Source organism: Gopherus evgoodei, chromosome 14 (assembly GCF_007399415.2).
Source record: "Gopherus evgoodei ecotype Sinaloan lineage chromosome 14, rGopEvg1_v1.p, whole genome shotgun sequence".
Taxonomy (NCBI): Eukaryota; Metazoa; Chordata; order Testudines; family Testudinidae; genus Gopherus; species Gopherus evgoodei.
In genome coordinates, this window is record NC_044335.1 from 15,490,853 (window position 1) to 15,557,212 (window position 66,360).

Below are 66,360 nucleotides of genomic sequence, written 5' to 3' on the forward strand. Positions count from 1 at the left end.
CTCTTTTTTCCCCTCCCTTGTCAGTCTCAAAATAGAGAAAAGAGGAAAAACAAAACCATTTTTAAACCCTCATATTTTGGTAAAAACAAATTCACAAACATAATCTGTTCTTTTCAAAAATTTCAAAATGTAAGGGTTTTTTTTATGTTTTATGATTTGTTTGTTTGTTTTACAACTAGGCCATTCTGGAGTCTTTCTGGAAACTAAAGAAAAATGTCAGCTCAGCATACTCCTTTAGCAATTCCTGTATTGTTCCCTGTTTGTCTATGTATCTAAGCAATCATCATTGCAAAATTCACACTGACTTCAATGGAAGCAGGGTCAAGCCCACAGGAGCCTGCCTGGATAGGGATTTAATTTCACAACAGCAAAACTTAAATATTCTTTTCATGCATTGGAATGTGTGTCATGCTTCCCAGCCCAAAGCTGTAAGCTGGTCATCTGCAACAAATCTCAGGTCAATTTCATGCAGAATAAAAAAAGGAGAAACCAGGGAGCTGCTGTTGTAGGGGTGTTGCTCAAAAGCTTGTCTCTTTCACCTATAGAAGTCGGTCCAGTAAAAGATATTCCCTCACCCACGTTGTCTCTCTAAACTGGGGAGCTGTCCAGCAAGAAGATAAAACAAAACAAAACAAAATAAAAGGGCCAGATTTTCAGAAAATCCAGATTCAGACAGCTGCAACTAAATCCTCAGCTGCTATAAATTGTCCTAGTTCCAATGAAGTCAGTGAAGTGGAGCTGTGCTGACTTACCCTAGCTGAGGATCTAGACCAGTTTGTACCCATGCCCTGTAAATATTACAAGTTGTCAGCAATAAGAAGCTATTCAAGGGAAACCTCTACTTCTTTTTCAAGATGATGAGACACTTTCCTGCTTTTATAGATATATATACGCGTGCACACACACACCCCCTCTCGGTATTTGCTGTGAACAAATATATTATATAAATGCCCTACATTCCATAAAAGTGAGACACTGGATGTTACCATTAACTTCAGATGAGGGTTATGGGTGCTTTGCAACCCCTGAAAATGAGCCTCCACACGGCTCAAGTAGACAACTCAGGAAGGGCAGCACTCAGCCTGCATATCTGCACAGCAGTTTGAAAGCCCAGCAGCCTCTGCGTGAGTCAGCCGACGCAGGCCAGTTGTGGGTGTTTAGTTGCAGAGTAGACCTACCCCAAATTAGGAATCATTTTCAAAAATATAGTCCCTGACCTTTCCGTGTCTCAGTTTCCCCATTTGTAAAATAAGGAGAGCGATACTTTACCAACAGCATGTGAGGCTTCATTGAGGATATTGGCTGGGTCATGCACTTAAAATTAGGGCATTGGAAATGATTAAATAATAGTTTCAATAGTGCCTTCACAAGCATCAAAGCTTCTTCCAAAACAGCAAATCATAGGAATCACTTTACTTCACCTCCTACTGATATGTAGCTGTGTTCAGGGCTTGATGGCAACAGGGCAGCCACTATAGTTGTGCTGTAAAAGAAATGAACTAAGGGATAGCTAGAACTGATTGATCGGTGGGGTGGAGGGGTGTTTGGTTGGTTGTTTTTTTGTCCACTGCTAGGTACTTGAGCACATGCCTACCTTTAAACAGTTGTCCAAGGACTACTCACATGCTTAAAGTTAGGCACATGCTCAAGGACTCTTCTGCATCAGGGCCTAAATCTCCATATTATTTATCTGCATATATTCTACTTTACATTCTAGTGCATAGTTGTAAAATAAATTGGAATCATATATGCTCACAACTAATTAAAAACTATTATCTGTATTTTACCTAGAGCAGATCACTTAAGGAGATATGTTGTACAATTACAGAGAATGGCTAACCATAGTCACCCCCCACAACCTGATAATTAATAGGGATAGAAGAAAAAGCCCTGTATTCTGACTGCTGATCAGGCGGCAATGGCACTCCAAACATCTGAAGGAAAAACAGTTTGTTAATTGCTGTCTAGACAGTTTATTGCTGCAATAAGATCAAAACACAGAATACTGAGGTTTGTGGTATGAATCATGCAGACTAAACAATTGTTTTATTGCATTTACAGAGTACTTGATTTATAACACAGTCAGATTGGTAATAAAATTCTTCCATCGTTTATACTGAATAATTTCACCCCTTTTTGCATTTTCCTGTTATAATTCCATCTCACTGTCTTTTAAAATGTGTTTTCTCTGTCACGTATAAACAGTTTCTTATCTTACACCTCCTTTATACCATCACTAAACATACAATGCTCAACCAAGCCTTAATCAGGTGATGATAGTATATATTATGCACCAAAGAATAGGCTTATTGGAATCAGCTCTGTAACCAAGTACATGTAGAGGAAATTTAAGACAGTGCCCCATGGTAAATATCTTCTTGTGCATTCCACATTACAATTTATCATACATGCCATTGAGTTATTTTCTTATTGCTGTGCAGATCTTTTACTGAGAAGTTTGACGACGCCTTCATCTTCTTTGGGTATCTTCTGAAGGCAGAGGTTGAAGGAGAGTTTCTTTGTGGACTCAAAAAGAACAGGAGTACTTGTGGCACCTTAGAGACTAACATATTTATTTGAACATAAGCTTTTGTGGACTCAGTGATTTCTAGGATATTGAAAGTTTCTGTTGCCGTTTCTGAATTGTGAACTCAGGTTAGCTGAACTCATTTGGAAATGGGAGCTAACCTGAACATCTGCCCCAAAATGCCAGCTTTTTTCTGAGGATCAAGAAAATCTGGTTGACTTTTTATTTTTTTAAATAAACTTTTGTGAATTTCTCTTCAATTCTTGGTTTAAGCCAGTGCTGGAAATGTCAAAACATGTGGGTTAAAAAAAAAAAAAGGGGGACGGGTAAGGGAGGGAATAATGGGCCAAAACAAAATGCTGGATCAGAACATCCTACAGCTTTGGAAGATTTCTGGTCAGAGATCCAAATTTTATGGCTCACCATTCATTCAGGTATGACCAAACCAAAACCCCAAAGCAGAAGAATTCCAAATCTGAAGGATTTTGGAACTAGATCCAATTTCGTAATGGGGAAGTTAACATTCTGGCCGCAGTGAAGTCATTCGGAGTTTTTCTATTGACTTCAATGAAGTCAGGATTTCACTCAGGAAATTTAGCATAAATATGTTCCCATTGTAAATCTAACCCAAATAGAGAAACAGAAGTACTGGATTTCTCATTGAAAAGCTTGTACCATATTATGTCCAGCCAGAACTCTGGCCAAACAAAAAAATAGTTTGGATAAGTTCAGCTAAGCATTGAAACGGAATTGATTAATCTTTTGCAGGTCAACCCTCATCCCCCTTGACATCAGGAAAATTACACATATTAAGAGCCTGATCCAGTGAAGCACTCATGAACATTATTCAAAATTCAAGTATAGTCCCATTGCAGTACCTGACTTCAATTAAACTATCCATGTATAAAGTTATACACATGCTTAAATGTGTGCATCGGGGCACAGTATTACAAAGTTGTGTGCCTCACTTCAGTATGGAGTTCAGATGAAGCCATCTTGCATTCCTCACAATGATACTACACACAGCTGTGCAATATTTGACTTCTTTGTGCGAAATAATAGATGAAACGCATCTCACTGGCGCCAGTGTCAGTAGTGACCCTAAAGCAAATCAAAACTTGATTGGAGATGCAACCTTTGAAGCCTTAAAGGCTTTTAAAATTAGAAAATAGTTATGGGTGGTTTTTTAAGGCAAGTTTCACTGGATAATAAATTGGTGGTGGCTGCAAACATGTCCATTTCATTGGGAGCCAGCTTTCAGCATTCATCTTTTAGGCAAAATAGTAATAATGAATCAAGTTTCCATAAAAACCTTCAGCTTTGCAAACCACATTGCAAACTACTTCTATACATCACCAATAAAATTCAGCCACCTCTGGGGCAGATGGCACAAGACAGCCACTATTCAGGGACCCCTTAATCTTACTCAGCTCTTAAAACTCTTACAAGTTCCATAACCTCGACAAGCACTACACTGGTCAGCAAATCCAATGGCTAATAATTCCAGAGAGAGAGAGAGACCATGAAGTTTCCCTCTGACTCAAATATGTAAGATCCTGTGTTATTAGTGTCTTTGATGTATTCATTGACCCATGATACTGTGAGTATTTTAGAGATATCAAGGCCGATGCTCAGCAGTTCGCCTCTATAGAGCTACACCAATTCACACCAGCTGAGCATCTGGTCCTTCATCTCTGTCCTGATGTCTAACTTTGGGCTCTGTGATCCTATCATGCAATTTAAAAACCGCAGAATGTTGGGGGTTGTTTAGATTTGCACATCTCTTAGACTGTTCCATTGTATGTTAAATTATATTGGACTCACTCCTGATACCTTTTACAAAAGGCCATTGTTTGGTTATGTATCTACATATAGCTAGCCTACTCGACACTGAAATGGCACTGCCTCTCAGGAGAATGCCATGTGGAATTATACTTGTACCATGTAAAGAGTGGAGTGTTTAAGAGTGAGGATTATTTTTCAGAGTTTCCATGTGGGTTGAAATTTTAGTGATACTGACCCAGATGCAAAGATGGAACAGGAGTCGTTTCAGTTTTCAGCTAGAACAGGAGTCTTAATGTTAGGAGTGATTTCAGAACTTGTTGCTGGATTTATTCACTGTTAATTATTATTGTTTATTAGGGGCCTAATCCAATGCTAATTGATGTAAATGAAAAGACTCTTGTTTACTTCAATGGGGACTGGACCAGGCCTTAAAGAATATATCCTGTAATGCGCTGAGCATTTGGGCCATTCCACTTACACATGTGATTAACTTTAAGCATGTGAGTGGTCCCATCATGACTTCAGTGTGTCCACTTGATGTGCTTAAAGATAAAACATGATTAAGTGCTAATTGCTAAGTACCCACAGTGTGCTCATCACAGAACAAGATATAGTACCTGCTCTTTGGAGCTGAAATATAAGTCACAGTCTAAAGTCCAAAGAATGAGGAGTACTTGTGGCACTTCATCGGATGCATGCAGTGGAATCTCGTTAGAATTGGTATGGCAACACTCATTTTTTCATGTTCCCTGTGTATATATATTTTCCTACTGTATCTTTCACTGCATGTATCCGATGAAGTGGATTTTAGCCCACGAAAGCTTATGCTCAAATACATCTAATCTCTAGGGTGCCACAAGTACTCCTCATTCTTTTTGCTGATACAGACTAACACGGCTACCGCACTGAAGCCTGAAGTCTGTGGATGAGGAGTTGCTCCATACCAGGACAGTGTCCAGAAGTATTATGCAAGGAGCTGGTACAGTGTTTAATAAGGGAGAAGTTTGTTTATGCCTAGAAGTGAGATATTCTTGGACTTAGCCATACAAATCTGTGTTTCGCTAGCAGAGCTCAAGGTTTATGTATATTTCATTCTTTCTTCATGTAAGGGTGGGGGAAAGCTGTAACTTTATCTAATTGTTACTGGTTCTTAGCAAGCTAGTACATTTAAATTGAAATGCTGAAGGATACATATTGGACTTAATTCTGATCTCACTTGAATCAATGCAAATCAGAAGCGGCTTGACACGATTACATAGAGTTAAACTAGCACAAGTGGGATCAGAATCAAGCTCCTTGTCCTAGTTTCTGTCACATAAACACCAAACTGTTATAAATAACTAATTTCCAAACTGTTTATTATCCAGGGAAGGTAGCAAAATAGTTGTATCATCCAACACAGCCTAAGATTGGCTTCTCATTTTAAGAGCAAATAAAACTAAATAGCACCGACTTGTTAGTGATGCAGCTTGTGGAACTGAGCAGAAACACACAAAAAAGAACTTAATCGGACTGGGGCCCCAAGACAAACAGGGGAAGGGGTGGAAGAAAGACTGGACAACAGTAAAGCTACCACATCTCACACAGATATTCCTGTTTACTATTAACATGGAAATTGTCTCTGCTCATTAGGTGGCAAAGCATCACTTTGCTTTCATTGGAGATGCCACAGCAGTGTTATTAGATTGAGAATGGTTTCCACAGCTGTTGTTGCACCCACCCTCCGTCAACATTCTCACAGGAATAATGTAACACCTATCCACAGACCGAAACCACAGCACAGCAACAATTTGAAAAACAACATCTGAGTTAACTACTGTGTTGAGGAAACAAACTCTTTTAAAAACAAATAAATAAATAAAAGACCTATATTCTAATGTGTTTATGCCATTTGTTGCCCTGAAGACTTTACTGATGTGGCAATGACATTAATTCAGATCCAAAGAAGATGCTGAGTAGTATCGGGAAGGAATAAGGATGATATTTATCTGTGGTGTAACTTAATTGAAATCAATGGCCTACATTTTCAAAAGTGACTATTGATTTTCGATGCACAATCTCATGATGCCTTAAAGAGGCCTGATTTTCAGAAGGTGGAGTATGCACCACTTTCAGAAAACCAGGTCCCTTTACCATGTCTCATGTTGGGCAAACAAAAAATTAGGCATCTGAAATCACCACTGGTCACTTTTTAAAATTTAGGACAGTGGAGTTACAAGTATGAATATGATCTGAGACTTTAAACATATGTCACATAATATATTTGATGGCATTCAAATGGAAGGTTTGGATAGTTTGAGTAATGAAGCAATCCACACTACAGACTTCTGCTGGTCTAGCTATGTTGGTCAGGGGTGTGAAGAGATGCCTGACATAGCTTTGCCGTCAGAAATCCCTCACGTAGATTCAGTTATACCAGCAAAGCAGTGCTTTTACAGATATACCGTAGTTTGTTTTGCTCTATTGGTGCAAAGCATAGCTGGTATAGCTGTGTCCAGACTAGGGCCTGGTCTACACTGGGGGTGGGTGGGAATTGATCTAAGAGACGCAACTGAGCTACGAGAATAGCATAGCTGAAGTTGATGTATCTTAGATCGAATTAAAATTAGTTACTTTGCATCCTCACGTCGCTGGATTGACAGCCGCGGCTCCCCTGTCAACTTTGCTTCTGCCTCTCACACTGTTGGAGTTCTGCAGTCGATGGGAGAGCAATTGGGGATTGATTTAGCACATCTACACTACACGCAATAAATCAATCCCCGATAGATAGATCACTACCCACCAATCCGGCAGGTGGTGTAGACGTACCCTAGGAGTGGTATAGTATACTAGTATCCCTAGACCAATAAAAGAGCTCCTAGTGTAGATGTGGCCCTTGGCTATACTAGCAAAAACTCCTAGCGTAGCTGCAATTTATACTGATAAAAAAAGCCCTTTTACTGGTATTGCTTATATCAGTTCCCCAAGCAAAATAAGCTATGCTGCCAAAAAGTCCTCTTTTTTTGGATCTATACTAGGCTTTTGTCAGTATAGCCATGTTGGCAAAATATCACACCTCTAACAGATCTAGCTATACTGGATATGGTGAATTTTTGTCCACATGTTATTTACTTTTAATCGCTTTAGGTTCCAATATACCAGATATTGGTGGTGGCACTTTTTAAATTATTCTTGCAATTTCTCTCCAAATATTAGAAACACTAGTTCAATCCTATAAAATGCACAAATAATTTCCTCTTTACCATATGTTTTTCACATCACACAGGAAACATATTAGTGTGATGGATACCATGAACATATAATTAGCACTTAATACAACAAACTAGATAACTCCCATTTTCCTACCAGGCTCCAAAATTCCATATGCATTTTTAATCTATTGCTGTGCTTAATCTGGACAAGCACCTTTGAATTCAGTTATTATTGTTCAGTATGCCTCATATATGTTGGATGTGGTAATAGAATTAGGCTGAGATTTTCAAAAATTGGAGCCTAAATTTAGCCATTTAAATCCATATTTAGGCATCTGACAGATCTGAAGTGCTGAGCACACAATAGCTCAAACTGAGGTCTGCAGGAAATGTGCCAGAGTAATAGCTGAGTAAAAAATGAGGGTTTAATCCTATAGGTACTAAGCACATTGGACCAGATTTTTAAAGTGCCTAATTTTAGGTGCCTAAAGATGCAGATAAGTGCATAGTGGAATTTTCAAAAGCATGCGATCAGGTGGGCACATATTTCTTGATTTCAGTAGGAGTTAGGTGTCGAACCTGCTTAGGCACTTTTTAAATCCCCTGTCTATCTGCATCTTTAGGCACCTTAATACATTTGAAAGTCTAGCCCTTTGTTCCTGAACCAGCAAAGTTCTTAAATACAGGCTTAACTTTCATCTGATGAGCAGTCCCATTGTACCGGCTTAGCTTCTTGCTATTTTTCAATTGCTTTTCCCAGTGCCTCTGAATATATTTAGATATTTTAGGTGCTGAAGAATCTGCTTAGGAAGGGGTTGTGATAGTAGAAAACTTGCCCACTTTATTTTTATACGCAGCTAGAGATTTTATTTACCGTCCCAGAGATTGATCTCTTGCAGTATGTTGTTGTGTTCTAATTAAAGACCAATGTGCCAGCATGGCTGCGTTTTCACAGAATGCACTATCTGAACAATGGCTTCTAGGGGAAGCCAAGGCAGGCTATTTATTCTCCTGTTACAGACCATTTCTGTGTTTATACCATCTTGTTTAACTTACTCTTAATGCACATCCTAAGACATACCCATCCTCAGAAATGTTTATGAAAATTCTTTATAAGCAAAATATTTTTCTTCCATTGAGTACATTCAGATACAGAACAGTCTCATTTCTGTCGGATAGTTTAAATGCACTCTGGCTATCCCCTACTGTGTATCTTTTTTTAAATTCAGCCCACCCACATTACTATAGCTGATCCAACAGTTATAACGTATGGATTCTCCACCAGTCTTGTTTTGTTATTGCTGACATAGTTGCAAGCAGTAATTATCCTGCAAAAGATTAAATACTTGTTATCCAGAAGATAAATTATTATCCCCAAATTTTTGTTTATTTTCTGTTTGTAATTTCCTGAACTTGTTAGGGAGTGATCCTGTCACCCTTGCTCACACAGATGGTCCCATAGGCCTGATTTGACATTGTTCTCCTAATTGTGTAGTCTCTTGTGTAAAGTGCTACAAGGCAGAAGAATACCATTTTACTCTCACTTTGTACTCAGTTTGCAGAGGTATAAATGGCTGCACAGGATGCTGGACATAATAAGTCCTTAATGCCCTGTTAATCAGAATTCTGGTGGGTGCAGCTTGGGTCTTTATGCAGCTGCTGCAATGTTGAACTTGCCCATCTCCTATGTTGTTTATGTTTACTATGTTCTGCAAAATCTGTGAAGTGGCTGGGTGTGTAGGGTGACCAGATGTCCCAGTTTTATAGGGACAGTCCCTATATTCATGTATTTATCTAATATAGGCACTTATTAACCCCTACCCCCGTCCCGATTTTTCACACTTGATATCTGCTTACCCTAAGGGTGTGCCAAATGGGTGCTCAGCCACTCTGAATATCCGATCAGCTGCCCACGCAACCGTGGGCTTCTACAATCAGGACCCACTGTTGAATATCTGGGCCCATATAGTGCTAAGGAATTAAGATGATTTTTTTTTCATTCTCTTATATTCATTTGCTCATCTTGTTTTGATTGTAAGCACCTTGAGGCAGGGAGGGACCTTCTTTTTTTCTGTTTTGATGCAGAACTGTGTATACTGATTGCGCCAAATAACTTGCAGAAAAATAATGAGGATGACTATGTGAAAGCTTTCAGAGTGGTAGCCGTGTTAGTCGGTATCAGCAAAAACAATGAGGAGGCCTTGTGGCACCATAGCCCACGTCCAGACTAACCCGCGGCATCGGCGGGTTAAAATCAATTGCTCGGGGATCGATATATCGCGTCTAGTCTGGACGCGATGTATCGATCCCCGAGCGCGCTTACATTGATTCTGGAACTCCATCAACCCGAACGGAGTTTCGGAATCAACACAGAGAGCAGCGGCCATCGATGCCGCGCCGTCCAGACGGGTGAGTACCTCGATTTTAGAAATTCGACTTCAGCTATGTTATTCATGTAGCTGAAGTTGCGTATCTAAAATCGATTTTAATACCCTAGTCTGGACGTGGCCTTAGAGACTAACACATTTATTTGGGCATAAGCTTTTGTGGGCTAAAACCCACTTCATCAGAGCATCTGATGAAGTGGGTTTTAGCCCACAAAAGCTTATGCCCAAATAAATGTGTTAGTCTCTAAGGCAGTGTTTCTCAAACTGGGGTCACTGCTTGTGTAGAGAGAGCCCCTGGAGGGCTGGGCTGGTTTGTTTACCTGCCCTGTCCTCGGGTCTGGCCGATCACGGCTCTCCCTGGCCGCAGTTCACTGTTGCAGGCCAATGGGGGCTGCTGGAAGCAATGGCCAGTAAGTCCCTCGGCCTGGAGCAGTGAACCGCGGCCAGTGGGAGCCGCGATCAGCCGGACCTGCGGATGGGGCAGGTAAACAAACCGGCCTGGCCTGCCAGGGGCTTTCCCTACACAAATGGCGACCCCAGTTTGAGAAACACTGTTCTGCAGTGCCACAAGGACTCCTCATTGTTCATGTGAAAGCTGATTATTGTACATGGCATTACCGGTACTGAAAGCTTCAGTAGCATTCAAAATCCAAGTGATTCAACCTGATTTCACCATTACTTGTATTCAGCCCAGACAAATGCTTATTTGTAAAGCATGTCTAGGAGAATCAGCGTTCAATATTTTGTATACAATGAGTAGGTGGATGTGCCATTTCTGCATTGGATTTTTCTATAATTATGTCATTTTGAGGTAACATACTGTAAAACGATGACACATGACTAAATCCTTCAGCCCTCAGGCAATAGCCTTACTTCTTTTGTGACATGGTTGTAGGGCTGAATTTTGTTTTTAAGTTAACTTCAGAAATCCTCCACAGACCAAGTTCTCTCTAATCTTTTACCCTGCTCAAAATCAAAGATGATTTCTCAGTCATTTAAAATCTGCACGAAGACCTGTGGCTTGGACTCAAATTACAACTTGAAAAGGTTTGCTAGGAACAAAGTCCTCAAATGTATTTAGTATATAAAAAATGATTTTCTAAGAAAACACAAGATGGTCTGTTTCACCTAATTCTCTGTATTGATCTCTAGATCATCTTCCTCTTCCTTTTTTTCTTCTTTTAATGCATTTCTATTTCTTACACACACACATACACAAAGCTGTTTCTTTTACAAAACAGACACAAAGAAGTTTTCCTTCCCAATCAGTAATTTCGTTTTCTTTTGTAATTGTAAAAAGAAACCTCTGAAAAATCAATATATCATTGCCAAGTCATACACAAACAGGGAATGGAGCAAGCTTAGTAAATAAAGGAAATTGCAATTTTTTCCCCCTCTTTGGTCAGTCTTTCATATATTCAAGGTGACTACCAATCTCTTCCACTCTTCTGGTTTTTCAAGCAAAATAAAAAAGTTTTGAACTCAGGCATGGGAAAAAAAAAGTTAGAGAAGCAAGTTTTAGAAGTCAAAATCCCTGCTGTCCTAAATTACAACCTAAACAACCCCCATCCCCAAAGTGATTGGCTCCTCAGGGTAATCTGACCTCTCTTAATTAACTACCCAAGAGATAAAGGTTGCTCATGCTAAAGTCATCACAGCAAACCAGGCTTGAGAATTGGAAAAACATTGAGAAAAGGTTAACTTTTCAGCTACAGATGGATTGTTGGATACGTTTTACTCTTATGATGTGCAAATTTGAGAGAATTTGCGCTTCTAAACCTAACAAGATGGGGCCTTTTTGTAGCATCTGGAGTCCATTGAATAATCACTTTAATTAAAACGAGTAAGAGGTCACGGAAGGGGTGAGCTTTCAGGGGCTGGGGCCCATCTTCTCTTTTTGCATGGAGGTTTTTTAACCTGAAAAAATGAACGGTGGGTACAAAATGAAATCTGAGGGTTTCTAACTACCTGATTTGCACTCACTGTAAGGAAGAGGCACAACTACTTGGATTTGCACCAGTGAGTGCATTGCAAGCACAAACTGGGTGCAAATGGCATATTTTTTTTAAAGCGCCACCCTTTTATAATTGGGCCCTAAATATTTGGTATTTTATTATATGCAGTATTCAAGAGTAAAGAAGTTTCTCATGTTCCTTGTGTGGAAGGAAGTCCCTGCCTTATGGCTGTAGGGACATGGACATGGAGGAGTGCCATTTCCAGTGCATGCCTTTCCTTACTATGAGTACCTCTCTGTGGGCTCCCAACTCTGTGGATTTAAATGGAGGAGGCAGAAAGGCGGAGAGTAGGCGGGGTCAGCTAAGTCCAGTCCTGCAAGCCCACAGCACAAATCAGAATAAGTAACTGCACACTGTAACGCTTCCTCTTGAGAAAGCTTCTGTGTATTGCTGGCATTTAAGAGAGTTCTTGGTAATGCATCTCCTGCTAGCACTATGCTGTCTGGGGCCCATTTGGGCAGAGCACCAGTGCAGAGGCAAAGGGTTGCATCAGGGCCACCCAGAGGACTCAGGGGGTCTGGGGTCTTCGGCGGCGGGTCCCAGAGTGGAAGGACCCCCCACCACGGGTCTTTGGGGCACTTTGGTGCCGGGTCCTGGAGCGGAAGGATCCCCCACCACCAAATTGTCACCGAAGACATGGAGTGGAAGAAGCTCCGAGGGCCCGGACCCCATGAGAGTTTTCCGGGACCCCAGGAGCGAGTGAAGGACCCTGCTCCAGGGGCCCTGAAAAACTCTCGTGGGGGCCCCTGCAGGACCCAGGGCCTGGGGCAAATTGCCTCACTTGTTCTCTCCCCCCCCTCCCCCCGAGGCAGCCCTGGGTTGCATTGGATGACTCTGCCCTCCAGAAAATCCCCTGAGAATGACAGATTTTGGTGGAGCCCCTGGTTTCTTCCAATGGCAAGGCAGCCTCCTCCCCCTGGCTCCTCCTCACCAGGGAAATTAATCATTTTTCTTGTAATGATTTGTTGCATCTGATGAGGGTGACTAGTTGTCCCGATTTTATAGACAACGTCCCAATTTTGGGGTCTTTTTTCTTATATAGGCTTCTATTACCCCCTGCCCCCGTCATGATTTTTCACACTTGCTGTCTGGTCACCCTACATCTGATGCCCTATCCGTCATGTGCTCACTGTTTGTTTAAACTATAAGTTCTTTGGGGCAGGGACCTTAGGTAGAATCTTGGCACTACTGAAGACAAAGGTGAAAGTCTCATTAACTGCAATGGGGGCAGAATTTTGTCCCTTGTCTCCTTATTTGTGTGAAAAGAATTTCACATATTTCAGGCAGAGTATGTATATCAAATATCAATGAGCCTAATCCTCAGCTCCTTACTCCAGTTGAATTCAGTGTGTATTTGTCTGGATAAGGACAGAGTAAACTCCAAGTAAGGAATTTAAGATTTGGTCCATTAATAAAAATAGTAATAGTTAAAAATGATTAGTATTTGTTAGTCGTATATTTTAGCTATTGGATGTACATTGAGTGCATGACTTTAATGAGAGAGTTAGTATCTTGGAACAAAATTACTATTTAACCTACTATTTTATTGTCACATACTGTTATGGCAAACATATATTTGATTGTCTAATTTCATTTAATTTGATCTCTAGTTGCTCCTGTATCACAAGAACAACTTGATGCATTGGGTGATTTATTCATGTTTTCATTCCGGGAAACTACATAAACATTATGATTTAGAAAAAATAAATAAATCAGGAGCCAATTATTTCTGGAGGGTCAAGTTACCTTTAAACGCAGGTAACATTAAGAGCTAAATGATCAGCAAAGGGGCATGGGGAATTATAGGCATGCAGCTCCCAGTGTTATCTTCTAATAATTGGAATTCCAGCAAGACTGGGACCTCCTGTTTTTGCTAAAGTTTGGTTTTTTTTGTTTGTTGTTGTTTTTTTCCAGATAATCAGGATTTTGCATGTCTTGACAGAATGGCTCAAGAAGCTACAGATTTGCTTAGATCACCCTATTTGGTCTCGTGTGTTTTTGTTGTTAAACACACTTCCTCCTGGATGCTCCTGAGCTGTAATGTTTAGCTATGAATCTGTGAAGTCGTGGTTTTTGGTTTGCCCATTACAGGGCAAGCTCCAAATACAGATGCAAACTTCCACTACCTATTGACCCTTCTCCCTTGTCCATTGCCAGCAAAAAAGTCACACTGAAGCAGGATCATTAAATGTAATTTGGAAAAAAATGGAAATCCAGATTTTTCTCAGTGCCAGAAGCCAAAGATGCACCTGAAAGAGGTACAGTGATGCTGGAAGTTACATCACTTTAGTACGGTCTCTGGCTGAATGTTCCCTTAATGTACAGGGACCCAGTAGTTTCTCAATAGATTGCAATGACTTTCAGTAACTAGTGATTTGGGTTGAATTACAATGACCTAAGCCTTGTCTATGCTGGGGATTTGCCCCAATTACAGCCATTGAGATAGCTGCATCCACATAATCACACAATTCATACTTGTGTAGCCGTGTCCACGCTGGTGCTGTAGTAACCTGGGCAGGGCTTTAGGATTTCTGGGGGCATATTCCAAGGTTCCTGGTGTTAGTTAAATTGCGCCTTTTTTTTGCATTTATTGTGTCAGTCCTTCCCAAGCCCCTGTGCAGAAGTATTCTTAGCCCACCAACACCGTTAACTAAAGCCCTCCCAGCTCAGCATGCTTATCACTTCTGTCTGTCCCAACCAGTCCCAAGAAATGGATCCAGTCAGGTCAATGAACTGTTCCTGCTTTTGGCTGCGCTGTTAATGCAGGATGAGGCAGGTATAAGACATGGTGGAAGGCATTTCAGCAGTGGCTTGTGGCCCTCAGAAGGTGGTGGCCGGTCTTGGGGAGGAGATCATGCAGGCTGGATGCTGACATGGCAGAGTGGAGACAGATGATGCTGTTGCAGTCTCAGTGGATTCCCCCATCAGATGCAGAACCATAAGCATGGAGTGATGGTACTAAATCAATACACAGAGCTGAGATGACCAGCAGTGGCTCCAGAACTTCTGCATGCAGAAGGCCACTTTCCTAGAGTTGTGTGAGTAGCTTAGTTGCCTCAACCCTCCAGCTCCAGGACATGCAGATGAGAGAGGCATATCAGTCCAGAAGTAGGTTGCTATTTCCATCTAGAAGTTGGCTACCCCATACTGCTACAGATCAGTGACTAATCAGTGTAGCATTGGCAAGTCAACCGTTGGTGCTGTGGTGGAGTTTTGTCAGGCAATTTTTGTGGTTTACCCACTGGTGGTGGATATTGCTAACATTCCTGGCTTTGAGAGAATGGGGTTCCTGAATTGCACTGGACCTGTCAATGGCACACATATGCCCACTGTCTGCCCACCACAAGGAACACATGACTATGTCAATCGGAAAAGATAGTATTTGCCCATTGGGCAGATTTTTAGTCAACCACAAAGGCAGGTTCATGAACACCGACGTAGAGTGCATGACTCGGAACATTCAGGAGATACTGGTATTGACCTATTTGGACAAGAAGGGACGTCCTTCCTCCAGATAATGTGGTTATTAATGAAGTATCTCTGTACTGTCTTTTAGAGGACCCAGCCTAACCTCTACCTCCCTGACTCAAGAAGCCTAGCAGAAAAATAAAGAGCACCTGGAAGAAGAATAAAGTTTTGGATAAAATTTAATTACACACTGAGCAGCTACATGATAGTAGTAGAATGCTCATTTGGCTGCTGAAAGGAAGATGGCACTGCCTACAAACCTGTTTGGATGGCAACGTGCCCAGTCCCGTTCATCTTCATGGGCCGGGCTGTACACTGCGCAACATTTATGAAGATAAGTGGGAGAGCTGTTGCCGGGAGTGGCCTCAAGATATTGCAGGTTTGCAGGCTTGGCATAGGCAACCAGGAAGTGCACCTGTCATCACTTGGGCTAGGTCTAGGAGAACAAGGAATGCCTTCTGTGTACACATCCTTGCCTTGCAGAGGGGTTGTATGGGTAAATGTGATACTGTGCAGTGTTGTGGTACTCAGGCCATTTTATCAATTTGTCATTTCTTTTATGTGACCCATTAAAAGCTTTGGATAAAACTTCCTGCCTCTTCCTTGTTTCCCAAGCATCCACAACCAATGTAGTATACAACCAAAGAAACTTTATTAAAAAAAATTGCAAGTAATAAAAGCATACTGTATTAAGAGCCAAAGTAAATTGTGAAACACTAATAGAATTGAAAAGCGCTATGTGTAGTGAGACGCCAATCAGTGCAGTGTCACTGGTAATGGTATGCACAGCATCAGTGTACCTGTTCTCCTTACCCCACGCAGTCACAGAATCGAGTGAACAAGGAACTTCCATTCCAGGAGTGTATGGACTGACTCATAGCCCACCCCATCCCAGAAATGTGAAATGGCTGCATGAGTTGCAGACTGATAGCATGGAATCCCCCTGCTGTCCATCGGGGAGAGCATCCACTCAAGCAGCTCCTTCTGTTGCTACCAGTCCTGCTCCATCATCTTCTAGTTGTGTTCTGGCTGGTACTCCACCACCGGTCAGTCCCTCCTCCTCCTGTCCCACCCTAGTTGCTCCTTCTGGAATCCAAGGTGCCGATCCAATTTGTATCCAAAGTCATTCAGCATTTCTTGCAGCAGGTTGTCCTGATCTTTTTTTCTTTTCCCTCACCAGACCTGAGTGGCTGCCTCAGCCCAGAAGAGGTGGAAGGCAAGGCAATGAAAAAGCATAGTATATATCTGTCCATAGAAAGAAAAGAAAATTATCTTCTCTTTTACATTCTGTATCACAGCAAGGTAACAATTGGAAACTTGTATCTATTTGGTGTATGCCTTTAGATCATCTTTACATGTTCCCCTGTTCAGAAGCAGCTGCATCCCAGGTTACCAGCCCACAGAGACTTTGATAAGTATTTCATATTTCAGTTATTTTTAACCAACAGAAATGTTTGGGTCTGGTTGGTAGGGGTCCAAGGCCATCACTACTTCAGGCCTTGGGAGATTTGGAGGATGTTCATGTGCTAGAGATCCCAGATTGGAAGATGGAACAATTTTTCCAAGTTTCTAGTAGAAAACCATCTATGCCAAGGAGATATTTTATCGCTTGGTAACGAATTAGCAAATCTACACCTGGAGAGGGCTAGTAAGTTACAAGGCATCCGAAGTTTGCCTTGTCTAGGAATCTCACTGACCCTGTTGAGTTTCTCCTGTATGAAAAATGTGCATAAATCAGAAAGTATGTTACTCAGCCCAATTCTCCCATTTTCTTCTTCCCTGAGAGCCTTTAACCTTTGCAGAACCATTCACCTTACATCAGCTTGTTTAGAAGAGAGAGATTTTTAGGTTACATTAATTTACACTGGGCAAGGTGGAGGACCAAGAACACAAAAGGCACAAAACTGACCTAAAGCCACTTTTGTGTCCCTTCCTTTCCTCCACCAGCCAGAATGAAGAATCTGAGCCATTATTTGGATAATATTGAGATCATTATGTAAAATAGCATTAAAATAGGAATAAACCTTTTTGAAGGCATGAAAGAAAGAGAGAGACAGACACAGCTGGTCACTTAAGGGAACCATAGATTTGTTTTTCAGCCCATTCTATATATTTTTCCTTCTCACATTACGCAACATGCTATTTTTCTGATAAGCCTGTTTATGGTGTGACCTACTTAGCAAGATCACTGGCGGCTCCAGCCTCACAGCATTCTAAAGACTAAAGGCCACAAACAGGAAAAGATATTATATGAAAAAATGTTTTTCAAGCTTTTGTCCTTTACATGCTGAAAGGTGTCAAGCACTGAACCGATTCTTTACGCCACCCAGTATTGAGAGTATTGTTCAACCAACTGCCCTTTTCAAATGTAAATGGATACAAAAGCTATGTCAGCAAAAGGAATTCTTGGCTTAAACTGTGGCTCTCAGCTTATGTCGCACAATAAAACATGAGACCTATTAGTCCATACTAAAGACTTGTAACCGCATTTTAAAACTCTTTTCCAAACACAGTTACTGCCTCATATGGCTGTATCACACCCAGCCCGGTTAAAACCATGTTACAATGGTATTAAGAAACCATGCTATTCATTTGCGAAGAGGGGAGTCTATAGTGTAGATTCTCCTGGTGGAATTGTCTAAAAAGATCCCTGTCTGCATGAGGCTTTAACCAAGGCTAGCTGCAGCCATGTTGGGAAACAGGGTCAGGATTTTCAAAAGAGACTAGTGTTTTTCAGCACCCATCCTCTGAAAATCTGTCTCTTTAAAGGAGTCTCAAGTTGGAACTCCAAAAAGAATTAGGGCCTTTCTATGGTATAAATGAGATGGTCAGGGAACTCGGTTGTCCCTTAATGTATTTACAAGCATCAGGGCCGGCTTTAGCAAGTGTGAGGCCCAATTCGTGGGGCTTGTACTCACCAGGCGGTGCTCCGAGTCTTCGGTGGCACTTAGGCTTGCGGCGCTCTAGCGAGGGTAGCGAGCCCGCAGGGCTTGCCGTGCTCCGGCAGGGGTAGCGAGGCCGCAGGGCATGCCGCACTCCGGCAGGGGTAGCGAGGCCTCAGGGCATGCCGTGATCCGGCAGGGGTAGCGAGGCCGCAGGGCTTGCCGCGATCCGGCAGGGTTAGCGGGGCTGCGGGGCTTGCCGCGCTACGGCAGGGGTAGTGGGGCTGCAGGGCTTGCAACGCTCTGGCTGGGCGCAGGGCCCAATTCGGGGGAATCAGGGGAATCGGCCTAAAGCCGGCCCTGACAAGCATAGCTGGACCTTAACTGTATATAACTAAACTAAAGTTCAAGGTGTTGAATATTATTTCTCCCCCGCTAAAATTTTCCGCCATTGCTAGCAATGGTGCAAGCACTAGGATAGACAAGGTGCCATCAGCCAACAATATTTTTACAAGTATGTCATCTAGATTAGCTTTGAACAGCTGGCTAAAATAGCTGCAGCTGCCAGTATCTTGCCTATTTATTTGTATTGTGGTATCACCTACAGGTTCCAATCAGGGATCTAGTTCCCACTGTCCTGGGCACTGTACATATAGAGAGAGAAAATAAAATTCTCTGCCCCAAACAATTTACAGTCTAAATAGTTAATGAGACAATAGTGGAATACAAGAGATAGATAAGGGAGCACATTGTGACAGTGAGACCGTTATGATTAGCACAATAAGCAGCAGTCACAGCACACTGATTGCCTAACCTTTGTCAAGTATTTTGTAGGCATAACGGCAGAGAGAGATTTTAAGAGAGATTCAAAAGAGAATAATGTGGCAGCTTTGCAGATAGAGAGGCACCAGTGAAAATGTAGAAAATAGACTGCTTCAGCCACAGTCATTGTAGGATGCTAAGAAACTTGATTCCTTTTGATACTAGCTGACCAACCATCTTTCAAACTTGGCTGCAGGGCCATCCTTAGCCATAGGCAGAACAGGCAGCCGCCTAGGGCACCAATAGGTCTGGGGGCACCACTCTGCCGGGAGCCCGGACAGACATACCTAGCAGGGGAGATACCATGATCATGGGAAGCAGTGGAGCATGTAAGAGCAGGGCTGCTGGGTCCTAGAGAGAGCCAAATGCAGCACAGTCTGAGGGAGGGGATTGGCTGCTGAGGTCTCTGGGAAGCAGTGGGGGAAGGAACTCACTGTGAGTGTGATTCTTTCCCCCTGTGTGAGGTGAGGGAGGCTCGGTGGCTCTGGCACCATTATCCTTTGTTGTCCACCATAACATCCATTCTTCTCCCCTCTGCCCCACGGAGCACCCCCCTTTCTCCCTCCCCCACACAGAGCACCCCTCTCTCCCCCCTCCCCTCTGTCAGGTATGGGTTGGATGAGGTGCTGGGAGGGGGTTGTCTGGCTGCCTGCTGAGGAATGAAAGTGAAAGTAACTCACTTCCTCGGCAGGCAGCCAGGATTGGAATGGTCGCACGGGGCTGGGCTGGGGATAGCCAGATAGCATGTGTGAAAAATCAGAACGGGGGTTGGGGTAGGGTGAGCAGATGTCCCACTTTTATAGAGCCAGCCCCAGTTTTGGGGCCTTTTTCTTATATAGGTTCCTATTCTCCCCCACCCCTAGTCCTGATTTTTCACACTTCCTGTCTGGTCACCCTAGGTGGGGGTAATTGGTGCCTATATAAGACAAAGCCTCAAATATCAGGACTGGCCCTATAAAATCAGGACATTTGGATCTGGTCATCCTAGCTGGGGAGCATGTCTCTCCCCAGGCCTGGTAGTGATCCATCTCATCCGGGGGGATCTGCACAGGGCAGGGTGAGCTGCTGTGGCTCCATGGGTGCCCTGTCCCTGAGGTCAGATGCTGTGCTAACTTCACCATGGTCCATTGGCCTGGCGGTGGTGCCCATTGGCGTTTGATCGGACCTGAGGGTTTGCTGCTGCTGTTGCCACTCTGCACCCCAAGAGGTGGATTTTGGGGTCCTGCAGTTTTCCACCTATCTCCTCCTCTACTGCAGCTGTTGGACCAGCAGGCTAGGGGATGAGCCAAGCATGAAAGCAGTACTGTGTTGCCATTTAGATTGTCATTTAACAAATTTATTTGCCAAAAATGCCTGCTAACAATCCTGAATTAAGTTTAAATAATTGGAGATATACCACTCTCTTGGAACTGGAAGGGACCTTGAAAGGTCATTGCATCCAGCCCCCTGCCTTCACTAGCAGGACCAATTTTTGCCCCAGATCCCTAAGTGTCCCCCTCAAGGATTGAACTCACAACCCTGGGTTTAGCAGGCCATGCTCAAACCACTGAGCTATCCCGCTTAGCCAAAAACAGAAAATTAAGTTGTTGACAATTATTTGTGACAAGTTTGGTATGGGGACGGGAGTGGGCCAGTTTTCATCAGAGAAACAAAAAATGTTGACTGACTTTCCTATAGCCCTGTTACTGCTAAATAGAGCCCTCCAACAACTGTAATATGCTCATCTTCTTTCTAGTGTATAGAGCAGGGGTCAGCAACCTACGGCACATGTGCCAAAGGTGGCACGCGAGCTGATTTTTGATGGCATGCAGCAGCGGGCTGAGCGGCTCAGTCCACCACTGCTCCATTGCCATCCGGGGTCCTGGCCGCCAGCCCCACTCAGTACCCACTGCTGGCCTGGAGACCCCGAATGAACCCCAGGCTGGCAATGGGCTGAGCAGACCGGCAGCTGAGACCCCAGCTGAGCCACTCAACCCGCTGTCGGCCTGGGGTTCCATTCAGTCAGCTGATAGGCAGGCTGAGCAGGACTAAATTCAATGAAATAGGAAAACAAGAGCAACTAATGACAAAGTGCAAGAACCTAGACCAGTGGTCCCCAAACTTTTTCACCTGGCGGGTGCCAGACAAAGGACCGTGGTGGCAGACGAGCATCCACTGTAATGCTGCCAAAATTTGGCGGCATTTCAGTGGCGACATCTCTGGATGACGCTGCTTTCAGCGGCAAACGGTGTCATCCAGAGGCGGCAGCACCGAAATGCTGCCGAAATTCGGCTGCATTTCAGCAGATGCTCGTCCTCTGGCCAGTACGTGAGTGCACTGAGAGGCCCCTGCAGGCGCCATGGTGCCCACTGGCACCATGTTGGAGACCCCTGACCTAGAGAGCCTCCTGAAGCACGGTGATTGTTTTGATTTAAATGGACTTGAACTGTACGAAAAATTAAGTTGTTGCCACATGCAAAATTGATGATGGAGATGGTACAGTTTATTCATACCAGCAAACTTGTTGACATATATCCTAATGTGTATATTGCCACTCATATTCTACTGACAATTCCTGTAAATAGTAGCATCAGGAGAACGGAGTTTCTCAAAACTAAAGCTCTTTAAAAACTATCTCGGCTCTACAATGAATCAGGAACACTTGACTGGTGTTGCTATTCTTTCAACTGAACAAGACATCACTTTGTCTTTGTCATACGATGACATTATTACTGATTTTGCAGCCAAAAAAGCCAGAAAGATTGCTTTTAATTAAAAACAAATCCTTGTTTCAATACCTCTTAATATAAATTTCCAATGAAATGTTGATAAATTTTAAAAAATATATTATTTGCATCATTCTGTCAAATCAGAATTTTTTCTATAGTGCTACTTTTTTAGTGCTAGTCCATCAGCATTACAGTGTGCTTAACTACATTAAACTGGTTTTAATAACATGCATGTGGCAAGTTTTCCAATACTGTAAACTTATGTTTGTGTTGCTAAGAGCAAGACAGGCACAGGGGCACCAGTATAATAATCCCGCCTAGGGCACCATAAATCCTAAGGACGGCCCTTCTTGGCTGTGGCCCAGTGAGATTCTAACACAGTGCAGTCTGCCAGTGTGGATTGTGCTAGATCTGAACAGCAAGCTTTAGACATGGTAAAGCATAGGCTTTGAAATCTGCTTTAACACTGTTTGGCATCAGCAGCAGCAGCTGATCAAACACCATCAGGGCCCTGTTTGGCCAAAACTGTATATAAACCATGTCTGAAAACAGGTTTTTAAATTCAATTGTCAGACTCTTTTAAACTAGGCCTATAGTACCAACTTTGCTACAAATTCAGTTATGTCCCAGTTCCAATACATTTGTCCACCAACATCATTTTGCCATGTAGATGGGACATAACCTTGCTTTTATAATTGTGTGGACATCAGATTTTGGCTGGCACTGAACTGTGCATGAATCATGTGGGGAGACATCCATGTTTTAACGAGGTCCCCAAACATGAATTCACTTGTAGTGTAAATGAGACTTTAGATAGCTTAATGACGAGTAGATTAAAAATTCCTTGTAGACAGATTTTTTTTTCAATGCAAATATATTAACCTTTGGAGAATGTACATTAATGTCAGCAGAAACATCTGCCAAAGCATCTTTTTGCTAGCCATCTGGAAAACACCAGTGTTCTATTGATAAAAGAACTCTGTTTCTTGCTAACCAGAAACAATTCTTCTATTACTCACATTCAACTCCTCTCTTTCACATTACTTTTTACTCAATGACTCATATGCTACATAATGTTACTATAAATCACAGAAATGCTGATGGGTCACGTAGAGCATTCATCCATCCCAGCAAGTAAGAATTAGCCAGACCTGAACCATACAGGCTTTTCAAGCTCTTCCAAGTCATATTACACCTTCAGGTAATTTTCATGCTTTAGGCAGAACTGCTGAGCCTTGTCTACATTGGCCAAAATTCACCACTATTGCAGGGGTAGCAACAGGGCAAGCTGTACTGCAGACAGTGTTCGGGTAGGCTCAACTTCAAGCACCTCAGCACTAAAATATCTGGCTTAGGACTTGTCTATATGGAGAAATTGACTGGTAGAACCATACTGGTATAATTATACTGCTTTAGCTATAAAAATAAGAGTGCCCACTTGGGGAGTTGTCACCATTTAACTATAGTGGTATCATTATATTTCCCTGTGAAAACAAGCTTCAAGGATTCTTTTAGTTGAGCTATGATACTAAATACTATTAGGAGGAGGAACCAGGTTTGTCTTAGTCTCCATTGACTGTTAATTTGTGTTCAACATTATGTTATCTAACAAATAGTTCACAATCACATTCAAATACGGTACATCTTTGTAGTGTAGACAAGGCTTTCAGTCAAAGCCCCTTAGGATATGTCTACACTGCAAGTAAAAACTCGCAGCTTGCCTGTGCCAACTGATTCGAGCTCACTGGGCTAGGAATAAGGGGCTCTTTAACTGTGGTGTAGATGTTTGGGCTTGGGCTGGAGCCCAGGCTCTTGGACCCTGTGAGATGAGAGGGTCCCAGAGCTCGACTGCAGGTTCAGCCCCAATGTCTACATAGAAAATAAACAGCCCTTTAGCCCAAACCTCATGAGCTCAGTTCAGGTTGCAGGTGTCTAATTGCAGTGTAGACATACCTATTCCAACTTCTTTAACAGACTTTCTCTGTGAATTTGGATGACTCTATAACCCTTTGTCCCTATATTTCCTCACCTATAAAATGGGGATAAGTTATTTACCGCATAGGGGGATAGCGAGGCTTCATTAATTGGGGCTTAATCCTGTAAAGTGCAATGTACATCGTGGGGGAAAAGGCTTTCTCACAAAATTCTCATGACTTCCTGCCAGGTTCCAGTTGGTACTGAAATACCGTAAAACCAGCCTTATTTGCGGCATGTTAGTATTTTCCCTCCAATCTCACCAGTAACTTGGAAATTAAGAAACAGGTGCTGGAGAATGAAAAATAATGGAGGTGGGGAAAAGATGTTAACCAGATTTTTTTTTTTTAAACTCACATAAAGGTTTGCTTGGAGTTGGGTCTAAACTTTCTCTAAATCACATCACCCCTCTGATACAAAATATGACACTAGGTGACTTTTCATGCTCTAAGAAATAGAGCTGATAATGTTTACTCTTGCCTAGATGAAACACTTGAGCATTTTAACAAACATCCACAGATTTGTTTGTTTACCTGCCTAGCCCACATGCTTCTCATTCCTCTTGGCTGTGGAGCCAGTTAAAGTGTCTTTCTAAATATTACAATTCCTATGCTGCTCTTTAGTTTACTTAAATGGAAACCCTAGATCACCTAACTTACTCTTTCCTGTCTTAGACGTCATGGGTCAAATTCATCCCAGGTGTAACTGCACAGACATGACCCAGAATAAACATGGTCTGCTACTTGCAGTTATAAAAATAATATTTTAGTATCTGAGGAGTTGTTTGCTTTGAATATAGGAGAGAGAGTGGTAAGAAAAGAGCTAAGAGGATAACTAGGAATTTTAACCAACAGTGTAACTTACCCTTGTAACCCTATGGTTCTTTGATTCTACATCATCCTTCTGTAGTAGCTCTCCCCAGTTTACCATGTTTACCCCCCTGTCCCTAATGGAATTCTGAAGATCACCCCATTTTAGACCCCTTCCTTGCCTCTCAAGTGGCTGAATCACATGGCTGTCAATTTGATGGCTAAGCAGAGTGGGACATGACTCCCACAGAAGCCACATCAACCTCACTTCTAAATTGTAACTGCAGAATTATGTGATCCCACTGCACACACCCCAGTTTATGAAGCAGGGGTGGGCGTGAAATCTGGGGCTCTTGCATAACTGTGCAAAGTCCTGATTACCAAGCAACTGAGCCATCTCTTATCAAAAAGCTTTAACTAATGAAATCAGAGCTGCTCACATTTAACAACAACCAATTATAAATTGACAGTGCTTATGGCAGTGGCAGTCAAAAAAGCTAACAGCATGTTAGAAACCATTAGGAAAAGGATAGACAATAAGACAGAAAATATCATAATTCCACTATATAAATCCATGATATACCCTCACCTTGGATACTGTATGAAGCGCTGGTCATCTCATCTCAAAAAGAAAAAATAGTAAAAAAGGGAAAGGTACACTGCAGGGCAACAAATATGATTAGGGGTATGGACCTGCTTCTATATGAGAAGAGATTAAAAAGACTGGGACTGTTCAGATTAGAAAAAAGAAGACTAAGGGGGAAGATGATAGAGGTCTGTAAAATGAATGATGTGGAGAAAGTGAATAAGGAAGTGTTATTGACCCCTTCATATAACACAGGAACTCAGGGTCACCCAATGAAATTAATAGGCAGCAGGTTTATAACAAATACCAGGAAGTACTTCTTCATGCAACACACAGTCAACCTGTGGAACTTGTTGCCAGGAGATGTTGTGAAGGCCAGAAGCGTAACTGGATTCAAAAAACAATTAGATTAGTTCATGGACAGTAGGTCCATCACTAGCTATTACCCAAGATGGTCAGGGATGCAGCCCCATGCTCTAGGTGTCCCTAAACCTCGGACTGCCAAAAAGCTAAGACTGGACAAAAGGGATGGATTTCCCTGTTCTGTTCATTCACTTTGAAGCATCTGGCACTGTCCACTGTCAGAGACAAGATTCTGGGCTAAATGGACCATTGGTCTGACTCAGTATGGCCATTCTTATGTTCTTATGTACTTGAATGATTTGGTTACATCAGCTGTGTTACATTTACTAGGTGACATGGGAAGAGTATGGAGGATAGTTACGGCTAAATATTTAGCAACTCTTCCTTACTTGACTTGACTTGTTAAATATTTCACATCTGAAATATTTTAGTCTCAGATTTTCATAAGTGCCTAAGATAGTTAGATGCCCAGATACCATTGATTTAGGCTCTTTTTGAAAATCCCAACCTGAACCTTTTAGAGCCAAGGTGTAGAAACTATAAGAGATTAATTTAGAGGGGAGTCTTAGGCCATATCTGCACTGGGAGTGCTTTCAGTGGTGTAGGAATACCAGAATACTATAGCAGCAGAGCACTGGTTAGTAAAAAAAAAAAAAACACACCTCCCCATGAATGAAACAAGCTATATTAGTAAAAACACAGTTTTGCCAATATAGCTGCGTCTATAATAAGAGCTTATCTACATTCCCCAGGGGATCAATAAGCGGTGACTGATTCATCACCAGTCAATTTAGTGGGTCTAGTGAAGACCTGCTAAATTGACCGCAGCTTGCTCTCCCGTCCACTCTGGTATTCTACTGGATCAAGAAGAGTAGGGGGACGTGATGGGAGAGCATCTTCTGTTGACATCACGTAGCGTGGACCCTGAGGTAAATAGGTCTAAGCTATTTTGATTTGAGTTACGCTATTCATGTAACTCAACTTATGTAGCTTAGATCGAATTTCCCCAGTAGTGTATACAAGGTCTATGGTGCACAACTTTGCTGGTCAGGGATCACACCTCTTCAACCCTCAACTGGCATAGCTACGCCAACAGAAGTCTGTAGTATAAACTTGGCCTAAATTAGTTTAACTTAGGCCTTATTTATTCACAACAGTTGAATCATTTTAACTATCTTGGTTGAAGCGGTACCAACCCCCTAGTGTGAACACAGTGAAATAGGTATAACTAGTTCCATAGGAGGGGGAATAAATTATACTGCTATAAGGCAGTACCTTTATACCAATATAACTGCATCCACACTAGGGATTATACGGGAATCAGTAAAAAAAAAAAAAAAAAAATCACACCCCCTAACCTACATAGATAAACTAGAGCAAAATTGGAGCCGCCCCTGACAGTTTGGTTCAATGGCTCCCAGCACCCCCACTATACAAATTGTTTAGCACCTCTGCAGGAAGATGTCAGTAGATGTAAACTATTTTACTCTCCAGGACCCTCAATGTGCAGATTATGCCAGTGTATGTGTAGATTACTCCCTTAAGGACTATCTACGTCAGGGAAAAAGTGCATTAGTATAGTGAAACTGATATGGCTCCACTGGTGCAAACTTCTCATGTAAACATGCTGCACTGAAATGTAATGGGACTAACACTAGTGCAATTTACCCCAATACATTTTTTCATTAAAATGTTGTTTCCTATTTATCATTATTATTTTATTTTATTATTGAAATTCAAGATTTCAACAAAAATATTTTTTAACCATTTTCTACTCAGCCATGAGCAGAGCTGTTCATAGCAGAACAGCAGAGAATACAGGACAATATTTGTTTATAGTGGTGGAAATATATTTTTTCTCATGCGGTCGTTGGTTCAGCACACTTGTTAACTTTGCCTGTGTCCTGATCAATTTCATTTTTAGGTGGCCTTTTAGGACCATAATAATTTCCTGCTTAGACCAAACTTGTGAATCATGTAGTTCAGGAGCCTGTCTCTGACAACATTAACTTGTAGCAAAGAGCTCCACATGCTCATAATGCATTGTGTAAAAAAGCTTCCTTTTATCAGTTTTCAATGTGGAATTAGGCTGGGATCTTGGAAGTGCGCCTACCAGGAATGGCTCTTCAGCACTCTTGGTCATAAAACATTGATTGCCTCTGAACTTTTCTATAGAATAAATGTCAAGTCAAAAAAGAAGAAGCCTTGTAGTTTTCAGATGCAGAAACTATTATCATGCTAATTCAGATGATAATGCAAATTCCAAATAATGTGCCTTTTGCATCTGATGGAATCACTTGATTTATCCTATTTAAAATTATAAGTAGGTGGAAGCCCATTGAAGAAAAGGCATCATGAGAGCAGCTTTCTCTAATACCACCACCCGTCCTCTAGTCCTACTTTCCCCCATCCTGTTGTGTTCTGCTCCCAATCTTGATCTCTTCTCCTGAATTCCAATTCCCAATAGACCTCGGAGCCAGGCCTCTCATTTTCCTTCTTATTTTTCAGTATAAATTAATATTTAATGATATGCTTGCCTTTCTTCCAGCAAGGTTTGGTCATATTGGATGAAATCCTGGCCTCACTGAAGTCAATGGCAAAACTCTTCATTGACTTCAATGAACTGATTTCACCCATTATTTTTTTAAAAGCTTATAACAAATCCCTTCATATAAATTGCCTATCTTAAACAGTGGATTGACTACAAAAGTTTGCCTTTCCTTCCTGTTTTGGTACATAAAATAGTGTATTTAATATGTTATCACTTGGCTCAGTGGTGTTACATGTAACGTCACTTCTATGTAATGAACAAAAAATATATAGGGAGAAGAAAATTCACCAGTGTGAATATCTAATCTATCTATCTATCTATCTAAATCTTGTTTAACACTCTATTTTCTCTGGACACATTTTGCAAACTAAGAGCATTTCAAACTGTTAGTTATAAATATAAAATTGGCTGAAACTAAAGCTTCTGTTTGTACAACTACACCAGACTGGAATAAATGTTCCATGAAGATTATTTCTGATCAGAATAATTTAAAATCTGAGTTAACCTCTTTTGTTATATATCAGTACATATGGTATTTCTGATAAGTGATTTTATACTTACATTATTATACAGAGAACTTGAGATCCTGTTGTGTCAGGATCAGGATGGTGTACAGCAATTATTTGTCAGGGAGACATCACACAAAATAACCCTGCAGCTCACCCTAAAAATCAAAATCTGTTCCCTGATTCTACATGTTCACTAACCCCCCACAGGGTGAGAGAATGGTGGAATGGAGTGATGCAATAGCCTTTGGAGTGTGTAATAGGCTCAGCCTTCGGAAGCTACGTGTGCAACAACCTACTTCTGTGGTTTCCATTATCATTCGCTAAATGCTATATTGTATTACTAAAAGATGTTTTGAAATAAACAATTTGCTGGTTTTATTGTAAAGGAACTATTGAAATGAGACTAATGTTGTACAAATGGTCTGTAATAATTTTTCTTGTATCTTTATATATTGTTTCTTATACATATTGCCTCTCCTTTCTATAAATTGTATGGCATTCATCACCATGGTATCTGAGACCCACATCCTCAAAGGGATTTAGGTACCTTAATTCCTTTGAGAACATTGGCCTGAGCCCCTCACAATCATTAATGGATTTTTATCTTCACAATGTCCCTGCAAGGTAAGGAAGTACCATCCCTGTTTTACAGGTAGGAAACTGAGGCACACAATTGATTAAAGCAGCAAAGAATCCTGTGGCACCTTATAGACTAACAGATGTTTTGAAGCATGAGCTTTCATGGGTAGAAGTGAGTATTCACCCACGAAAGTTCATGCTCCAAAACGTCTGTTAGTCTATAAGGTGCCACAGGATTCTTTGCTGCTTTTACAGATCCAGACTAACACGGCTACCCCTCTGACAATTGATTAAGTGACTTGCCCACTCTCATACTGAAAGTCTATACAATACCAGGAACTGATGCCAGATTGCGTTAGTACTAGTCCAGGGTCCTACCTACTACGTCATCTTTCCACCTCTCAAATTATATAATAAAATGCTTTAAGCAATAACAATATTGTTATTCATCATGGTTATGGAACTCAAAGGGTTCTGAATGCTTTGCAGCCCAAACAGAAAGGCAGGGTCTCTGCCCTGAAGAGTTTATCATCTATTCTAAGCCTTTAGGGCTTGTCTACATCAGAAAGTTGCAGCGCTGGTGAGGGAGTTACAGCGCTGCAACTTAGGAGGTGTACACATCTGCAGGGCACCACCAGCACTGCAACTCCCTGTTTGCAGCGCTGGCCGTACTCCCGTTTTGTCTCGGGTGTAGAGGATCCAGCGCTGGTGATCCAGCGCTGGTAATCAAGTATAGACACTTACCAGCGCTTTTCTTGACCTCCGTGGAATAAGCAGGTATCCCAGCATACCTGAGGAAGCCTCTGGTAATCAAGCCGGTCTCCTTTCCCGGTTTGCTCTCTCGTTCCCCGAACCCCCGAGCAAGCAGGTCTCCTTCCCTGCGGTTTGCAGGGTGGTTCGGGGAACGCGAGAGCAAACCGCGGCGAAGCTGGTCTCCTTTCCCGGTTTGCTCTCTCGTTCCCCGAACCGCCGAGCAAGCAGGTCTCCTTCCCTGCGGTTTGCAGGGTGGTTCGGGGAACGCGAGAGCAAACCGCGGCGAAGCTGGTCTCCTTTCCCGGTTTGCTCTCTCGTTCCCCGAACCGCCGAGCAAGCAGGTCTCCTTCCCTGCGGTTTGCAGGGTGGTTCGGGGAACGCGAGAGCAAACCGCGGCGAAGCTGGTCTCCTTTCCCAGTTTGCTCTCGCGTTCCCCGAACCCCCCTTGAAGCCGCCCAACAGCGCTGCAGTGTGGCCACATCTAACACCACTTGCAGCGCTGGTTGCTGTAAGTGTGGCCACTCTGCAGCGCTGGCCCTATACAGCTGTACTAATACAGCTGTAACAACCAGCGCTGCAAAATTTTAGATGTAGACATGGCCTTAAGTCATGCAAGGAGTTCTGCATCAGAAGCTTCTACACCTCTGCAGATCCCTGCTGCCACTAACAGTGGGGTTCAACCTCCACTCATGAGAACACTTTGTAGGAACAGTAGCTAAGGCTCCAATTTACTTCTATGGGGCTCCAACTAAGAGGTCCAGTCCTGTGACCAAATCCACACATAGGGACATTGACTTCAGTCAGACTCTAAATGGTTCCAGCAGGTCTGCTGGTATGGATCTGTTTGCAAGACCAGTGCCTCTCTTTAGATGTGATGTAATAAGTGGTAGAAATAAACAGTAGGGAGATTATACCTGGGCAACTGCATGTCCTTTGAAAGAGGTTTTTGTTTTTTGTTGGTAGTTTTTCAAATTCCAATTTTTTTTTTAATTTTTGTTACCTACTCTACTTTTTGCAGTATTGAAATTATTTAATAATTATTGTGACTGACCCATTTTTGGTGACCCTCACAGAAGAAAGCAAGTCTTGAATAAGGTATTTGAAAGGAAATAAACCAATGTGCCAGTAGTTTACATACCCAACATTATTCTGTATGCTGGTTTTGCTTTTTTAATCCTCCCCTCCCACGCCTCATACCATCCCTACCATACCATAATATTGTCATCCCATTTATCCAGCTGGGCAATCACGTGATCCTGCTCCTTGCTTTCCCCATCATATCTAATGACAAAAGGAAGAATTAGCCCACCACATTTCATTGTTTCAAGGTTCTGCTTACTTAAAAATAATCTTTAAACCCTGACTAGCCAATAAAAAGGACAGGTGAGATAACAAAGGTTTTGTCCCCCGGATAGCACAGAAAATCAGGCTGCCAGCTTGTTTGTTTACTCTCAAAGATGGATTCATGCTCCTCTTTCGCCCCCCTCCCCTTAAAGGAAATACTGTATGATCCAATCAGGTAGTAGGAAATGATGAGACTGCCTTCCCCCCCGGAGCTGTGGTAGGAGCACACGCTTTTGTCACATGCATGGGACGGAGCAGCGGTGGGAAAACTACAATGCCCAGCGTTCCCTTCTGCTCCCTGATCAATGGACCTTATTTGAATAATCTGTGAGCCCTTGGACTCAGGCCAATCAGCTGTCAGGGACCCATGATAAATCGCAATGCATTATTGATAATCATAATTACTCTGACATGCGCATTCCGCCCAAGGGGGGGTAATTTCCCAACTCTAGGAATTTGTTGTGAAGAAGAAAATAATTGCTACTATTTTGCTCCCGATGCTTGTGCACCATGTCGAGACGCAAGCAGGCGAAACCCCAGCACATCAGCTCCGAGGAGGAGCCCCCAGATGCTGCAAGTGGTAAGGCGCAAAGTAAGAGACGGGAGGCTCGCCAATTACCAACTTTAATTGATGTGCAAAGAAATTAGCCAGGGAATAAGGGGTTTTACGTGGGTGCGTGTGTGGCTTTTTCCGTCCGCCTCCCCCGCACCACTGGACTCGGCTCGAAATCATGACCCCACACTGACCACTCGTTGTTTGCACCATTTATTCCCATAATCTGCCCCCCCTCCCCCCAACCCCTCACTTATCTTCAATCGCTGTTCGACTGATATCGGGCCTGATCCTCCTTTTTCTTCTGGATCGCAACGGGATCTTTTTTTCCCCCCCTTTCCCGTAAAACTGTCCAGTGGCTCTGCCCAGAGCTCCAGCCCCATGGCTGCTCTGTGCTGACCACTCGGCTCGCAGCAGAAATCTCTTCGTGTGTTGCTCTGCCGTCCCCGTCGGGTGTGTGTGAGAGCATTGCCTCCCCATACCCCTTAAAGTTTAACGTGTGCTGGCTCTGGAGGGGGATCCGGGCTCTCTACCTTGTCTCGCGCCAGGGGAGCAAGATGCGATCTGCTACGTGTCTTAGCACAGCCAGTTTTGTTGCAGCCTAATGCAAAGTGAACCCCCAAATCCTACCCAGCCGGAAAGGATTTGGGTGGGGGTGGCGTAGGGGGGAGACAGAGAAAGGAGTTGCAAACCATCTCTTTAGCGCAGGCATGGGGGGAGGCTTTAGTTTTGTTTCTCTGCATCTATTTTTTTTGGTGGGGATTTCTAAAAAAAAACAAACTGCTTTGGCTAGTTTGGTTGGAGATCACAATCGCCCTGGACCTTTTGTAGCCTGACCTCCAGCCATCTTTGATTTCCGACTTCCTAAAATAACTCCGGTGAGCTAATGTGGTGTGTGCGCGCGTGTGTGTGTTGTATTTGGGTGGTGTGGGGCTTTTAATATCGGGAACCACTCTTAGATGCTGTGGAGCTTTGTAGCTTAAAGGGGAAAGAAAAATACATGTGCAGTGAAGTTATCACTGATCTGTGGGAGCAGGATGCGCAGAGGGGGCAATGGTGGTGGGGGGGGAATTGATCCCCTAGTATAAGTGCGATTAGTTTGCCACTAGAAACGAATTGGGCAGCGTTGTAATTTCTGGATCCCGTGTGAAAGTTTAATCGAGACTGTGCAGCATCTTCTCAGATGTTCCCAGGGTTTTTCTGTCGGTGCATCGCTGAACTGAGGAGAACTTAATAGACTACTACATGGGCCGATTCCTTCAATGTTAATTCTCAGTTTAAATTTCAGCCTACACTTTAAAAAAAAAATCGGTGTGGCTGTAATGCCACTCATCCCATAATTTCTATTGACGGACTGGATATTAACCTCTGCAGCTTCTTGGGGTTGATGGTGTTAGAACTGAATTTCCCTGGTTATGCAGATCAATGAATTTCTCTGGTCTCAGTTAGGAATCATCAGTTTCAGTATCCTCCCCAAGAGAGATGAAGGTGGGTTTTGCAAATAGTTCAGATTATTTTGTTGTTGTTAAAGCACCGACTGACTCGAGATATTTGGGGTGGGAGGATCCGCAGAACTTTACTAACCCTAAGCAACCTGGACTCTGTAATTCTGGGGGTCGGTTTGTATGTCTTTAAAAGTCAAATATTCGAAGAGCTCCCAAAATTCAATGCTTGATCACTTTTTTCCCCCATAGGTAAAAATGATCAATAACAATGTGTATATAACAGAAGCCGCCTATTCCCAAACCGCAGGAGATTCGGGATCTTATTCTCTTTCCACCTCCCCCCCTTTCTTTGAGCCGAAATGTCCAATTGTTGGGTCCGGTTAATGGTGACTTAAGAAACAGCAAGCTGGCCAGAAGGCAATAAATCCCATGTTTAATGCATGACTGTTTTCCTTTGTGCATATGGTTAGGCTGGGGGGATGGAGGTGATGTTTCCACATGTAAATCTCTGCCCACTGCTGGAGAGTCACCTCCGGGGGCTGTGCTGAAACAAAAGGGTTAATAACTCTCCTGAAGCTGCAGAGTTACTCCAGAAGGAGTGGGGGAGGGAGAAGAGAGGGATTTTTCTCATCCTTTATAGTAACAGGTATCAGGGTTTGTTTGGCTTTTTTTTTTTTTAATGATTTTGCAAGTTCTGGAAGGACAGCAATTTAAAGCACAATCTTTGGAACCTGCCTGGTGGGTGTGCATGTCTGTCTATTACAGGGGTAGGCAACCTGTGGCACGTGTGCCAAAGGTGGCACACAAGCTGGTTTGTTTTTTTTTCAGTGACACTCACATTTCCCGGGTCCTGACCATTGGTCGGGCAGGCTCTGCATTTTAATTTAATTTTAAATGAAGCTTCTTAAACATTTAAAAAACCTTATTTACTTTGCATACAACAATAGTTTGGTTCTGTGTTATAGACTTATAGAAAGAGAACTTCTAAAAACGATTAAATGTATTACTGGCAGGGAAAACCTTAAATTAGAGTGAGTAAATGAAGATTGGGCACACCACTTCTGAAAGGTTGCTGACCCCTGGGCTATTAAATACCCAAGATTGAGGTGGAGTGTTTCTGTTTCGTTTTGAATCCTTGTAGAGTCCTAACCTTTGTGTTTTGGCTCCCTTACCTCAAGTTCGACGGGCATTTTTTGGGGGAAGGGGTGCTTGGCAATCGGTAACAGACAAAATTAGCCAGAGATCCACAACCTCGCGCATTGCTTGACTTTAATTTATTGGGGAACTTTCTTTGCTTTCTTGCGCCACCCAGGGGTCACTGGCAGTACTAGGCGAGGCGTAAAGAAAACTTGGTACAGTTTCCACAAAGGTCTCTTGAAGTTGGAGGGTAGCTTCCCCTTCGCCCATAGACCCATAACATGTTGCTAAGGGCTGGGAATTACTGCTCCTGCTTTTGAACGACTTGTGGACAGACGGGTTGCCCCCTCCCCCAGTGCCCCGCCCAAACTTTGTATTATTCAGGAGCCCTGCTGGTGAATCTCTGAGCAGATTTCCTTCTCTTCTTAACCTTCCTCTCACCCCCGCAGAATGGGGCTAGTTGGCCGCCCAGCCTGATCCTGAGCCAGAGCTACCTGACTGTTGCTCTTTCTCCACTCCTACAATACTAGCTTGGAACAAAGTGCTAGAAACCGTTGCAGAAATCTCTCCGCTGCTGTTCGTGATAACGATCAGAAAAAGTGGGTGGGAGTTAAACCATCTCTACGAACCCCTTAGGTAAATAAAACAGCCTTGACATGATTTAAAAAAAAAAAATCTGGTCTCAGGATTAACCATAGTTTCTCTCTCTTCAGAATAATCTAGTTATTCTCCGACATAGGTGTGTCCATAAATACCAAGGGATGAAGCTCCATAACAAAGTTAAAATTCCAGCCAGATTGCCTGAGAAATGATCAAATGTATGCATAATTGCAATAATAAAATCAAGCCCTTATCTCTCTCTTTTGCAAGAGAACATTTGCAAAGCGATTTGAGGCCCACCTCTGAGAACAATGCAGTGTGGTAGAAAATGGTTTTGCTAACCTGGTGATCGATTAACAGGTCAAAAAAATCAGCAGGTGGTCACTTGAGAATAATACCACATACTGAAAATTAGCATTTTCACAAAAGGGTTTAAAATGCCCATTGTACTGGATTACAGCCATTGAAGTGTAGGCTTCTTAAAATGCAGTATATGACTCCTAAATTAAAAAAAAAAAATTCCAGGCTAAGAACTGAATTTGTAGACAGTATTTGGGCATCCATTCAAATTGGGACCCCAACAACTGAGTTCTCTAATAAGCATTAAAATATATTTTCTCAGCTCATGCTGCTACCAAGTTGTAGCTTCTCAAAACAATGAGTTGCATGCAGTAAACGGTTGGTTAATGAGCCCTTAAAAATGTGAGCCCGAGTCCAGACCTTCTCGTGCAAACATGATTTAGGCTACAAACGTTGTCCATTGAGTCGGTGTGAGGTGCTCAGAGGCCGGTCAGGTTATATTTGAGGGCAATATTGCATCAACAGTGCGGCCCAACTTGAGAATTGAACACGCCTTCAGTGGCCCGTTGCTGCGGTTTAAATTAACAGCTAGTTAGTGCTGTTTGAATCTGACAAAGCTCGAGGCTGGTTCACTCAACGTGGCTGCACCCAGGGATGACTCTATTCGCTGTGGGGTGTGCTAGTGCTGGCTAATCTTTGCAGAGCTGTACATTGTAGCCATTGGGCGAAGCATGTAAGGCAGGCTGACTGGAAGGGGGAAAATGTCTTGCTTGTTTTTTCCCTTTTACGTAAGTGAAACATTATATTGGTTGTACTGATCAAGTCCTCTTGCTAAACCCTGCAGCATGTGACGTTTTGACAGAGCTGCTGCTCTAACCTTTGCCTCCTCCTGCCTGCTGTGGGTGGTAAGTTGATGTCAAGCTTACAATTAGGACTCTCATGCAATTGACCTTGGCAGCGGGGTTTGCGCCGTTTAGCTTGGTCTTAAACACTGTACTAGTGTTAAGTGTGGTCCAGGGCTGCCTTGTTTATGGGCGAAGGACTTGCTGGTGGAAGTAATTGAGAGCTGAGGAAGAAACCGTGGTGGGTCAGGTAGAGCAAAAGATTTTCCTCCACTCTGAGCGGTTGCAGCCAGGCAGGCTTTATTGGCTTTTGGAGTCTCCTGTTCTGCTCTTTCCACACTGGGAAAATTAAATAACTAGCTGTTGCAGTGACTCTTCCTCTCTGTGTCTGCCTGTCTTAAACTTGGGTTCAGAAACGTTCTTCACTCCACAAACCCAAGAATTTGGGTTTATCTGCAACTTGTAACCAAAAATGTTGGTAGCTTTTGTAGCCTATTTTAACCACTGCACTTTTCGACCTCTGTTTTTATATTAACATAGTTTTGGGGCAGATGGTAACCTACTTATTTACATGTCCTTAGGAAATGATTAATTTTGTTAGTCGTTCTTCCAACCAGCAATAACTAATGAATTTTAGTTGCATGTTTGTTAGTCGCTACTGCTGTTTTACATTGCAAACTGTATGATTATGCTAACAGTGATTACATTGCAATCTGGAGAAAGTAGAAGGGTTTTGTAATTTTTTGATCGAGCTAAACTGCCTTCCCGGCTCCAGAAATGGATATATTGTTTTCAGTGTAATACATGAGTGCCCTCCACTGTTCGGCCTTTTAAGCTCAGTTGTTAATAGCAGCATCAGAACATGTGTTTGCTAAAGCTTTCAGTTTTGAGCCTCAGCAGGTAACTGCAGACATTTTAAAGGGGTTTGTCGTGGCATTCAGCAACTTTGTTTTTAAAGCCCTTTGAAACTACACCAGAAGGTTAATCATGCAAGGACGTGGAATTTAGAGATCTAGTCTTGAAACTTTTAAGAGTTGCTATCTCTGTTTTTACAAAATCCTACTTTTATGTGAGGATAGCTAGAGTCTTAAATTTGTCTAAATGATTTGGAAACTTAAGATTTTTCAAAGCAAGTTTTGTGAAACTTTAATATATTCTGGGTTAACATAAGTACTCTTAAAGGACTGTTGTTAGCAAGGTTAGATTAAAACTTTGGAAGACACTTAGTTTATAGGCTGTGAATTATCATGAGGCAGAACAAGTCTCTTGTCTGCCTATTCTTGGGTAGGAACTGAATTCTGTTGTGATAGATTTAATTACATTGTCTGCCATCCTTATTGGAAACTTCAAATGTTTTAAAATAAAACACCTGCATTTCTTAAAATTGAGAAGAGAGCCAAACTTATTTACTAAAGCAGACGGATCTTGGTAGTTAGCTGTTTTGACATGTTTATTCAATCCTACTTTTTCTTTGCTGTGCTTGTGATTTTTTTTTTTTCCTGATAGGCTTAGAATAGCACACTTTGAGTTTGTTGCAGACATTGCTAGACTTGGGAACAAAGTATCTAGTCTAATTTTTTTTTTAAATGCCAGTTGAGACCTTCAAAACTAGAAATTACTAAACTGATGATTTAAAATTAATCATTTCTGATAGCATGTAAGAAAAGGATGTATGATTATGCTAACAGTGATTATTGGGAAAGTGACTGAGAATAGATAAACTGATCAAATTTCTGTAAAAATGAAGAAACCTTACTGGGTATTTAACTTCAGTTACTGTGAAGTAGACACTTTAAAATGTGTGTGGGTGTTTTTTGTTTTTGTGTCTAGTTTTCATGGTCTCTGACCAACCCAGCCTCCTCATCTCGTTCTTCCTTTCAATAGCTCCCCACTAAATCAAATTAAATCGGGTAAAAGGTGTTGGGTATTTTATTGTCTTTAGGAAGCTTTCTTTTTTTAAAACTTAAATTTGAGTCTAAAGATTTCATCAGACCTTATTGTAAATTACCACCTTATCCTACACAATAGTGGACTCTTTCTCCCCCCCACACCTCCCCATCCATTTGGCAGTGATTGAATCTAAAACCCCTGCTGGGTTTACTGCATTCTTCTAACTTATTGTATAACTAGATGCTGAGAGATAACATTCCTGAAATTCGGAGGGTGGGTGGGTGGGTTGGGGAGAAATAGAAAACAGAGGTTCGATCCCTGTGAAGCATTTTTGAGGGGGTTAACTGCATGAGTAACTGTTCTAACAGAACTCCCTTGCTACTTGACAAATGCTGTTACGCTATTTGGACAGAGTTCTCCACAGATGTAGACATGCATGGGGAGCTTTCTTTGCACAGAAGTAATCTTGCATTTTGTTTTAAGATTTCAGTATGTGTCACTGATAACTGTTTCTAGGGTAGGTAGGTAGAGCAAGGCACATGTTGTTTTGGTAAATGAGGTGGTCTGATTGCAATCACTTGAGTGTTCCTACAAGACAGGGAAGAGGAGGTGGCAGCTAGAAATCAAAACAAGGATCTCTGGTGAATCTTGATTATTTACAAAAAATCAAGATGGTTTCCCCCGTCCCCCCTTGTCTCTGTCTAGGATCTCAAATGTTTGTGGTCGTGGTGGTGTAGCCATGTTGATTCCAGGATAATAGAGAAGATGAGGGAGGTAATATCTTTTATTGGACCAACTTCTGTTGGTGAGAGAGATGTTTCACTCTTCTGTCTTTCTCTGGTCTCAATGCCTATAGTGTTCAACTGTTTTACCACTATTGAATGCACCATTGTCACTGTGTCATCCCAGGATATACAATACTTTCAAAAGAGAAGCCTGGGAGCTTAAATTCATAACTTTGCTAAATATTAAACATTGGACTGAATAGAGACTGGATTGTTGTAATAAACCATAAATCTATAATCCACTAACACCCCACCCTCTTCCTCCCTGTGACTGGAGGGGTGTTTAATGGGTCACTTTACCATAAATAGTCCCTTGAAATGTGTTAACTACTTATGCTAAACAATCTTACACCTTGCATTTAGCAGTGACATTTAGCCTGAGTAAGGGCTTGTGAAAACAACAAGGAGCCTAGTGCTTTCACCCAAATAAATCTGTTAGTCTTCTGCCCAAATAAAGCTTATGGCCAAATAAATCTGTTAGTCTTTAAGGTGCCACAGGCCTCCTTGTTGGTTTTGTGGATACAGACTAACATGGTTATACTTGACACCATGCAAAGTGTTTGGTGAAGACACTATGGGCTAGTCTACACTGGCAACACTGAAGTGCTGCTGCATCAGCGCTTTAACATGGCTTATGTGGTTGCAGTGCTCTTAAAAAAACTACTCTTATGAGGGGCTCTGGGAGCACACAGCTTTACAGCACTGAAACCTGCTGCGCTCAGGGAGGTGTTGTTTTTTTCACACCCCGAGCAAGAAAGTTGCAGTGCTGTAAGTTGCCAGTGTAGACAAGCCCTATTACACTGACCTCCTGTTGGTGCAGTTAATCCACCTCACCTGAGAGGCAGTAGCTATACTGATCGTCTCCTGGCATACAGTAAGTCCCCACTTAGTTATCCTAGTTACGTTGTTTTGTTAGGTTGCTGATCTATTAGAAAACATACTCATTTAAAGTCACGTTATGTTCCATTATAAGATTGTTTGGCTTGCCCTGCTCCCCCTAGCGTTCCAGCCAGGGAGTGGGGTTGGGGTGTGGGGGCTTGCCCTGCTCCCCCTAGCGTTCCAGCCAGGGAGTGGGGTTGGGGCGTGGGGGCTTGCCCTGCTCCCCCTAGCGTTCCAGCCAGGGAGTGGGGTTGGGGCGTGGGGGCTTGCCCTGCTCCCCCTAGCGTTCCAGCCAGGGAGTGGGGTTGGGGCGTGGGGGCTTGCCCTGCTCCCCCTAGCGTTCCAGCCAGGGAGTGGGGTTGGGGCGTGGGGGCTTGCCCTGCTCCCCCTAGTGTTCCAGCCAGGGAGTGGGGTTGGGGCATGGGGGCTTGCCCTGCTCCACCTAGCGTTCCGGCCGGGAACTCCACTTCCTGGCAGGTGCGCTGGGCAGGCAGAATGGGTCAAGCTCTGCTACACCCCTGCCTCAACCAAGCTTCACAAACATCATTGGTGAGTACAGTATTAAATTGTTTAAAATGATTTAAAGTTCGGTACTGTATATGGCCATGTCTACATCTAAAATTTTGCAGCGCTGGTAGTTACAGCTGTATTAGTACAGCTGTATAGGGCCAGCGCTGCAGAGTGGCCACACTTACAGCAACCAGCGCTGCAAGTGGTGTTAGATGTGGCCACACTGCAGCGCTGTTGGGCGGCTTCAAGGGGGGGTTCGGGGAACGGGAGAGCAAACCGGGAAAGGAGACCCGCTTCGCCGCGGTTTGCTCTCGCGTTCCCCGAACCCCCTGCAAACCGCAGGGAAGGAGACCTGCTTGCTCGGGGAACGGGAGAGCAAACCGCGGCGAAGCTGGTCTCCTTTCCCGGTTTGCTCTCGCGTTCCCGGAGCCACCCAGCAAACGGCAGGGAAGGAGACCTGCTTGCTCGGGGTTCCGGGAACGAGAGAGCAAACCGGGAAAGGAGACCCGCTTCGCCGCGGTTTGCTCTCGCGTTCCCGAACCCCCTGCAAACCGCAGGGAAGGAGACCTGCTTGCTCGGGGAACGGGAGAGCAAACCGCGGCGAAGCTGGTCTCCTTTCCCGGTTTGCTCTCGCGTTCCCGGAGCCACCCAGCAAACCGCAGGGAAGGAGACCTGCTTGCTCGGGGCTCCGGGAACTAGAGAGCAAACCGGGAAAGGAGACCCGCTTCGCCGCGGTTTGCTCTCGCGTTCCCGAACCCCCTGCAAACCGCAGGGAAGGAGACCTGCTTGCTCGGGGAACGGGAGAGCAAACCGCGGCGAAGCTGGTCTCCTTTCCCGGTTTGCTCTCTCGTTCCCCGAACCGCCGAGCAAGCGGTTCTCCTTCCCTGCGGTTTGCAGGGTGGCTCCGGGAATGAGAGAGCAAACCGCGGCAAAGCTGGTCTCCTTTCCCGGTTTGCTCTCTCGTTCCCGGAACCCCGAGCAAGCAGGTCTCCTTCCCTGCGGTTTGCAGGGTGGCTCCGGGAATGAGAGAGCAAACCGCGGCAAAGCTGATCTCCTTTCCCGGTTTGCTCTCTCGTTCCCCGAACCGCCGAGCAAGCGGTTACCTGCTTGCTCGGGTTCCGAGAACGAGAGAGCAAACCGGGAAAGGAGATCAGCTTGATTACCAGAGGCTTCCTCCTTTGTATAATACCTTTTGTCTGGTGAAAAAATCTCCCTGGAACCTAACCCTTCCTATTCACATGGATTGGATTGGATTTGTTTAAGCAAAATGTTAAAGTAGCACTTTACAGGAATATAACTACAATATTAGGTGAGGAGTTACTGTAGTGCTGTGTACACTGGGAAGTAGGTTCGTATAACTTGGTTTAGTCTACACTGGCAAGGGAAAGACGTTATGTTGTTCAACAGTGTTGTTTTTTTAAAAAAAAAAAACCTACATACACACCCGAAAGACACAAGTTTCGTTGACAACAAGCACTGCGGTGAACAGCCGGCTCGTTGGGGATGGAAGTATTTTGTCAGTAGGAGAGCTCTCTCCTGCTGATAAACTGCAGGTACGCTGCACTGCACCTTTTTAGCAGCATGGTTGTAGCTGCACAGCCATGTCACTAAAAGGTGCACAGTGTAGACATAGCCTTACGTCTTTCAGGGGGGTAGGGTGTGTTTTTGTTGTGGTTTTTTTTTTTTTTTTTTTTTAATCACACCGCTGTGTGATGTACACCTGGCCTCAAGGCATGTCTACACTGGCAGTTAACAGCGCTGCAACATTCTTGCTTAGGAGTGTGAAAAAACACCCCCCTGAGTGCAAAAATTGCTGCACTATAAAGCACCAATGAAAGCAATGCCCCAGTGCTGGGAACCATGCTCCTTGTGGGGGGGGGGGGGGAGGTTTTTTTTTTTTGTTGTTGTTGTTAAGTGCTGGAAGAGCGCTTGCCCAGCGCTGCACTGTGACCACACAAGGCACGTTAAAGTGCTGCCATGGCAGCGCTTTAGTACTGCCAGTGTAGACTAGCCCAAAGTTTCCCAGATGTGGGGAAGAGCTTTGTGTGCGCTCAAAAGCTGGTCTCTCTGATCAACAGAAGTTGGTTCAAAAAAAGACATGACATCACACAACTTGCCAGTATTGATTCATTTATACTCAACCCTCTGCCTCTGTGAGGCAGAGAAATAGTCTCAGTTTCACAGTTAGGAGGGGATGGGTGGCGGTTGAGGGGGGAGAAGGCTGTGCTTCACTATTTTTCCCAGGGTTAGACAGGAGTCTATACTGAGAATTGAATTCAGATCTTCTGAAACCCAGTGAATGTGAGATTGTCAAAAACAGGGAAACAAATGAACAATATGGGACAACAAGAATATCAGATGGCTACAGGTATCTTTTTCTAAACCAGTAGAGTTAAATCAGTACAACTTTGAGGCCCTTTTGGGGCCGGGTGTGTGTGTGAGGTGTTCTGTTTTTTTGTTTGTTTGGTTTTTTTGAAGGCAGAACAAAAATCTCACTGCCTTAATCCCAAATTTGCAAGTATTTTGACCTGCAACTTTGTGGGTTAGACGTATTGGATGGGAGTGAGTTCGGTCTTGTGACTCTTTGAGCCTTAAAAGTCTTTTGAGTCAGCATGCACCTTAGTTCCAGGCAAAAAACTGTTTTTTTTCTTCTAGTTTTTTTTTAAATTTTTCATTTTTAACAATCTCAATTTTACTCTCCATCATTGATAAGGGTAGAACTAAACGCCCACTTTATGGAGTTCTAAAATTTCCGTGTTTGACCTCAGTCCCTTTCTGTTGACCGAGTCCTGAATCAAGTTGAGTCTCTTATACTATTTTAGGAGACTTCTATTTCTGAGTGAAATTTTTTTCCATGGAAAAATGGGTTTTTGGCTACAGTGGCTTATTCTTATTTTAGAGTGCCGATTGTATGTATTGGGTGCATCACTGAAAGTTGGTCCCTGAGATCTAGCACTTTACCTTTTGCTTAGGGGACTGCCTGGCTATATATCACTAGGCTTAAAAACTGATTTATGAGAGTTGCAGTGTGTGGGGGTGGAGGGGGCGGGATGCTTTGTGTGGTGGTTTGTATTTTTATTTCTTTTTCGGGGGAGGCTCTGTTTTGTGTATTTCAGGGCAGGTCTACACTTAATGCTGCATCAGTGCCGCTGCATTGATGCAATTGTGCGGCTGTACTGTTTAAATGAAGACGCTCCTGTACTAACAGGAACTCTTTCCTTCAGCTTAGTTAATCCATCTTCCGGAGAGGAGTAGCTGTCTAGATCGGGGTAGGCAACCTATGGCGTGCGTGCCGAAGGCGGCACGCAAGCTGATTTTCAGTGGTACTCTCACTGCCCGGGTCCTGGCCGCTGGTGCCGGGGGCTCTGCATTTTAATTTAATTGAAGCTTCTTAAACATTTTTAAAACCTTATTTACTTTACATACAACAATAGTTTACTTATATATTATATAGACTTATAGAAGAGACATTTTAACGTTTTTAGAAGGTATTACTGGCCCACAAAACCTTAAATTAGAGTGAATAAATGAAGGCTCGGCACACCACTTCTGAAAAGTTGCCGACCCCTGGTCTAGATGGAGGATTAGGTTGGTAATAACTGTCACTCAGGGGTGTGGATTTTTCACACCCGTAAGGGACAGTATTATATCAATGTAGGTCTGTAGTATAGACCTGGCCTCGGTGTTTGATGTTCATTTCTGCTAATCAGAAATGTAGGGCTGAAAGGCACCCAAGAGGTCACCTCCTAGTCTATACGCTCCTTCAGCCCCCTTACACTGAGGCGCATATTACTTTAGTTGCTCTTATAATAACTACCAAAACAAGGCCTGTATAAGGCCGACATTATATCTCTCTCCACTATAATGTTGCTGTGAATTTTTCTTAACCTGACCCAGCTTAAGGAAACTCCTTTAAAGCCTTTCATTCTTGGACAACTACAAATTTCAACACTGAACACTTTTTGCATTCTCGTTGCTGAGAAAAGCGTGGTGTGAGAGAGACTGTTACTCGAGCCAAATGTCAAGGTTTGCCATTTCCTCCCCCATGAAATTATTCTGGCCCAAACTATCTACACTCACCTGAGTTGTAGGTGTAAAAATGTCTGTCCATGCAAATCCTTTACTTGCATGCATAAGATGTGCACTGTGCAGCCTAGTAACACATCTCTAATATAGGGGCTGTAATTATTTTGTAGTTAAACCTTTTTAAAGTAAGCTGGAAAATTAAGCTTATCAACAGTCTCTGATAATCATAACCATTTGCTCTATAGTCTAGTTACTAAAATGCAGCATTCAATACTACTGAAATAACTCAGCTCCCTGGGTTATTGGCATTATTGGACCTGATCTTGTGAGGGGCTGAATACCCTGAACTCCCACTGAAGCCATAGTGTCAGGCCTCCACACCATTGACCTATAAAGATGGAACTCAAACAAAGTGCCTCTGTGATCAAAGGGTCACACCATGTGTGGCCAGAGGGCACTTTATAGTTTCCTGGAAGAAGATAGAATGTCTTGAATGCTGTGTGTATAGGTGGTGGCAGGAAAGGGGAACTCGTTAACGAATAAAATAAGGCTGCAGCCTTCTGAGGTGAAAACACAACTGATGGACATATACGATTACTATGAGATCTCTTGTTAAAGTTGGGATAATAAATGTGACATAACTCATCAATGGTGAGTTGATGATGAGTGGCTCCTGGGTGTCCACTGACCTAAGGAGCTTAAGGCTCTAAATCAGGGTCATTTGGATGAGTGTTAACACCTTTTTCAGACCATGGTAAAAATTTCCTCTCAAATCTTTCTGCAGAATTTTTAAAACTCTACGGAGTTTGGAGGGGAGAGGAACCAGAAAAGTCTGGAAAAACAAGACCATGCCTCTTCAGCTTTTGGCACATTGAAGGGGGAAGTGGTTACACTTGGGTTCTTGTCTAATTTACAAAATATAATCTTTCTGCTTCCTGCTCCCCACAGACTGTGTCTGACAGGCGAGTGCTGTTGCGTAAATGCCAAAATGAAGGTAGTTCACAGTAAAATGCTTATCTTGCAACCCACCTTGTACAGAGACAAGGTGGGAAAAGAGCTCTGTCTAGCTCAAAAGCTTGTCTCTTTCACCAACAGAAGTTTGTCCAATAGACGATATTACCTTCCCACTTCGTGTCTCCAATATCCTGGGATCAACGCGGCTACAACTACACTGCATATACCAAATATCCTGAAAGTTGTCGTAAAAGTCAAAAGATTTTGGTGACACTGAACACCCACCTTGTCTTGCCAATGTTCTGAGACCAGCATATTTCCAACAACACTGCAAATCCATCTTAGATTGTCTAGAGTGGGCAACTCACTACAAGTGCTAAATTAACAGTTTTGACACAAGCAATAAATTATTATACTTCCCCTTTCTATTAAGGTTAGGCACCCCTGGCCTACACTCTCTGATCCTCCGACGTCCGAGAGCCAGGTGCACCTGCTCCAGGCTTCTGCGCTGCAGTAGGGTTGTGGGGCTCAGAGCTTCAGTCCTGTGGGAAGTATCTGCTGGTGCTCAGGGTTTCAACAAGAGCAAGGCAGAAGCCCTGAGCTCCAGCAGGTACCTCCTGGAGGGCAGAACCCCTAGCCCCTTCCCCACTGGGCAGAAGCCCCTACCCGAGGCGTAGGCAACCTATGGCATGCATGCCAAAGGCAGCACGTGAGCTGATTTTCAGTGGTGCTCACATTGCCCAGGTCCTGGCCACTGGTCTGGGGGGCTCTGCATTTTAATTTTAAATGAAACTTCTTAAACATTTTAAAAACCTTATTTACTTTACGTACAACAATCATTTAATTATATATTATAAACTTGTAGAAACAGACCTTCTAAAAACGTTAATGTATTACCAGCACGCAAAACCTTAAATCAGAGTGAATAAATGAAGACTCGGCACACCACTTCTGAAAGGTTGCCGACCCCTGCCCTAGCCCCACCACCCCACTGCAGGGCAGAAGCCCAGCGCTTGCCCCCGAGAATGGGAGGGGTGAGTGGGCAGGCTCTGTGAGCCACACTTTAACTATAAAAGAGCCGCAGTTCGGCAACCCCTGATATATGCTGACTGCTGAAATAGTATATTTTTGCATTTATTTTTTTAAGAAAGTCATTATGCTCTTTCTTAGAACAAGAGGAAGCTTTTAAAGTTGTTCCATGTGAATATTAATAATGTAAGGCTTTATTAGCCTTTTCCTTTAAAAGTAGCATTACATTAAACTAGTATTCACACACAGGTTTGTCTTGTTTATACAGTCTGATTTGCTTGAAAGGAAGTGGTTTCAAAAGTCTTATTAGAAGAGCTGTAATCTACTTAACATGGTTAGTTCTTCTTATATATGGACTGTAACACCAGGTTTATTCATTCTATCAACCCTTTTCATAAGATACCTAGTATACTGTAATATGGGAGAATAATTGCAGTTTCATTGTTTCTATCTGCAGTGGTTTTGTGCTTCAATGGAATCTTTACCAAATGGAAAGCAGTTACGATGTGTGTTAACTCTAGTGATTCATAGCTTCATATGGCTTTGCTAGAATTTGGCCATTGACCCTCTAAATAACAACTTAATTATGACTTTTTTTAAATATGAAGTAAACAATCACATATGCCCTCCATCACTGTCTTGCCTTTTGAGTAGTTTAAAAAAGAACTCCTCCAAGCACTTAGTTAGAACACTCATTTCTATTTTTACATGTGTAAAGAGACTTATAGTGAACTAGTTACCTAGTAATTCAAATGGGGGAAAACACCATTCCTCTTTCCCTCACAAGCCTGACAGTAGGAAAGTGTACCACCTTTACAGACAAATGAATAGAGATGTAGGGTGACCTTGAGCAAGCTACAAAGTGAATCAATGCTAGGGATAGGACTCTGGAATCCTGTCTCCAAGGTTTGCATTTGGTCCACGTGTCTAAGACCCCATTATCTTGCATTTATATCTTTCAAATTCTTGGCTTACCTACAGCCTTAACCTGGGGAAAATGTACCCATGTTCTAGATCTATGTATAGATAGGGAATATTTGACTTTTTTCTATTTTTCTCCCACCTTAGGGAGTCCACAAAACGCCCCAGGTGATGGAGATGGTGAAATGAGTTCCAAAAGGTGCCGAACAGAGGAAACCAACATCTGTGAGAAATGTTGTGCAGAGTTCTTTGATCTCTCTGAATTTCTTGAGCATAAGAAAAATTGCACTAAAAATCCACCTGTCCTAATCATGAATGATAGTGAAGGAACAATACCCCCTGAAGACTTCCCTGGAGCCTCTACAGAGAGCTTTCCAAATGATCGACAGGATAGCCAGCCAGCCAAGGACAGTCAGACAAAGAGTTGCACTGGCTCTGTGGAGAAGAGAGAGGGGAAAGTTGATACTGAAGTAGTGGGAGGAATGTATCTAAAAACAGAACCTCCTGTTACTCCTGCAACTCATGGGCTAAGCTATTTACCAAAATCCAAAGTACCAAACACTAATGTGACTTTGCAGACAATACGTGGCACTAAAGTGGCTGTGAATCAGCGTACCTCTGACACCATCTCTTCTTCAGCAGCCAGTTTTAATGCTATTCCAATGATCCTTGAACAGCTTGTGTGCTTGCAGCAGCAGCAACTCCAGCAAATTCAGCTCACAGAGCAAATCCGCATCCAAATTGCCATGATGGCTCCTCATGCCCTACATCCTTCAATAGTAGCTGCTACTGATCCACTAAAAGCTTTGGGTGCTCAGATGTCTCAGCAGCTGTCTGCTGCTGTTGCTTTAATTGGACAAAAAGCTGGAAGCCAAAGCCTATCACTGGAATCCTTGAAGCATGGAAAACTACCTCATTCTAACATAGTCATTCCAACTGCTGGCTCAGTAGCCAGTGGGCTTTCTTCTTCCTTCTCCCTGAAGCCTGAAGCAAACAGAAGCCTCCCAAGTTCTATGTCTCGTTTTCCAAACCCTTTACTACCTCAATCATCTAGCTCGGTCATCTTCCAAAACCCACTCTCTGCAGTTTCTTCAGTGATTGATCCCTCAAAGAAAGGGAAAGGGAAGCCCCCCAATATCAGCGTGTCTGAAAGCAAACCAAATGCTGAAGAACCTTTCTTTAAACATAAGTGCAAGTTCTGCGGCAAGGTCTTCGGCAACGATAGTGCTTTGCAGATACATCTCCGCTCCCACACTGGTGAAAGACCCTACAAGTGTAACATTTGTGGTAACAGATTTACAACCAAAGGAAACCTTAAAGTGCATTTTCAGCGTCATAAAGATAAGTACCCTCACATTAAAATGAATCCCTATCCAGTACCTGAGCATCTGGACAATGTGCCCACTAGCAGTGGAATCCCCTATGGAATGTCTGTACCACTGGATGAGTCTAACCTAATTGTGGACAGTAAGCCTGTTCTGACATCACTGCCTACCTCAGTAGGCACTGGCTTGCCTCAGAATATCTCCAATCTAGCATGCCTCAAGGAGTCTCTTGCCAGCACATTTTCAAGTGACATGCAGCCAAGGCCTTCTCCAGAAAGCGAAGGTGGTTCTTCCTCATCAGGAGCAGCGAGTCATGAGTCGGGAACTGAGCAGCGCCTGAGCTCACCACAAGCTAGCTGCAGTGTGAGTGTCTTCCATGTAAGCAGAGCAAGTGAGCAAGGTTCAGAAACATCTAAGCTACAGCAACTGGTTGAGAATATTGACAAGTCCACCACAGACCCCAATGAGTGCCTCATCTGTCATAGAGTGCTGAGCTGCCAGAGTTCACTCAAAATGCATTACCGTACTCACACTGGAGAGAGGCCATTCAAGTGTAAAATTTGTGGCCGTGCCTTCTCAACAAAAGGTAACCTTAAGACTCATTATGGTGTCCACCGGGCAAACACCCCACTAAAGATGCAACATTCCTGTCCAATTTGTCAGAAGAAGTTTACAAATGCAGTTGTATTGCAGCAGCATATTCGCATGCATATGGGGGGACAAATTCCCAATACACCTATGCCAGAAAACACTTGTGATAATACTGATGTGGATCCTACTGTGACCGAGAAGAATGGAGACCTGACTCGCCCAGGTGAGAACATGGAAAGCATAGAAGACATGGAAGAAGACCTAGACTCTCAGGATGGCCCTAGCAGCTCTTTGAAACCACCAATTCCATATGATGCACAGTCAGAATCTCCAGGCCCAGCATTTTCAGGGATTGCAGCTCTAGAGAACCAAATGAAAATGGTAAATTCAGCTTTGAACTTGCAACGGCAAAGCAGCCTGAAGTCTAGTGACAATGGCTCGGCAGAAAGTGATGGCATGACAAATGATTCTTCCTCTGTGGCAGGTGATCCAGATTATCAAAATGGCAGGAGTCCTGCCGCTTCTGAATCTGCTTCATTCCAGGCATTGTCCCCAACCAATAGCCAATCTGAAAGCATTAGGTCAAAGTCGCCAAGTTTCAACAGTCAGGAAGATGCTGGCATGGGAAATAAAGCTGAGGGCCCTGTAAACCATCTTGCAGAGATGGAAGGGGCTGGCGCTTTGGATCTAACTTATGGCAATATTGGTCGAAAGATCATCAAAGAAGAACCTGGGTTACACTTCCCAAATGGAGAGTATGGTGAGTTATAACCAGTAGCTGCACTCCCCATAACTAATAAATCCCTCTAGAGGGGAGCTCCTCAGAAGACCAGTGGGAGTAAGACACTCATCCTGCTGGTTTGGTTCCTTTTCAAAAGGAACATGGTGCTTGTTGCTCTGCAAGCCACTGAAAATCTCCTTCCTAATTTCAAATTCCCATTTGAAGGTAAAATCATACGCACAGAATGGGCAAGTTTTCAAGTTGTAGCCCTCCTGCTGCCTAGTGATCACACACTCATCCCACTTACTTCAGTGGGAGTTGTGCTCAGTATCTTGCATTTTGTCCTAAAGTTATTAATTAGCTCTCTAAACCAGACACTTCAATGCTGATAAACCATGGAACAGACTGTTCAGCACTAGTATATGAAGTGTAAAGCTAGTATAGCAAATGCTGTGTCCTAGCTTTTTGGTTCAGGGAGAAAGTTGTAAATCCTGAATGCCAAGGAACATATTTGAAGAATCCCAACTCCCTCGTGCCTCAAACAGAGAGACAACCCATTAGCACCTATGTGCCTGCAAATTACAGCCTGCATGTTCACTGAGTGTTGGGTTTATGCACTTTCAAAAATCTGGGCCCAATATCTTGCCTCCAAAGTTTAAACAGAGCTGAAACGTGTAGTCGTGGTAGCCTAATGTGTGTGTTCTTTCTCTTCAGGTCGCAGCAGCATTCATGCTGCTTTTGTCAGGGCACCACCGGCCCTCATAAAAGTGGAGATGTCTAGCGAGCGTCCTATTAATGCTAGCCATTTTATTGGCCCACCAACTTTATCACCTGGTGTTCCCCCTCTCCTGGTGCCACGGCCTAAGCTTTGCCGTCCAGCTAAACAGCACATCTGCACTACATGTGGGAAGAACTTCTCCTCTGCAAGTGCTCTTCAGATTCATGAACGGACCCATACTGGTGAAAAGCCATTTGCATGTACCATCTGTGGGAGAGCCTTTACCACAAAAGGAAACCTGAAGGTAAGCAATTCTTAAAGGGGCTGAGGTATACTGATGCCTGCCTTTGGAATCACCTTCACTAGGAAAGTCTCTTAAACAGCCCCTCTAAAATGTTTCTATTTCTTCTAATATAATCATCCAGACTTTAAAGATGACCACTAATAATTTCTGCTGGCCCTCTGGGTGGTCATTTAAGACTGAGTTTGCTATAGTCTCTCAATATGCAAGGATCATATATTCAACTCTCTCTAGTAGGCCTTGAGATCAGCCTAAATCCACTTAAAAGTTACAGTTTTTCCCCTACATTTTTCTTTTTCTTTTTTTTTTAAACTGCAACTTCTAACTGCTTTGTTTAGCAACCCTACCTCCAAATGCTCCTGAACCATGGTGTGGGTTTGGGATCTGAATTTAGTAGCTGAAGCCCATATCTAGATGATACCTCAGCATGCAGGGAAAAACCCCTGTTTAAAACACCAAAACTGTATTTGATCTGATTCTTTTAAACCCAACACTTTTAAGCAATGATCATTGTTCACCTTACTGGAACATGTTATAGGCTCCACTATTGCTTGGAGCACACTGAGCGTCCCCTGTTGAAGTGACTGTCACTGGAGCAAAGTTGTGCAACAAACAATGTTCAGGGATTTCGGTTAAGCACAAAACATTGCCTATTGTGCTCCTGTTTGTTATCAGATTAATCCATTTGTCTTTTAAGGAACACTTAGCTTCCCCACCCACACTATGGTTTGACACTGTAGAGTTTCAAGACTCTTCCTGTCTAACAGTCTTTGCAGAAGTATTCTATAAGGAGGGGTGAGAGTGGAAAAGGGGAGAGAGAGAAAAGAGATGCTTAAATTTAGAAAATAAAATGAAGACTGGGGTGCGGATAGCTGCTTGTTTGTAGGTGGGTGGTCTTTCGGAAGGTTCTGTGTTTGTACAGTAATATGCTATTTGTGTTTTTCCAACTACATGGGAGTGTGTTAGCTGCCAAAATTCTATTCATGCTAGACTTTTTGTAAAACCATTTCTGAAGTCCCTGCCTTGCCTTAATTCAGCACCACTTGGCAATATTCCCTGTAGCCTATTCTTAAGAACCAATGTATCTTAAATTGTGTAGAGGAAAAAATAAACTTTTCCCATGCACTAAGTAACTGACTACTTCTGTTCTTGCTTTCCCTCTTTTTTTGTTCTACTTCAGGTGAAAGTAAACAAGAACATGTAGGGCATATAAGCCATTCTACAGTAACAAAGATCTAAACAAAGATTTTGCTGTAGTTTGAGTACAAAACTACATAAACGTTCCTCTGAATGTTTGGCTTTACTTTATCTTGAGGCTCAGATACCGTAGTGCTGGTGAGGTATAAGAACTTGGATAGGCTAGAACAGAAGCTCAGAATTATGATAGCTCTCATCTTCTAACTTCTCCTACCCCCTCTTCTGCAAGGTCCATGTTGGAACTCACATGTGGAATAACTCTGCCAGGCGTGGAAGAAGATTATCCATTGATAATCCCATGGCTCTGTTGGGGAATGATCCAAAGAAGGTATCTGAAATGTTTCCAAAGGATATAGTGCCTCCTTCAGTGAACATTGATCCCACAGTGTGGAACCAGTATGCAGCAGTACTCAGCAATGGCTTGGCAATGAAGACTAATGAGATTTCAGTGATCCAGAGTGGTGGCATACCTTCTCTTCCAGTCACCATTGGGGGTGGTTCTGCAATAAATACTACAACAGTCTCCAAGATAGATGGGTCCCAGTCTGGAATTAGCTCAGATATGGAGAAAGCTGGTGGTGCTGCTGCAGACAATGTGCCGAAACACCAGTTCCCTCACTTCATGGAGGAAAACAAAATTGCTGTTAGTTAGAAAAACTCTTTGTGAAGGTGAAATGCAGAAAGATCAAATATATATACAAACATATATATTTTTAAGAGATTCCATCTCAACCTCCTATTTTCCTATTGACATGCAAATGATTTTATGGTTGTCTTTGTAAGAGTTGCCCACAGTACAATCATGATGTTGCTTTGCAAAAGTAGAAATAATAAAAAAAAAAAACCTCTTATTTGGAAAGATGCGGGTCTTGCAAAGTATTCCTTGTTATGTGTGACTTTAACATGTACAGCCTTACAGAAGTTTCACAACTTGAAATTCCAAAGGTTATAACATTTGCCTCTGTTTAAACTGAAATCTTAGGGGGTTTTGAACACACCTACTGTTCATGGAAAAACTTGTATTTACGGATGACATGAAAAAATATTATGCGGGTAAATATTCTAGAATGTCTGCCACCCTTTTAGAAATAGTCTTTGTGTGGTTGTTTTTTTTGTTTTTTTTTAATGTACCTTTTACTGTATGGTTAAAGGATTTTTTTTAATTTGCCTCAGAAGCTGTAAAAAGATATTTTACTGGCTTTTTTCCCTCTTTGATCATTGCTCCTAATCCTTGAATACTCCTGTATTGTTGACTGCTGCTTATTTAATACTACTACTTGGACAGTCCCTTAAGAACCGTGCCAAAACTACTCCTTCCAAAGATGTGCAGTTTCTCCTAAAATGTTATTTGTACCAAGAGCCCTGAAGAAGCATGGGCAGGTATGTATATACTCTTCCCCTCTCCCCCTCCCAGAAAGAGAAGGTCAGGTCTGAAAGCTCTGCAAGGAATCTCAGATGACTGTTGCATCTAGGCATTGGAACTGGTTTCCTTAGCAAGAGAAACTTTTTTTTTTTACTTTTATTTTATTTTATTTTTGTTTAATTTGGGTTATTTAGGAGATCAGTTTGTGTAAACTTGTATTTAAATACAAAAGTACTCACACCTAAGTTTAATGTCTTGTGGGCTTTTTGGATGGCATTCCCACTTTGGTCATTAAGTTTCTTGGTGATTTGTGCACTTGCATTACACCGCAAAACCATGGTGACCCATGTGTATTGTATGAAGGTTATTGAGATAGCCCTCTGGATTCTAAGTTATCTACCTCATTTTTTTCTTTGTAGATGTAGTGTCTATTTTTCTATAAATGACCACTGTAATGAACTGAGATTCAACCAGATGCTTCCATGCACTATATGAAACCAAAACCTGATGTATTAGTGGAAGCACCTGAAGACTTCATGGACTTATTTTTCACTCTGTTACATATATAGATCCAGCAGATGTAAGAAATCTAAAGCTAGATTGGAACCCAATTAAGCATTTGGTATTAAAGGACTGAATGATGGAAAGAAGTCTGATTTCTGACTGCAGGAAATCTGAGTCCAGTCTCAATTGTGGAAGGCCCCCCAAAAATGCAGTTTACCAAAAGTTTGTGTAATGTTGTTGCACCTGATTCTTGTTTGCCACATTGTGCCTTTCCTGCTGGACTTGTAAGTAAGAACACAACAGTACCTGTTTACACTGTAAAATGGATATTGTTACATCAAACATGCCAAAGGCATCCCAAGTGTCAAGTTTCTGCATTGTGAATGTATGACTTAAGAATTCTGTAGTTTTGAGTATCTGATGCATTTCTGTTGATGTTTTGAGAATAAATTTGGGATGGCTTTTTCGCACTTCATGCTTACATTTTTCTGGCAAAGTACTCTTGTCCCCTTTGAATTGAAATTTCAGTAGGCCTAGTAATACCTTTTGCCTCCGCTGAGTCTATTAGTGTGTGCTACATGTTGGAGTTTAGTTTAGTTAATAGGGGAAACATGCCATGAATATTGATTCGAACTCTTAGCAATAGGTATATTGTGATTGTGTGCCACAAAGGGAAAAGAATGCTAGGTCACCGTCACGGACACACCTATCCACAGTTTTATGGGTGACTATGCCAGAAAGGGAATATCCCAGGGTGTGTGTGGTGTGTTTTGGAGATGTACAACCATATCTTTCTCTGCCAAGCAGACCTCTGGCTTAGTAAGTGGACTGCATAATTCTGGCTCCCAATTTCTGAGGGTCAGAACATGGCTGCCCAGAAGCTAAGGTGCATGAGTAAGTTGCCCTTCGTAACTGCTAGAGATGCTTGTTCAGGTCTGGTTGGCCCTTTTTTGGTGCACCACTGATTGGGTGAATGTTTATGGGATGTGTTCATGTGCCCATTTTCTATCCTAGCTAGCAAAATGGATAGGGCTGCTCCAGTCACCAGGAGCTTGTCGTCACTGATAAATTGTCTTTAATGGATGCTCTAAGAATAGAACATATTCCACCTGCCCTGACATGCCAACCAGCTCAAACAAATTATTTTGGCAAGTTCTAGGGTGGGTAGCCTTGGAATCTATGCCCCCTACAACAGACAGCAAAGAGTAAGGCCTGGATCTGGCATACTATTGCCACAGGCATGTCCTGTCTGAGATAGGAACAGTGCTGGGCATCTGCTGGGAGATTATGGTCCCTCTTGCACCAGCTGAATGATGCAAGAGGACCATGACATAGACATTGGCTGCTGTGCTCCTTCACCAAAGGTCTCTCTTCTGCTCAGTTCTGCAGAAGGAATTCCTCCTTTCCAAATTTTAAAGTGACAGTGTGTCCTGTGGCACCTTATAGACTAACAGACTTATTGGAGCATAAGCTTTTGTGGGTGAATACCCACTTATTCAGACGCATGGGGCATGTGTCTGACGAAGTGGGTATTCACCCACAAAAGCTTATGCTCCAATAAGTCTGTTAGTCTATAAGGTGCCACAGGACACTCTCACTTTTTACAGATCCCAACTAACATGGCTACCTCTCTGACACTTAAAACTTCAACGTGTCTCCTTTACAAGAAACCTTTTATTTTATTTTTTTATTTTTTACATACACTAATGTTTAATCTAAGTTTTAACATCACTGTTCAGCATAACACAATTCAAAAAAGTGCCTAGTTTCTTCATCTCTGCATTGTAATGCACACTGTCTCTTTTCCACTTACTTTCTCTACTAATATAGAGTAACTTCTTTCCTTCTCTTCACGAGCTGGCACCCTTCTTAGTCAATACTTAGTTTACAGATTCTAAGGCCAGAAAGGACCACTGTGGTCATCTAGTCTGACACATATAACACAGGCTCTAGTACTCCCCCAAGATAAGTCCTAGAGCATGTTTTTAGAAAAACATCCACTCTTTATTTAAAGTTGTCAGTGATGGAGAATCCACTGTGACCCTTAATAAATTGTTCCAGTGGTTCATTCTCACCATTAAATATGTCTTGTTACTACTCTGCATTTATCTAGCTTTGGATCCAGCTCTTTCTCTGCTAGAGAGATGAGCCCATTAAATATTTGTTCCACATATAGGTACTTGGACTGTAATAAAGTTACCCCTTAACCTTCTCTTTAATCTAAATAGCTCCAGTGCCTTGAGTATCACTGTACGGTAGGGGTGGCCAAACTGTGGCTTGTTCACCACATGTGGCTCTTTTACAGTTAAAGTATGGTTTGCATATCCCTCCACCCTTTCTTCTCCCTTCCCCCTACCCACCAGACTTTGTGGGGAGAGAGCCTTGCAGCAGGGTGGTTGGGCAGAAGCCCCTACCCTATGGGGTGGTGGGTCGGGGGGCACAACTGCTGGAACTGGTGGCTTCAGCAGCAGTAGGGCTGAAGCCCCTGAGCAGGTGCATCCTGGTTCTCAAACTTCTGAAGATTGTTGTATGCGGCACAGAGGGGTTAGTAAGTTTGGCCAGCCCTGCATTTTTTGATCCTTTAATTCTCATGGATCTTCTCCAGTTTATCAACATCCTTGAATTGTAGGCAAAAGATCTGGACACAGTATTCCAGTGACAGTTGAACCAGTGCCAAATGCAGAGGTAAAATAACCTGTCTACTCCTAGTCAAGATTCCCTTGTTTGTGCATCCCAGGATTGCATTAATTCTTTTGGCTACAGTATCAGATTGAGAGCTCACATTCATCTGATGATCCACCACATCCCCCAAATCTTTTTCAGAGTCATTACTTTCCAGGATAGGGTGTAATTACATCCAGTAATTACATCCTATATTTTGTTCCCAGATGTGTGCATGTACATTTTACCCATATCAAAACATACACTGGTTCCATGCACCCAGTTTACCAAGAAAGCTAGATCACTTCAAAGCAGTGACCTGTGCCTCTCATTATTTACCATTCACCAATTTGTGTCACCTGGAAACCTTATCAGTGCTGATTGTTTTCTGTTCCAGGTCATTCCACGTAGGACATTTTGGGGGGTGGGGGGTTATCATAGTATTAGGAGCTGCTTTTGTTATAGGCAAACTAGGCAGGTGGCTGGGACAAACAGGAGTGAGTGGTGCTGCACTTGGGTATTCCCTTCTCCGCTATCTCCAGGGGTGCAACTCTTTTATGACACAATCAAAATGGGTGTCACGAACTACGCTTGAGTTTTTTAAAACAGCTGTTAACACAGTTTGAGCACTAAGGGAGGGATATCTCAGTGGTTTGAGCACTGGCCTGCTAAACCCAGGGTTATGAGTTCAATCCCTGAGGGGATCATTTAGGGATCTGGGGCAAAAATCCATCAGGGATGGTACTTATTCCTGCTGTGAAGGCAGGGGATTGGACTCCTTGACTTTTCAAGATCCCTTGCAGTTCTGTGAGATATGTATATCTCTATCAAGCAATGTCTTCATCAACAACTGACTGCAGTCTACCCAGCACAGTTGTGGAGGGGGAAAAGAGGATGCACTTGCATTTCACGCCTTCCCTCCCCTTAGCATGTAGGTGGCTAGCATAGTCAAAACATTTTCAAAGAAGTGTGCTGTTTTTTCCCAACAATTTGCAGAGATGTATCTATCCCAGCAAAGATTTTGTTGGAAAGGAGTTGGAGGGAGAGACTCACAGCATAACGTGGTGGTTAAAGCACTTGCCCTCCCTGATTCAAAGTGATCTGGGATGCAAAACTGCTCTGAATCAGGAAGGACAGGGCCTTGTGCCTGCCTCTGCCACAGCCTAGGTCAGAGCCCTGACCCCTGGGACAAGAACATGCTCAGGTTTCGATCCATCAGTGGACATTTCACCACCTCTTAGTTTTTACAAAAATGTTTGTGTTTAATGTTCCAATACGGCATGAAAACCAATTTTGAAAGTTGGTGCAAAATTGCAATTGTCTTCCAGCTAGCTTTACTGGAGGCTGCTCTTATAATAGCCCAGTTATAAACCTTTCAATATTTTTGAGAGGATAAACTTGATTCAGGTATTCTGTGTCTATCAGTTTATTGCCAGGGCATCTCATTCATATTTCATGTAATACAACACATCTTTTAGGTCTACAATGAGCTGGATTCCAAGCCCAAGGCTGCTCCTGTTGTGACAATGAGTAGCTCGGTACCCCTGCTGGTAAAATGTCAGTGACATTTGGGTCGAATCAAGCTGCTCTCCATGCTTAAAAGCTGCTTAGATCAGCAGCTGCTGGAAGAAAGGAAGCAATAGTCAGATGGCAGAGGCAAGGACCTGGTCTTAATTATCAAAAGTTACCCTAAATTAGGACTTGACTTGCTACACTCTACATCCATGCACACTTCCATGGATAGCCCTAAATTCAAAGGAATAGTTCTGTGCAGCTAAAATTTGTGCATTCCACAATCAGTTTATATGGCACCAGAAGTCCCTGCTCCAAAGAGGTTACAATCAAATGAAAACAGACATCAGCAAGGAGAGATGTCAAAACAAGCAAGGGAAAGCAGATCACATATTTAAAAGAACTGAGAAGAGACTCTCTTATTTGAAAAAAAGTGGTCTTGCTGAGGTGGAGTGAACTCAGCTACAGCAAGTGATTCATGTAACATTTCAGAAGAGAAGGTTGTATTGTAGTCTACAGGTGGAATAGAACTGTGTTGCTTCTGGCTACAATTTTTTTTATTTTTTTTTAACCAGGGGAAAGCACGAACACAATCCCCCACTACCACAAGTTATGCAGTCGAGTTTCCTGCATTTGGGGAAATCGCAGGGGTCAGCACACCCACAGTGCAATGGATGAGCCTCACCCTGGGAAAACCACCTTCGTGATCATGGTATCTCCCCTGCCAGGGTCTCATCTATACTCAAGTGTCAGTGACCCACTTACAATACTGTCCCATGACTCAATTACGATATAGTTCCAATTTGTGCATAGAAAGGACCTTAACTATACTCTGCAGTGGGGCTACTGCAGCAGACACGTCTGACCTTTTATCATGACTACAATCAGGTCCCATCTATATTGAAAGAGCAAATTAAGTTCTAAGAGGGGAGAGCAATGTTATAACTTGGTGCCAGGTTGGCTAAGTTTGCAGAACAGGTGGGACCAGAAATTAACTGCAATCTACAGTGCAGAAAAATATGTGCTCTGAGCAATTTTCAAACTCAATGTAGTGAAACTTATTGAAGAGGTAACATTTCCTTTTTATTTTTTATATGCTCATGCAGTTTGGGAGGAATTTCACTGATGCCAACAGAGTTATATCAGTGTACGTGGAGAGGGACTGGGGCCAGTAAGTGCACTGTCTCTGTTGATTAGACTCTCATCGCCCAAAGCACCATTCTGTACTTCTTGTAATTGCTCACCTCTCCACTGCAGCTACATAGTGGATTTGTCCCAGCTGTTACTAATGTGGAAGCAGCAGATTTACTAGTAGGAGTCAAGCCAAGGATTGAGTCATTCTCTAGAAGCCAGTACAAGTTTGGTCCTACCACTCAACCCTGGTCCACACTGGGGGAGAGGGATTCGATCTACGTTATGCAACTTTAGCTAGGTGAATAACATAGCTGAAGTTGATGTACTTAGATCGACTTACCATGGTGTCTTCAACACGGTGAGTTGACTGCTGCCCCTCCCATCGACTCCACTTGCGGCTCTGGAGTACAAGAGTCGACAGGAGAGCGTGTCTAGACTAGACGTGATAAATTGACCTCCGCTGGATCGAACACCATCGGGTGGGTAGTATAGCCATACCCAAAATCAAAAGTTCCTAACTTGCCTAACTACCTTAAATCCCCCTAAGTTTATATCTGTATTTAGGCACCTAAATGGATCTGGAAAAAAATCATGTCCCATGTACAAACTAATATGGTTTCCATAAAAAAGAGTACATCACCAAACTTAAAGGTGGTCAGACTATGGTCCATGAAACACTTACACATGTTCAATAGTTGAAAAAGGAGAAAAAAGTTGCAGAAGATTCACATTTTTCTCCATTTCTCAGGGTTTGAAATAGCCCCCTTGTTTAAGGGCTTCTTTTAAATGGTGGGTGTTTGTACTGAAATTTTAAATGTTAGTAATCACTTTGATAGTTTCACTAAAAGCTTCCATAAGTCATAAAAATACAAAAATTTTCAAGAAGTCAGTTTTTTGTAACTAACATTTTTAGTTTTGAAAAAAGACCATTTTAAAAAATAAAAAGCTTTTTGTTCAGAAAGTGTCAACTAGTTCCATGCAACACAGCTGGAAACAAACCTAGGGCCTGCTTTTCAGAGGTGCAGAGTTAATAAATACCCACAACTCCTGTTTAATTCTACCAGGCTCTGTAGAGGTTGCCAGTCTATAAAAATAATCATAGTACTGAGTGGGCTCAGTAAGCCTGATAGCCTTTAAAAGCAGCTGTAAATGAGGAGGGAGGAGCCAGCCTGGGCCTGCCACTATATAGGAGGAGAAGAGGAACCAGGAATTGCCTTTGCTCACCAGAACCACCTGAGACTAGAGCCATAGATGGGAGAGGTGCTAGTGAGGTACTTCAGCTTGCAAAGAGGAAGGGAAATGAAGCAAAGCCTGTTCAGGTGAGGGTGAGATAAAATGACAGAGTAAAAACAGATCCAGATTTATATTTTCCAGAAGGTGAAACACTTGCTGCACTGAAGTTAGTTTAAAATCCATTATTAATAGTTTCCCATGAAACACCGTTGTGTTTGCCCACATTGATGTAATGTATTTGGAAGTGGGAGGAGAGGTGGTCATGTGATGATCTCTCTGTTATGATATGATCTGTACTACAAAGTTTGAAAGCCCCCAAAGTAAGCGAAGACGATTTTTGGCCTGAAAGCTTCAATGTTATCACTCACTTGTCGGGCCCATAAATGTTATCACCATGGTGCTGAATGTTTCTGAATCTTTTAAATCTGAAACAAGATTTCTAGCTGCCTGCATTATACCTACCCTCCCCATGCAGGTTGGCTCACTGTGGTGACTGCTCTACGTGTTGCCCCATGTGGGTGGGCAAATTTGGACTCAAGCATGTTTGACACCATCCCACATTCATCACTGACCTAGAAAAGTCTCTCTCTGGCTGCACTCCCACAGCAGGAGGGGAAATATAAATGCTGAAGCACAGAAAAGAGCTGTTGATCAGACACCTGTTTATTTTCAAACTTTCCATTCTCAGCACTTAAGATTAACTGTATAAACTGCTGCTCTGCTCCCATTTTTGGAACTGCCATTGATATTTGAGAAGGTCTCTGTGCTTCAAATCCTGGGTGAAGGATATTGAATCTGCCCTGGGAGAATCCCGCTGTTCAGTAACTAATGTGGCTAGGAGTCAGAGGGGGGATGCCCTGGCAAATTTGATGTGCCCTGTCTATTCATGTTCTCTTATTGGCCTCCCTTGCTGTCAGGCTCTGCATTGTTAGGATTAGCTTCTCAGATGTATTCCATTTCACAACTCCACAGGAAAATCCTTCACATTAGAAATGCCCTCTCAATGACAATGGTTGTACCTCATTCTGGACTCTGTTTAGCAACTTTTTATTCAGGGAAGACCAACCAATCTCCAAAGGTTTGTTCAATAAAACCAGGAATAGTGTGTCCATAAAGCAAACTAAATACCAATACAATTACATCTAACGGCATGATGCCTATTTTGGGGTGGGGAGGTTGAGAAAGAGAAGTCAAGTCTAGCTAACAGAACAAACCCTGCCATTTTAACCCATCATGTACAATAAGCACAACAGAACAAGTTATTTACCCTGCATCCTATTATAGTGTATTGTGATTTTTCTGATTAACTGAATAATCTGTTTGTTTAGTATTATACTCTGACTATTCAGTATTAAAATCTGCATAGTAACATGGTTAAAGCTGAATTCAACTTCCATCATAGCACTTCCCAAATTTTCCTAAACCAGACAGCTAGGGTGGTGCAGAGCAACAGAAGTCTCCCCCATTCTGTTCTGCTAACATGGTGTGTGAGTTGGATGCAAATATTTTTATTTTCCTAAAGGGAGACTTGGCTTTCAAAAACCTAGGAACTGATGCACTATAGAGAGTTGGAATTGAATTGTTCATATAATATATAATTCTAACTGAATTTTCATGTCATCCCCATTTTCAGTTGCTTATAACTTCATCAAAAAAATTCCTTATATTTGTGAATGAAACTGTGTGTGTGTGATGCATCAGTTGATCAGAAATGTGGATACATAACTCAGAAATCAATACACTTTGCTTTATCAGTTTTGCTGTGGTCTAAGAAATGAGCTAAGTTTGGACAAAGTTGGTTTAGCAGCTTTAAAGTTATAAATGCCAATTTTTTGTGGGACTTTTACCCCCATAAGCACAGTAAGATTTGCTGTTAGATGTTTTGGCGTTAGGATATTCTAAAGTGGCTTGCAATGCTGCATGTTGTGAAGTGCTTTAATCTGATCTCAGCTTCCAAGGAATTTTGAAATTAAATCTTCAAATGTGCAATTTTTGCACAAACACATCACACTCTAAACGACAGTGGTTTCAGGCACGACATGTAACTATTGGTCTATGAAGTCCATTGAACCTTATATACATTTCAGAAAGTTATTAATAAGCATTGTCATAGCCAAGACTGGGAGGTAGCCCAGGTGACCCAAGATACCACATAGTCTGTGAATGAAATCAGCTCTAAAAGATAAGAATTCCTCAGGCCAGATCATAGCCTGCAGTAAGGTACCTGGGCGTCACCAGAGAAGCACAGAGGCTTTAAATTTCGCCATGACGGGCAGCTCTGATTTCTTCCAATGGCAGGGAATTTTTAACTGGTGTATAGCTTTCAGAGAATGCATATTTTAGACACATTGCACTTTAGCCACATGAGATGCAATTAACTTCAGTGTGAGAGAGAGATGACAGGGTGGCGTGTGGACATATTCAATTTCTCTCAAGCCACTCCAATAAACCAGCAAACAGAATGATCTGGCTAGACAATTCAAAAACCCAAAGCACATATTTGAAAATATGATTTACTTTAGATATGTTTGCGTTAGTTCTGCTAGGAAGAATCCATCACCAATATCTAATGGCACCGGCATTCCTCTAGAGTGAATAGTGAGTCCGAACAAGGATACGACTCATAAAGTGGTTTGGAACAACCCATTAATTAGGCTAAATCTGAAATGCTAGCATTACACTGCCTTCCTGTCTTTAATTGCAGCCTTCGTCCGTTCTGCCCCTTACACCTGGATATCACTTTTACTGTGCACTACACATCCTCCTCTTCCATTAAACCTATGCATTTTTAACCCACACTGCTATGAGCATTGCTGTGACAATAACTATACTTGTATTATTATAAATAATGGTCTGTGTTAAAACCATCTTACGGTCACCTGGTATATTTTAGGTTTGATTGTATGTTTTATCTATTTAGGGTCCAAGCCTGTAATCCTTACTGGCATTGCAGCATAATCCTTACTCATGCAAGTTGTCCCATGGAATCACTGAGGGTTACAGGATAAGAGCCCACTTAAGGCAGGTAGTATATCTATTATGTCCATACAGGGCAAGGCACGCTGTCAGCATTTAATAAATAATAAACCTACATGCCAACATGTTGAATTTTAGTTTAAGGAGAAAAGTAGAGATGCCCCTTTAACTCCAGTGAAATACATTGAACTAGTGGAGCACTATGAAAGGACAGTAAAAAATGGTAAATATTGTGCTGGAAAACATTGTCCCTTGTAAACGGAGGAAGTTGGAGTCTATGCAGGATTGCCATAGATAAATCCATTCTGACGCTTTGTTAGGATCACTCCCACATTTCCTCTCCAAATGCCATATAGTTGGCAGCATGAAAAAACATCTTTGCTGAAAATGTGCTGTTAGAGTGATCACAACTCAGAGCTCGAGGCATGGACAGGAAACTGTCAGAGACCAAAGTCCTCTTGCCTTTGAGGAGACACTCCCAGTTCTCTAGAACCTGGCTTCACAAACTGAAGAAGGGATCTTTTTGTTTTAGGTCCCTTCAACATTTGCTTCATAATATTTTCTGCTAATAGTCTGCAAAGAACAGAATTATTAGACATAAAGATGAACCTGAGTTGTTGGGAAGACTCAACACAGCTTTTGCCACAATGAGATGGCAAAGTCTGCAGATGATACAAAATTACTCAAGATAGTTAAGTCCAAAGCAGACTGCTAAGAGTTACAAAGGGAATCTCACAAAACTGGGTGACTGGGCAACAAAATGGCAGGTGATATTCAGTGTTGATATATGCAAAGTAATGCACATTGGAAAACATAATCCCAGCTATACATACAAAATGATGGGGTCTAAATTAGCTGTTACCACTCAAGAAAGAGATCTTGGAGTCATTATGGATAGTTCTTTGAAAATATCCACTCAGTGTGCAGCAGTGGTCAAAAAAACTAACAGAACGTTAGGAACCATTAGGAAATTGATAGATAATAGGACAGAAAATATCATAATGCCACTATATAAATCCATGGTACACCCACACCAGGAATACTGCATGCATTTCTGGTTACCCCATCTCAAAAAAGATACATTAGAAATAGAAGAGGTGCAGGAAAGGGCAACAAAAATAATTAAGGGTATGGAACAGCTTCCATATGAAGAGAGGTTAAAAAGAATGGAACATTCAGCTTGGAAAGGAGATGCGTAAGGGGGAATATGATAGAGGTCTATACAATCATGAATGGTGTAGAGAAAGTAAATAAGGAAGTGTTATTTATTTCTTCACATAAACACAAAAATGAGGGGTCACCCAGTGAAATTAGTAGGCACCAGGTTTAAAATAAACAAAAGGAAGTACTTCTTCACACAACACACAGTCAACCTGTGGAACTCCTTGCCAGGGAATGTTGTAAAGGCCATAACTAGAGTGACCAAGTGTCCCAATTTGGGGGGCTTTTTCTTATATAGGCACCTATTACTCCCCACCCCCGTCCTGATTTTTCACACTTGCCCTCTGGTCACCCTAGCCATAACTATAACTGGATTCAAAAAATAATTTTAGGTTCATGGAGGATAGGTCTGTCAATGGCTATTAGTCGATATGTCCAGGGATGCAACCCCATGCTCTGGGTGTCCCTAGGCCCCTGAGTGACAGATGTTGGGCTTTCGCAACAGGAGATGGATCACCTGATGATTGCCCTGTCCTGTTCATTCCCTTTAAAGCACCTGGATTGGCCACTATCGAAGACAGGATACTGGGCTAGATGGAGCCAGTACAGTACCCATTGTTTTGACCCAGTATGGCCATTCTAATGTTGTTAAAACTGGTTAAATAGTATATGTGGTGAATGCAGAGCTGGCAAAGCCATTTTTAAAACTATTTTGAGAGCTGTCTTGTAGTTTCCTGTGGTTTCCTCACATGGGTTAAAAGGTAGGTGTGATCAGAAGAATAATAAAAATCCTATCTAATGAGAGACATGGTTCAGCCATTCAACCCTTCTTTGTTTGGCATGGTCAAGCTTTGGAAAAGTTATACAGAACCTACTAAAAGCCTTAAGGACTTAATTTCTGAAACCTTGAGCACTGAGGGTCATGTGCACAGAAACGCATGTCATGCACTGTGAATGGAAGGTCACTGCAGAAGGCATGTAGGAGCACAGAAAGGCTCACTGGGGAAACTGAACAGAGCAAATTTAAAATTTTATGTTTAAAATTAAATATACACAAGTTAAGAGGGATGGTACTGTACATCTGGGGTCAGGCTTGAGTTATGAGGGATGACAGGTATCGCTTACAGGGATCACGAGATACATATATATCACATAACCAGCATAGACCCAGATTGGGGTCAGGGAGTTTTTAAAGCATCAGTGGATAAGTGGGCTTGGGTATGCTACCCATGGAATGTATTAAGAGCCCAAGTCAGTATCAGTGTAGCAAATAAGTACATGGGTGGGGTGCATCCCTTGGTTCGTCAGAGAAGGAAGTGGGTTATTTCCCTGGTCAGCGGTCTCGATTACTCAACCTGATATTGATGGTGTCCCATGATATGTTCCTTAGAGATGTCTCTGGACCACCTGATGGTGTTGGACACCATGAGCTGTCTCCTGAGCCGGGCATAGTGTCAACCAACTCCGCATGGTTTCAGTACCGGCTCGTTGTGGGGGTCACATGAGCCCAGGGCTCCCATGATCAGGGCATGGATCTGGAGCTTATAGCCCTGGGCTCTCAGAGTGTTGGCCGGCGGGATGTACTTCAACACTGAAACAGTCACATAGCCATCTCTTAGTGCATTGTCTCCACGCACCATAGGAAGTGCATGTGACCCTGTCTACATGATGAAAAAAGGTGCTCTTTTCAATCAAGTTAATTCATTGAGTTAGCTTAACTCCCCCATAATACATGTATAGACACAGTTTAACACCTTTACAATTGTATTAGCTGGTCATGTTGTAACAGCTTTTATAATGTCTGACTTATGCTGTATGCATCACTCATGCCTTTTCCTT

The 66,360-nt window shown here is 42.6% G+C and overlaps 1 protein-coding gene and 1 non-coding gene across 2 annotated transcripts; one reads left to right on the plus strand and one right to left on the minus strand.

The window, feature by feature from the left end:
• Window positions 1–31,752: 31,752 nt before the first annotated feature.
• On the plus strand, window positions 31,753–52,629 carry SALL4 (spalt like transcription factor 4). Its single transcript, XM_030533342.1, has 4 exons — window positions 31,753–31,833; window positions 47,272–49,800; window positions 50,476–50,783; window positions 52,207–52,629. Exons 1-4 carry the CDS (start codon window positions 31,764–31,766, stop codon window positions 52,627–52,629), a joined length of 3,330 nt encoding a protein of 1,109 aa, XP_030389202.1. The 5' UTR covers window positions 31,753–31,763.
• A 5,960-nt stretch (window positions 52,630–58,589) lies between these two features.
• Window positions 58,590–58,750, minus strand: LOC115635335. The gene has a single exon (XR_003996567.1). It is a non-coding gene; the product is annotated as a U1 spliceosomal RNA (small nuclear RNA).
• Between the last annotated feature and the right edge of the window lie 7,610 nt (window positions 58,751–66,360).

Bases quoted from the DNA above. Each gene is read 5' to 3' on its own strand.
- SALL4 (XM_030533342.1), top strand. From the start codon at position 31,764: ATGTCGAGACGCAAGCAGGCGAAACCCCAGCACATCAGCTCCGAGGAG. The intron at 31,834-47,271 runs GTAAGGCGCAAA...CTCCCACCTTAG, and splicing joins GCCCCCAGATGCTGCAAGTG to GGAGTCCACAAAACGCCCCA. The intron at 50,784-52,206 runs GTAAGCAATTCT...CTCTTCTGCAAG, and splicing joins CCACAAAAGGAAACCTGAAG to GTCCATGTTGGAACTCACAT.